This window comes from Salmo salar, chromosome ssa04 (genome assembly GCF_905237065.1).
Source record: "Salmo salar chromosome ssa04, Ssal_v3.1, whole genome shotgun sequence".
Taxonomy (NCBI): Eukaryota; Metazoa; Chordata; class Actinopteri; order Salmoniformes; family Salmonidae; genus Salmo; species Salmo salar.
The window spans coordinates 7,642,698-7,713,992 of record NC_059445.1 but is presented as its reverse complement, the minus strand read 5'-3'; the positions used below and the strand labels follow the sequence as shown (position 1 = coordinate 7,713,992).

At 42.8% G+C, this 71,295-nt stretch overlaps 4 protein-coding genes across 7 annotated transcripts; 3 read left to right on the top strand and 1 right to left on the bottom strand.

Moving 5' to 3' along the window:
* Positions 1-39,777: 39,777 nt before the first annotated feature.
* Positions 39,778-45,374, top strand: pai2b (Polyadenylate-binding protein-interacting protein 2B). Of its 2 annotated transcripts, none has more exons than XM_014194631.2 (4): positions 39,778-39,843; positions 41,213-41,385; positions 43,339-43,512; positions 44,388-45,374. In XM_014194631.2, the coding sequence occupies exons 1-4, from the start codon at positions 39,834-39,836 to the stop codon at positions 44,442-44,444; spliced, it is 414 nt and encodes a 137-aa protein (XP_014050106.1). In that variant the 5' UTR covers positions 39,778-39,833; the 3' UTR covers positions 44,445-45,374. The 2 variants fall into 2 exon arrangements, with proteins under 2 accessions (XP_014050106.1, NP_001133625.1); NM_001140153.1 differs by having other exon boundaries at positions 39,829-39,950.
* Positions 45,375-45,389: 15 nt separating this feature from the next.
* Positions 45,390-51,523, bottom strand: LOC106602212 (uncharacterized). Its single transcript, XM_014194722.2, has 8 exons — positions 51,113-51,523; positions 50,800-50,925; positions 49,432-49,518; positions 48,912-49,206; positions 48,609-48,743; positions 47,770-47,875; positions 47,013-47,199; positions 45,390-45,674 (listed from the first exon to the last, which is right to left on the bottom strand). The coding sequence occupies exons 1-8, from the start codon at positions 51,134-51,136 to the stop codon at positions 45,633-45,635; spliced, it is 1,002 nt and encodes a 333-aa protein (XP_014050197.1). The 5' UTR covers positions 51,137-51,523; the 3' UTR covers positions 45,390-45,632.
* An 88-nt stretch (positions 51,524-51,611) lies between these two features.
* LOC106602211 (docking protein 1) lies at positions 51,612-57,409 on the top strand. The gene is made up of 6 exons (XM_014194717.2): positions 51,612-51,897; positions 52,792-52,950; positions 53,342-53,500; positions 55,049-55,118; positions 55,356-55,531; positions 56,049-57,409. The coding sequence occupies exons 1-6, from the start codon at positions 51,841-51,843 to the stop codon at positions 56,976-56,978; spliced, it is 1,551 nt and encodes a 516-aa protein (XP_014050192.1). The 5' UTR covers positions 51,612-51,840; the 3' UTR covers positions 56,979-57,409.
* A 160-nt stretch (positions 57,410-57,569) lies between these two features.
* On the top strand, positions 57,570-70,896 carry LOC106602207 (semaphorin-4F). 3 transcript variants are annotated; one of them, XR_006769534.1, is made up of 16 exons: positions 57,570-58,006; positions 59,048-59,181; positions 59,609-59,668; positions 60,882-60,980; positions 62,315-62,414; positions 62,500-62,610; positions 63,618-63,757; positions 63,913-64,094; positions 64,323-64,467; positions 64,696-64,900; positions 65,031-65,140; positions 65,292-65,434; positions 66,021-66,076; positions 66,784-67,366; positions 69,203-69,286; positions 70,068-70,892. XR_006769534.1 is itself a non-coding variant. In XM_014194709.2 (15 exons), exons 1-14 carry the CDS (start codon positions 57,904-57,906, stop codon positions 67,320-67,322), a joined length of 2,127 nt encoding a protein of 708 aa, XP_014050184.1. In that variant the 5' UTR covers positions 57,570-57,903; the 3' UTR covers positions 67,323-67,366; positions 69,203-70,896. The 3 variants fall into 3 exon arrangements, 2 of the variants coding, with proteins under 2 accessions (XP_014050184.1, XP_014050185.1); XM_014194709.2 differs by having other exon boundaries at positions 69,203-70,896; XM_014194710.2 differs by lacking the exons at positions 69,203-69,286; positions 70,068-70,892 and having other exon boundaries at positions 57,570-57,727; positions 57,839-58,006; positions 66,784-68,753.
* Positions 70,897-71,295: the final 399 nt, after the last annotated feature.

Below are 71,295 nucleotides of genomic sequence, written 5' to 3'. Positions count from 1 at the left end.
CGTTTGAACATCTTGGCCATGTACTGTTATAATCTCCATCTGGCACAGCCCTCAGAGCCTGGTTCCTCTTTAGGTTTCTTCCTAGGTTCTGGCTTTTCTAGGGAGTTTTTCCTAGCCACCGTGCTTCTACATCTGCATTTCTAGAGCCGACAGCCTACCACCCTGCATAACACTACTGGCCTGCTTTTGAAGCTAAGCAGGGTTGGTCCTGGTCAGTCCCTGGATGGGAGACCAGATGCTGCTGGAAGTGGTGTTGGAGGGCCAGTAGGAGGCACTCTTTCCTCTGGTCTAAAATAAATATCTCAATTCCCCAGGGCAGTGATTGGGGACATTGCCCTGTGTAGGGTGCTGTCTTTTGGGTGGGATGTTAAATGGGTGTCCTGACTCTCTGAGGTCATTAAAGATCCCATGTCACTTATTGTAAGAGTAGGGGTGTTAACCCTGGTGTCCTGGCTAAATTCCCAATCTCACCCTCAAACCATCATGGTCACCTAATAATCCCCAGTTTCCAATTAGCTTCCAATTGGCTCATTCATCCCCGTCCTCTCCCCTGTAACTATTCCCCAGGTTGTTGCTGCAAATGAGAACGTGTTCTCAGTGAACTTACCTGGTAAAATAACGGGGGAAAAAAATGTCTTGCTGTTTGGGGTTTTAGGCTAGGTTTCTGTTTGTGACATCAGCTGATGTGAAAAGGGCTTTATAAATACATTTGATTGATTTGATTGACTATGCAATTATAGAGATATCCTGAATCCAAACAACACTAATAATGTGTATATCTGAAGATCATGATTTGATTATGTAAGGTGAAAGAGTCAGCTCTTGCAGGTGGCTGGGTTAGCCGGTGGCTGGAACAGACAGGTGCTGAGTGATGATGATTCTACTTCCGACAAGGCCAAAATGCAAATCCCTGAGCAGGTGTGTGTGTGTGTGTGTGTGTGTGTGTGTGTGTGTGTGTGTGTGTGTGTGTGTGTGTGCGTGCGTGTGTTTAGCATATGCATTTTGTTAATATGTGTCTTGTTCATGATACACTTATATAGGATTTCTGGTAAAAAAAAACTAATACTTGCTGTAAACTTATCATAGAATGGTGCTCAATTCATCACTGCCCACAGGTGTGTGTATGTAAATAACACAACACGTGACTTGTTAGGAAGAACACAGGACAGAGAGCTTTGGATACAATCACTCATACATGTAGGTGTTGTACCATCGGGTTGGTCTCAGTGTTCTCCTGGAGAGAGAACCACGAATATCGCATAACAAGGTCTGACTTACCAAAACAACTAAGGTAGGTTATTTTACATTGTAACCTTATTGAGTATGTTATCTCAGGCTAATTGTTTTACATCTCCTCTTCATGTTTTCATTCAGACTTTCTGAGTCAATGCACAATGTCTTGACTGACATAAGAGTAGACTTAAATATATCAAAGTATGTATGTTTGCATCAATATATTAAATCAGTTTTTTTGGCAACAATATATTGAAACATAAAGTAATGAATCGTGTAATCTCCCCTCTTATGTTCTAAAAGGATGAATTACTCTTCAGGAAAGCCCACATACTTTGACAGATGGGAGGTTTGCTTGGACCAGGGCTATGTTGCGCCAGTGCTTTGCCATGCTGTCCAGGCCCTGTGCTTCCTACTGAGGATGCCAGCTCTGGTCTGGTGCCTCTGGATCTCTCTGAGCGGATGTCTCTCTGGAGGTCTCAAACCCACCCAGGTCTTCCCTATTAACCTGTTTGCAGTGGAGCTGGTGTGCTGTGTCGATTTTGTCCTTGAGGTGACCACCTACTTACTCACGAAGGACGTCATGTTACGGAATAATAATAATGTCATGTATTACCTTGCGTGGACCTGCAGGCCCCTGCTCCAGAGCTGCATCTGTGTGGAGCGCTACCTGGCGGTGGCCCAACCTGTGGCTTTCCTCAAGTACAGGCTCCGGAGGTACAGGGTGGCGTGTTCAATTGTGGCCTGGCTGTTGTCTCTCGCATTTGCATGTTCTCCTATAACTTCAATGGGTCATGATGAAGCTGGAATTTATGTAATCAGTAGTGTCTATTGCCTTGGGTTGGCTGTCATTTCTCTCTGCTGCTTCTTCATCCTGCGTTTGCTGAAGCAGCCTGGCCCAGGTGAGGTAGAGGGAGGCAGAGGGGGAGAAAAGAGACAAGGGACGACAGACCCACATAAGATGAGAGCTTTTGGGATCGTCTTAACCAACCTGGTGATCATCTTGGTGAGCTCCATCCCGGTGGTTGTTGGTTGGACCGCTCTGTTATCTAGTCTTGTCTACTTCTGCAAGGTCTTCCCCTTGTTAGTCATTGTTAACATCTTCAGTGTCCTGGTCTCACCCCTGATGCACCTCTACAGAGAGGAAAGGCTGCCATGCCAAAGAGGGCCAGAGACACGTTAGACTTTGATAAGTGAAATAAATGATTATAAGTAAATGAATAAAGAATCCACTCTGAATCTTATCTAATTAGTAAGTGATGTAGCATGTATAATGAATAGTTAAAGTACTGAACGTTAGTCCCATAAAGGTCTAGTAGAGGCTGGAAAGGGAGAGAAATGTGTGTGCGTATTAATGGACCTAAGAGGACTGTAGACATTTGTTCTACCTGACCTAGCAACTTTGAGAGGCTTTGGAGGCAAATATGGGAGTAACTCTCAAGGTCTCAGTAATCTCGGGGGAAGGTACAGGCAGCGCTGGATAGTGATTAACAGTGTTGGGAAGTCAAGGGAGAGATACTGTTCACCTACTGTTTGTGTGTATGTGTGTGCGTAGATTATCTACTTTTGGTGTGGAGGTGTGTGCGTAAGCGGAGAAAGAGGATAAAATGAACTTCTTTGTTAATGTTGGGCAGAACGTTCTCTGAATAAACTGTACGAACCTTTTGCAGAAAACTGAGTCCTTGCCTAATTATTAACCCATTGTCTTACAAACCTTGGGTATTAGTCAAGGCTTATTGATTGTTAATTATTATCATGGGGATAAAATAATTCCTTTGACAGACTTACAGTTGTGGGCACTAAAAGTACAGGTTTTTGTGATAAACTATTGCTAAATTATGGTAGAGCGCTTTGTTAATTAAATACGCATTTAATAATAAAATTGTTCTACCAATACCGTGGTGCAGTCTAACATCTTAGTACCTGCAACTGTAGGTTAAACATACATAGACATGTCATGGCCGGATAATACATTTTGTAATTTTTTATTTGATAAATAGTTTTTATTATATTTTATTGGTGGCACGTAGCAATATAATTTTGTGAGACACTGCACTTTAGCATTAGTGTTGTTTGTTAACGACAGCTGCATCACTTGTTTAGCATTTCTTGGTTGTTGTTGGTTTCTTTGATTCATTTTACAATTAATCAAAGAAGCCCATTCATTTAGCATAAGCATTAATTAATGGTTGTTTTGTTCATATTGATATGTTCTACTTTGAATTTAGGTTCCTTGTTTGTCACTAAGATTACATAATTTTGTTCAAATGTGACCCGATTCAGGAAACTAGGCATATATCGCAAGTCACGACTTCACAGGAGAGCTGTTTCAACATAAAAATATTTATCAAAATGCGTTTTTGGGTAAAAATGCCTTCTCGAACAGGTGAACTTTCATGTGCCTTAAAATCAAACTTGTATGCCATCTGTAAATACAAATAAAATTGTTAAATTACAACCCTAGTTAGTTTAGCCACAGACAAAGGGAGCAACCTTTCCGCTAGCCATGATTGGCTGAGATAATGAGTGGGCTGGACATGCCGAGAGATGAGTTTGGATTGGTCTACTATATAGCACGCGTCTGTCTATTGGAGCTGGTCAGTATGTTTATGTAATCATGTCGAACGCTGCTTTTAAAAAAAATGTATCACGTAGAACTGCAGAAACGTAATGTCAAGTTAAAGTGTGCTGTTAGCTAGATAACGTTGGCTGGCTCGCTAGCTAACATTATGTGTATGCTCTCCACTTTCTGGGGGACCGAGTTTTGAAATCAGTGGAATTCGAGTATGATAGCTAAGGAAATGGTACAAACACCAGTCTGGATTGCATTGTCAAACAAACTAAAGGGTGTGCAATGTGTAGGCCACTGGGTGTACATTCTGAACCTTGTTTGAAGTCAGTAGGCCACATGACCAAGGAGCTATTGAAATTAGAAAGTTTGAAAAATTGATGTAAAAACATATGAGATGATAATGGACAAACTAAATGGTGTGCAATGTGTAGGCCACTGAATGTACATTCTGAACGTTGTTTGAAGTCAGTAGGTCACATGACCAAGGAGGAACTGAAATGTAACATTTAGAAAAATTCATGTAAAATCGTGGGAGATGAAAATGGACAAACTAAAGGAAATATAAATTGCAATATAAAAGGGTGGTCAGTGGACATTCTGAACCTTGGTTGAGGTCAGTTGGTCACATGACCAAGGAGCTGTTGAAATTCAAATGTAAAAAACGTTTGTACTTTGTTTACACTCCCTAACTAATTCATCTAGGAATACAAAATGCTGATCACATTTCCACATGTTTATTAGCTTTGGAAAGCAAATTAATGTCAAAATCGAGAAAATAAGACGTGTGCAATGTTGTGTGCAATTTTTTCCAATATCATAACAATTATTTGGAGTCTGTAGCTCAAGTGTAACGGGTGTCGTAATGATCAGACCAAAACGCAGCGGGAATATGTATACTCATCTTCTTTTTTAATGGCAGAAAGAAGGGAAACCCAAAACAAACACTTATACAAAAATAACGACGATAACAAAACAGTCCTGTCAGGTGCACAAACACTAAACAAGGAGACAACTACCCACAAATCCCATAGAAAAAAACACCCCTCTTAAATAAGACCTTCAATTAGAAGCAACGAGGAGCAGCTGCTTCCTATTGAAGGTCAACCCCATTAACTAAACATAGACATAGAAAGACTAGAACTAACATAGAAAGAAACTAACAAGAACATAGCCCAAAAACCCTGGAACACTCTAAACAAACACCCCTCTTACATAATAACATAACCCAACAAACCCCGAACCACATAAAACAAACACCCCCTGCCACGTCCTGACCAAACTATAATAACAAATAACCCCTTACTGGTCAGAACGTGGCATCAAGAGGTTTGAAAGCGTGAATATCTGTCGAATATCCACCTGAAACTGTCTTTACTTATGTAGTTATTGGCCAGAGCGTAATGTAAAAAAAAAAATCTAATATTGCTACATAATACCAAATCAAGGTGGTGAGTCACAAATGTATAGGGACTGAATGTGCATGAGACTTGGCGTATTTGTGCTTAGCTAGTTAGCATTGGATTGCAGAACTAGCTCTAAATTCTTTCATATTTGACTCGGATACACAAAAATGGTATCCACAAGTTTATCTGACTCTTCGGAATTAGAAAAAGAGGCTCCCAAACTATCCCTTTAAAGTCGGCTATTTTAACGGTAGAGGCACGTCAATGCAAATGTCAATACATTAGTCAAATTACGGCTAGTCTAGATGAGTGTCATCTTATTTTGAGCCCTCTTCACAACATACTGTAGGTTCTAAATCCTAATCCCTGGACAGAAGAATAGACACTCATTCTACCCCAGTAAGAACAAGCCACAGCAGGTACAGATACATCTCTGTGTCTTATGTTGTCTTGAAAACTCACAGTAACTTCTATCAATTTGTAAAAATAACATTGTCTATCCATGAGTATTAGGTTACTTCCTGTGATGATAAAACTTGTTTTACACTAAGTGTTCCACCTCTCCATATCCCCTAATTATCTCTCCTCTTGTTTTTCTCTCCCCCTCTTTGTCTTAGAACTAATTTCTTCCATGTCTTCAGAGACTAAAGTAACATAGGATGTGCAGCAATGAAGGAACCAAACTACTCTTTTCCTGATCCCATAAGGTTTCACTTTTCCAGTGACGCATCTGTGGGGAGCGTTACCTGGTGGTTGTCCATCCTGTAGTCTTCCTCAAGTACAGAATCCTAAGGTACAGAGTGGCATGTGTGATCATAGCATGGTTGCTGACACTCCTTGTGTCAAAGGGTGCTACTGGTGGCGGTATCAAATTCAATGTCGGTATCTTCACCGCGGTTCTGTATTCAACATGTTCTGCGGTGTCTTCTTACTGAGGGTGCTGATGCAGGTCTGGTCCAGGGGACGGAGGGAAGGAGAGAGAGGGTGAAACAGAGGAGGGAGGTAAACTGATGAAGAGAAGAGCCTCCCGTTCCATCCAGATCATCCTGCTGACCTTGATGCTGAACTACTCTCCTATCATCGGGGAAGTCCTTCAGGATCATATTTCTTTAGTTGTATTCTGACCCCTCTTACTTTTTATTTCAGCATGTTGGTTAGCTTTAATCAGCACCTTCTCTACCACCTCAGGGTTGAGAAACTGTCCTGCATCTGGGGTTAAAGAGAAGGATAACTGCACTGTAGGGGAAATGTTGTCGTGAATTCCTCTGGTAATCATCTGGTAATCACTACTGTCCAGTCGATGTGGATGAGGGGGGTTGCTTCATCTGCAGTTTCCTGAAGTCCACGATCATCTCGCTTGCTTTGTTGAGGTTCCCCGAGAGGTTTCCTGACACCACACTCTGAGGGCCCTCACCTCCTCCCTGTAGACTGTCTCGTCATTGTTGGTAATCAAGCCTACCACTGTAGTGTCATCTGCAAACTTGATGATTGAGTTGGAAGCGTGCATGGCCACACAGTCATGAGTGAACAGGGAATACAGGAGAGGGCTGAGAACGCACCCTTGTTGTGCCCAAGTGTTGAGGATCAGCGGGGTGGAGATGTAATTTCCTACCTTCACCACCTGGGGATGGCCCGTCAGAAAGTCCAGGATCCAGTTGCACGGGGCGGGGTCGAGACCCAGGGTCTCGAGCTTAATGAGGAGTTTGGAGGGTACCATGGTGTTAAATGCTGAGCTGTAGTCAATGAACAGCATTCTTACATAGGTATTCCTCTTGTCCAGATGGGATAGGACAGTATGTAGTGTGATGGCGATTGCATCGTCAGTGGACCTATTGCGGCGGTAAGCAAATTGGAGTGGGTCTAGGGTATCAGGTAGGGTGGAGGTGATATGATGTTTGACTAGTCTCTCAAAGCACTTCATGACGACATAAGTGAGTGCAATGGGGCGACAGTCATTTAGTTCAGTTACCTTAGCTTTCTTGGGAACAGGGACAATGGTGGCCATCTTGAAGCATGTGGGGACAGCAGACAGGGATAGGGATTGATTGAACATGTCCGTAAACACACCAGCCAGGTGGTCTGCGCATGCTCTGAGGACGCGGATAGGGATGCCGTCTGGGCCGGCAGCCTTGCGAGCGTTAACACGTTTAACAACGGAGAAAGAGAGCCCACAGGCTTTGGTAGCAGGCCGTGTCAGTGGCAGTGTGTTGTCTTCAAAGCGAGCAAAGAAGTTGTTTAATTTGTCTGGGAGCAAGACGTCGATGTCCGCAACATTTAAAAACATTAGCATGTAGTGTGTGTGTGTGTGTGTGTGTGTGTGTGTGTGTGTGTGTGTGTGTGTGTGCATCCATCAATTACATATACATGTCAGTACATACACACAACAAGTATGTCACATGAGGGAAAAGCGTTGTGCTGTGAGATGTTGCTTTATTTGTTGTTTTAAAACCAGGTTTGCAGTTCACTTGCGCTATATGAAATGGAAGGGTGTTCCATGCACTCATGGCTCTGTATAATACTGTACGTTTCATTAAATTTGTTCTGGACCTGGTGTCTGTGAAAATACCCCTAGTGGCATGGCTGGTTCGGTACGTGTGTATCTCAGTGTCTTGTGTAGATTGACTATGCAAATAGTTTGGAAGAAGTGATATAGTGAGTCTCTCCTCAACTCTTAGCCAAGAAAGTCTGGCATGCATAGTATTTTTATGAGCCCTCTGATTACAATGAATGGTAAATGCCCCGCTCTTGACCGCAAGGGGTGGTGCGGACGGCCTAGTCCATCACTGGGGGTGAGTTCCCAGCAATCCAGGATATTTATAAAGACTTCAGCCACCTCAGCTAAGGACTGTTCTCTCCACTACCGTCTGGCAGGCGATACCGGAGTAGCAGTTCTCAGACCAACAGGATCCAAGAGCTTCTTTCTCCAAAAAATAAAACTGCTGAAGAGCTAATCAACGGCTGTCTACATACACCCACAGTCTACCTGCACTGACTCTACCTGCGCTGACTCTACCTGCGCTGACTCTACCTGCGCTGACTCTACCTGCGCTGACTCTACCTGCACTGACTCTACCTGCACTGACTCTACCTGCACTGACTCTACCTGCACTGATTCAGTTTAAGGCCTGCAGTTTGATTAAGGTTTTACAAATCCTCCTCAATCATAGACTGTGTATGGCCATTAGATCCTGTCAAACTAATTTGCATAGGTGTAATGACCTGCTGCACCTGTTTGTGACTCACAGGTGTTCAAGCTGGGACTAATAGACCTGACTTGTGTTCAGGACACACCAAATGGAAATGTTTTGAATGGGGTGAAAAAACAAAGATGAGAATTCTCATTGGATGAGTTTAGAAAGTACCTCCTCCCTTTCCATATGTTTTGCCCCTAATATGTTTTACCTGTGTATGACCCAGCATTCAGTTCTTGACAGACTTTCCAAGAGAGAGGAGAGCTCCATCAGTCATTTTTTTATTCATTAATCTATTTCAGTCAGTCTCTCTCTCTCTCTCTCTCTGTCTCTCTCTCTCTCTCCCTCTCTCTCTCTCTCTCTCTCTCTCTGAGCTTCCTTTACACATCAGAACTGCACCAAGTAAAAATATGAATAATTCCACCTCAGCAGCAAACTCTACCCTGCCTGAAAATGCATTTGCTGCATGCTTGTCCCAAGATCAATCAATCAGCACTGCTTCCTATGCGATCAACTTCATCCTGGGTCTCCCCAAAAATATCTACAGCATGTTGATATTGACTGAAGTAGAAGGGAGGATGGCCTCTGCGTTCTTCGCTCTCAACCTGGCTGTGTCTGAGGTCCTCTTCTGCCTGTCAGCTATCTTGTATTTTATCTGGCTACACCACCCCACAATCGTTGTTTTGTACATCATGGTATTTTCTTAAGGTTTTCGAATGACAGGCCGTCCCATGTTCCAGTGCTGTATCTGTATGGAGCGCTACCTGGCAGTGGTGCAACCTGTGGTCTACCTGAAGTACAAACCCCTGAGATACAGGGTGGGGTGTTGTGGTGTTGTCTGGCTGATGGTGCTTGGGTCCTTGCTGTTCCTTACGATTGGGAGTGAAATAACTTTTATGTTTACTGGGGTGAGTTTCTGGTGTTGTTTTTGTTGAAGCTATTCTGCTGCCTTTCAGTTCTAAGGGTTCTGAAACATCCCGGGTTGGGGAAGAGGAGATGGAGTGGATAAATAATTTACATTCGTCATTTAGCAGACGCTCTTATCCAGCGCGACTTACAGTAGTGAATGCATACATTTCATACATTTTTTTTTTCTTTCCGTACTGGTCCCCCGTGGGAATTGAACCCACAACCCTGGTGTTGCAAACACCATGCTCTACCAACTGAGCCACACAATAACACAAAGATGAGTGCCCTCAGGATGATTTTGATCATAATGTTGTCTATGGTGGTGAATTATCTTTTTGTTAGCCTTAAGCATTTGTTTCACCATCAATGTGATCACTGGGTTGGTGCAGCCCCTCCTCTACCTCCACAGGGATGGGAAACTGTCCTGTATCAGAGGTCTCCAAGAGATAATAGAGGCTACATAATAGGCTTTATTGTGTCTCGTAGGTCTACCACCTGAATCCAATGGTGAGTTGTGTAATTGATGTGTATATAGATATGAATAGTGTAATTGATGTGTATATAGATATAAATAGTGTAATTGATGTGTATATAGATATGAATAGTGTAGTAATTGTTTATTGATGGGCTCATCTGCAGAAGAGATTGGAGTCTCAGCATGACTCCTTGCTTAAATAGAAGTAAATAAAATTTAAAAAATCACAAATATAAAACACCCAAGAGATGCTAATCTCTCAACGTTACAATAACAGGGGTGGTTAGCATTTTTGGGGGGGAGGGGGGTATGTCATTTGTGCATCTTTAACTTTCTCATTCATCATGCATTCCGGTTTATGCGTAATCATGGTAGCATCCACATGAATCTAGAAGTGTTTTGAAACATATTCTATTCTTATTTAAATAAAAAGACACTGTATGTCATAATTTAGAAAAAGCTAAGTGGCCCCAGCAATCCAATGCAAGTCAATGGTACCTGAATTAGCATTTTCATACCTGGAACCAAAAAGTGTTCTAACTGGAACCAAAAAGGGTTCTCCTATGGGGATAGCCGAACAACATTTTTGGAACCCTTTTTTCTAAGAGTGTAGTTTCCCCACGTTACCCTATATGTCAATCATTTCCCATGAAAGTGGAAGAATACATTTTTTTATATTCTTTATAGAGCTAGAACTATACATTACTTTCATATCTATATTTAATAGTGACATGGGGTGATAATACCCACATTGTACATGTTTTTATTTTATTTTTATGTTGCATTATCATGTTTATTTGGTGTTTTTCTTTAAATACTAAATAAAGACTTTTGCTGATCTATACATGCATCCTTGTATTACCTGTTGTAAAGCAGAGAAAACGTCCAGACCTCATTACTAGTGCTGAGCAAATAGCCTACATTATTATTATTAAACAATGTTGTTTAAATTACTTTAATTCCAATTTATTACATTTTTTCTGATCCCAACGCGCCATTTTTCTACAGAGAAATCAATTCAGGAACTATGTGGAAATCTGGGCTGAGGGCAGTTGTAGTTTTCATTCAACCTAGTTCAGCACAGAAACATGGAAATTAACTCCAACTCCAATGGATAATGGTCATTGCATCAGTTTTATCCGGCTCACAGACCGTTCCAAGAGGAAGAGGCAAAGCAAAGGGTTTCACTAGCACCAAAATAAGTCCAATGCATTTCTATGGGCTTATTTTGACCTAAGCTTGTCGACCTGCCTTCCCGCCCTCGGGATAACGACTCCCATTGTTAGGGCAGTGTCACGGTTGTCGTAAGGAGGAGCGGACCAAAGTGCAGCGTGTGTGTCGTTCCACATTTTAGTTACACTGTGAAACTATGCAATACATATATATATATATATATATATATATATATATATATATATATAACCTTGAATAACAAAAAAACAACAAACCGTGACGCAGACGTGAAACATACACTGACTCAAAGATAATCTCCCACAAACCCAGGTGGAAAAAAACCCTACTTAAGTATGATCTCCAATTAGAGACAACGAGGACCAGCTGCCTCTAATTGGAGATCATCCCAAACAATAACCCCAACATAGAAATACAAAACTAGAACCTGACAACATAGAAATAGAAAACATAGAGAGAAAGAAACTGTCACACCCTGACCTACTCTACCATAGAAAATAACATCTTTCTACGATCAGGACGTGACAGGCGGAGACATGAGCATCTCATCATTGTATACAAATCTCTAAAAGAGAAATGTACACAACGACTGGGAGAGGGGAAGTTAGTGATTTTACTTTGAAGAACTATAACTATTTCAGCAGACAGCTCTGCAGTGTACCTAGACAGGCTACAGTGAGGGGGAAAAAGTATTTGATCCCCTGCTGATTTTGTACGTTTGCCCACTGACAAAGAAATTATCAGCCTATAATTTTAATGGTAGGTTTATTTGAACAGTGAGAGACAGAATAACAACAAAAATCCAGAAAAACATATGTCAAAAATGTTATAAAATGATTCGCATTTCAATGAGGGAAATACGTATTTGACCACTCTGCAAAACGTGACTTAGTTCTTGTTGGCAAAACCCTTCTTGGCAATCACAGAGATCAGACGTTTCTTGTAGTTGGCCACCAGGTTTGCACACATCTCAGGAGTGATTTTGTTCCACTCCTCTTTGCAGATCTTCTCCAAGTCATTAAGGTTTCGAGGCTGACGTTTGGCATCTCGAACCTTCAGCTCCCTCCACAGATTTTCTATGGGATTAATGTCTGGAGACTGGCTAGGCCACTCCAGGACCTTAATGTGCTTCTTCTTGAGCCACTCCTTTGTTGCCTTGGCCATGTGTTTTGGGTCATTGTCATGCTGGAATACCTATCCACGACCCATTTTCAATGCCCTGGCTGAGGGAAGGAGGTTCTCACCCAAGATTTGACGGTACTTGGCCCCGTCCATCGTCCCTTTGATGCGGTGAAGTTGTCCTGTCCCCTTAGCAGAAAAACACCCCCAAAGCATAATGTTTCCACCTCCATGTTTGACGGTGGGGATGTTGTTCTTGGGGTCATAGGCAGCATTCCTCCTCCTCCAAACACGGCGAGTTGAGTTGATGCCAAAGAGCTCCATTTTGGTCTCATCTGACCACAACACTTACACCCAGTTGTCCTCTGAATCATTCAGATGTTCATTGGCGAACTTCAGACGGGCATGTATATGTGCTTTCTTGAGCAGGGGGACCTTGTGGGCACTGCAGGATTTCAGTCCTTCACGGCGTAGTGTGTTACCAATTGTTTTCTTGGTGACTATGGTCCCAGCTGCCTTGAGATCATTGACAAGATCCTCCCGTGTAGTTCTGGGAGGATTCCTCACCGTTCTCATGATCATTGCAACTCCACGAGGTGAGATCTTGCATGGAGCCCCAGGCCGAGGGAGATTGACAGTTCTTTTGTGTTTCTTCCATTTGCGAATAATCGCACCAACTGTTGTCACCTTCTCACTAAGCTGCTTGGCGATGGTCTTGTAGCCCATTCCAGCATTGTGTAGGTCTATAATCTTGTCCCTGACATCCTTGGAGAGCTCTTTGGTCTTGGCCATGGTGGAGAGTTTGGAATCTGATTGATTGATTGCTTCTGTGGACAGGTGTCTTTTATACAGGTAACAAACTGAGATTAGGAGCACTCACTTTAAGAGTGTGCACCTAATCTCAGCTCGTTAGCTGTATAAAAGACACCTGGGAGCCAGAAATCTTTCTGATCGAGAGGGGGTCAAATACTTATTTCCCTCATTAAGATGCAAATCAATTTATAACATTTTTGACAAGCATTTTTCTGGATTTTTTGTTGTTGTTATTCTGTCTCTCACTGTTCAAATAAACCTACCATTAAAATTATAGACTGATCATTTCTTTGTCAGTGGGCAAACGTACAAAATCAGCAGGGGATCAAATACTTTTTTCCCCCACTGTAAATGTTGTTTATTTTGTCTGTAATTATTTTTATTTTGTCTGTGAACTTGAGATGTGTGGGGTTGTGGAGGGGAGATGCTTCACATGCACAATAAAGTTTTTGTGTGTGTGTGTGTGTGTGTGTGTGTGTGTGTGTGTGTTCTATCTAGAACACTCTACATAGGGTTCTTCAAATAACCCCCTGTATATCGTTCTACCTAGAAGCCTCTATGAAGGGTTCTACCTAGAACCCTCTATGAAGGTTTATATCAAGAACCATTTTATCATCTAAAGGTTCTTCCTAGAATTGTCTATGAAGGGATCTAAGAATAACCCTTTTATCTTTGGAGGGTTCCTAGAACTGTCTTTTTACAGTTCCACCAACCTTTGTAACCTTTAAAAATGTGTGATTTATGACACTAGATTACCTATATAAGGCCTTTCTTTGAGGTCCTAGTTATACACTAACACAGTGGTGTTACGAATCTCCTGGTTAACAGGCCACATCAGGCCTGCAAGTCACATTATGCTGGCTTGCAAAGTGATGTGTAATTCCTATTGGAATCCAGCCAGAGTTCAGATATCCAACAAGTGGATTTGTTAATCACCTGCAACCGGCATTCAGAATGACTGGCAGGGTAGTGAAGATTGTATACGGACACTACCTCCATCATCTAAACTGGAACAACCATCTCAGTAACGAGTTCAATAAATCCAATTACTAACAGATTGGATAAGTTTAGACATGGAAAATGAGTTAAGTTAAGGACTTGTCACGCCCTGACCTTAGAGATCCTTTTTATGTCTCTATTTTGGTTTGGTCAGGGCGTGAGTTGGGGTGGGCATTCTATGTCCTTTTTTCTATGTTTTGTATTTCTTTGTTTTGGCCGGGTATGGTTCTCAATCAGGGACAGCTGTCTATAGATTAGCTTTAATATTGTGGAAAGATTGTCGTTTCCATCAATGTAATTGTCTGCATCACTTCCAATCCCCCATATATTTTTTTGCAAAGATATATAATAGATATACACATACATACTGCACGTATAGAGGATACGTGCAGCTTCTAGAGTCGATTATCAAGCTCCTGTTCTTCAAATACCAGGATCTGTCGACCATTACCAAGCAGCTGTATGCTCTGTAAAGAAGAGCAGGTCAGAGATTGGATTCTTGTCTCCAATTACGGGTATAATCAGAAAACAATGTCTCTGGATTTTCCCTCAGCAGTGGCCCCTAAATGGAATAAGCTGTCCAGGGTACAGGGTTGTAAAACAGGGGAAGGCGGTCCATCCACTTGTCCCACAAAGACTCCATTGCAGCTAGCTTGTCTCTCATGCCAACGAGCTGGTCTGGTGGCAGACCAGCTCGGTTATCGAAGTGGATAATCCTGGAAATAATGTGAAAGTTTTCCAGAGACACTGTTGCACGGAAAAGTTCTCTGCCAGGATCCACAGAATCTCACATGGATTCTGTGGATTCCCCAATGGATCTGGAAACACCAGCAAGGATAAGAACCCCAAAGTATGCATGTAAATGAGTTTGGTCCATCTCCTTCCACCTCTTTCCAAAAACACGTCTTCTCTCCAAATTAGTGCAGTCCAGAATTATTTTCTGGATAGTGTCTGGGATGAACACTTCAAAAGAAGACTTTATGTCCTGCACACGAATAACCGCCATCCGCGTCGGCACTGGTTGCGTCCTTATCACATTGACAGCCATGTGGAGTGGCTCATTCCTTGGGCAAGAAGACCATTCAATTGCACAATTTTTTGACATCCATATTTATCCTCCTGCAGGCTGCTGATGAGCTGGTTGCTGACGGGCTGGTCCTGGGGCTGGCTGAGCGTCAATCTCATCCTCTTCTTCCAACTCACTGTCAGACTCCGAATTGACAGAAACATGATCTTCATATTCTGAAAATTCTTCATCTTCCAAAGTGAGAGACGCTCCTTCCACACTAGCTTCTTTCTCTGCAAAAAATATTTCTAAGGCCCTCTGAGCAGAGATTATTTTTGCCATACTGATTGATTGTGGTAAGGAGCCACACATGCGTAGCTATTTATTTGTTGGGTCCCTCTTCCAATTTGCACCAGGCTCGGGTAGTGTGGGAAAATACTGCATTTTTTACAATGTATCAAAATAATGTATCGAAATAATGTATTGTAATAACATTGTGCAGGTTCCCGCAAGACATTGTGTAGTTTCACACCCTACAAAGGGTAAATAGTGTGAGAAAAGTGCGAGACAGGCAGACAGGCAGGGAGACAGACAGGTTCTTGGTGCTATGTTGAAACAGCAGGCAAAGGGAGGAGGAAGACAGAGTGAAGGCACACAGCAAACCTTTTTGTTTAATTTTTACTTGTTTTCTACTAAACACATACTTTTCCACACTGTTAATACACTCGGGTCCAGTGGACAGGAACACCACATATGTAATATAAATGTGTAGGACGGCGCACAGTGTGCACTCAATGAAAATCTGTTATTTACATGTTCCTTGCCGAAAATGAGCCAAGGCCAATGAGACTCGGGTTGAAAAAATTATTAATTGTACAATTTTTATTTTAGTAAACATTGAAAATGGGTCCCACAGACTCGAACACCACACAAGGGTTAAATTGTCTTCATACTTCAGAGAAGGAAAAGGGGATATTTTCTTCTACCAATAAACAATGTCAGTGATATCATTTCACAATAGGAGATCATGGTATTGACTTCTCACCTGCTATCTCTCTTCATCCCTGATCCATGATCCATCCATGACTTCTGAACTGTATTGAGTAGCTAACTGCTTACCTTTCTTAATTTATTTAGTTTTCTTAGATTTCCTGATGTAAACATATTCAGCACTTAGCTGCCATGCATACTGAAACTAAACTAAACTAATATTTTGTTCTCTCCAGTACTTCCACTGAAGATATTAATACGCCAGTGGAAATGCCTCCTCCTATTCCTCTGGATACTGCTGGGATTTCCATGCCAGTAACCTTCCCGTCTATGTGTCCATCAGCATGGTCTACTTTGTGCTTGGCGTACCCATCTTCGCATACGTCATTGTGGCTGATTGCTACTGGCAACTCCATTTCCCTGAGATCTTCATTTTCAACATGGCCGCCGCCAAGCTCATCTTCTGCCTGTGAGTTTTGGTCATAAGCACTGTCTACTTCTCGCCTCTGACCTTCTACACTAGGTAGAAACCATCGTCTTCCCTTATGCCGTTGTCTACTGCAGCCACACCCTGTTCTACTGCTGTATATGTTTTGAGCGCTTCCTGGCAGTAGACCACCCTGTGGTCTTCCAGAAGTACAAATCCATGAGGTACAGGGTGGGGTCGGTGATAGTGGTCTAAAGAGATGTAGCAGCGTTCACTTGTTGTTTTACGCTTACCTTCCTGAGTTTCCTGTTTCTGGATACAACATCCTCTTGGTGATAGTAGATCTGTTCTGCAGCCTTTCCATCCTCCCCATCTTGAAGCGCCCCGAGTCAGGGCAGGGAGAGATGGAGAGAAGAGGAGGCAGAAGAGGAGGAGGAGGAGAGTGGACTCAGCTCCCGTTCATCATCATGTACTTCCTGTTTGGAAACATAAAGGATTATGTGTACATAAAGGATTATGTAAACACATCGACAGTGTTTCCATATTCTTCAGTTGTGCCTATGGGTTGGTGCAGCCCCTCCCCTACCTCCACAGTGCTGGGAAACTGCCTTGTATCAGAGGTCTCTGAGGAAAAGGTGACACCAGGCCTCCCATTCATTTTAACATTGTCATTCTCTTCATAGATATAAACTTAGATCAGGAAAATGGTGTTAATATGAGACGCATACTATTTTAAATGATCTCAAATACTTTTGTCTTGCCTGGCTGGTGGAACTAGTAGAATAGTTCCTAAACTACTAACCCTGCCCATCTGGCACCCCAGGGCTCCGGGGTGACGTTTCCGTCTCGCACAACGTGAAGTTTCCCCTAGGTACAGATCTAGGATCAGCTTCCACTCCCCCAATCATAGCCTTAACCGTTATTGGGGAAAGTGCTAAATTGACCCAAGATTAGTGTTTAGGAGCAACTTTAACCTCCTGCCACCCCAGTCTAGATCAGTGATCCTGGAAGGACTAAACACTTCTGGTTTTCAGCCTCTCCTTCTAATAAGGGACTATTTCAGACCTGGGACACCAGTTGAGTGCAATTAACTTTCAGTCTTCCAGGACCAGAATTGAACAACCCTGGTCTAGAGCAAAGTTCAAAGCATTTAAAATATTTCAAATAGTATTTGAAATAGTAGTATCTGTTGAGATAGATACTGTCACGACTCCTACCGAGGGTGGCTCCTCTCCCTGTTCGGGTGGCGGTCGTCGTCACCGACCTACTAGCTGCCACCGATTCCTTTTTCTGTTGGTTATATCTTTATTAGTTGCACCTGTGTTCATTTAGGTAATTAGTGGTGTTATTTAAGCCCGCCTCCCCACCTGTTCTGTGTGCGGGCTTGTTACATTTAGTTTCACTATGTTTGTGTAGTGGATCGTGTTTTGGACTTGGACTTGTTACGCCTTGTTGTTTTGGACATATTCTCTTTTGTGGTACTTATTAAAGAAGTATTGTACCAAACATTTTTCTGCCTCCTGCGCCTGACTCCACACCCAAGCGTTACAGCGTTACAGAAGCCCGCACCACAAGCATGGAGTCAGCAGAAGCAGCCACCACCCCTCTACCATTGATGGAGGAACGGGTCCTCCATCACACCACCGTCCTCCATCGGATTGGGTCAGCCATGGACCAGATAATGGAGAGGATGGACCGATGGGAGAGGAGTGGTCTCCTCACTTCACTTCCGGCTCACCCGACGAGTCCACCTACTCCACTCCCTTCCCCGTCTCGATCTGGGGCACTGCGTCTTACACCTCCGAGGGAGTACGATGGAGCAGCGGCAGGGTGCCAGGGGGTTCTGTTACAAGTAGAGTTATACCTGGCTACCGTGAGGCCGACTCCCTCGGTGGAGGAGAGTGTGAGCCTCCTCATCTCCTGCCTGACGGGTCGAGCATTGGAGTGGGCCAACGCTGTTTGGAATGGCCCAGACTCAGTAAGGGATAACTACCCTGAGTTCACCCGCCGTTTCAGGGCCGCATTCGATCACCCCCCAGAAGGTCGAGCGGCGGGTGAGCAAGTGTTTCACCTTAGGCAGGAGATGAGGAGCGCGCAAGACTTTGCCCTGGAGTACCGGACCATGGCTGCTGAGGCCGGGTGGAACGACAGGGCCCTAATGGACCACTGCCGGTGTAGCCTCCGGGAGGATGTCCGCAGGGAGCTAGCATGTCGGGACACTACACTCTCCCTAGATGAACTGATCGACATGTCTATACGACTGGACAATCTGCTGGCTGCCCGCGGGCGTTCAGAAAGGGTCCTGCATTGATTATAGAGGTCTCAATTCCATTACAGTGGGGTTCAGTTACCCGCTACCTCTCATTGCTATGCTGGTGGAATCATTTCACGGAGCATGTTTTTTCACGAAACTGGATCTCAGGAGCGCTTATAATCTGGTGCGTATTCGGGAGGGAGACGAGTAGAAGACCACATTTAGTACCACATCGGGCCACTATGAGTGCCTCTTCATGCCGTATGGGTTGAAGAATGCTCCTGCCGTCTTTCAATCTTTTGTGGATGAGATTCACAGGGACCTGCACAGGCAGGGCGTGATTGTGTATATCAACGATATCCTGATTTACTCCTCCACACGCGCCGAGCATGTGTCTCTAGTGCGCAAGGTGCTTGGTAGACTGCTGGAGCATGATCTATACGTCAAAGGCTGAGAAGTGTGAGTTCTTCAAAAGAGCCGTCTCCTTCCTGGGTTATCGCATTTCCACCTCAGGGATGGTGATGGAGTGTGACCGCGTTAATGCCGTGCGTAATTGGCCGACTCCAACCACGGTGAAGGAAGTGCAGCGGTTTTTGGGTTTTGCCAATTACTACCGGAGGTTTATTCGGGGTTTTGGCCAGGTGGCGGCTCCCATTACCTCACTACTGAAGGGGGGGCCGGTGCGTTTACGGTGGTCGGCAGAGGAGGACAGAGCCTTCAACCAGTTGAAGGCGCTGTTCACTGATGCGCCCGTGTTGGCTCACCCAGACCCCTCTTTGCCGTTCATAGTGGACGCGTCCGAGGCTGGGGTGGGTGCCGTTCTATCACAGCGCTCGGGTACGCCACCGAAACTGCCCTTTCTTTTCTAGGAAGCTCAGTCCGGCGGAGCGGAACTATGATGTGGGGGACCGTGAGTTGTTAGCTGGGGTCAAGGCTCTGACCCTGTGGAGACATTGGCTTGAGGGGGCTAGACACCCTTTTCTCATCTGGACTGACCACCGGAACCTGGAGTATATCCGGGCAGCCCGGAGACTGAATCCACGTCAGGCACGGTGGGCCATGTTTTTCACCCGATTTCAGTTCAGGATTTCATATAGACCAGGTTCCATGAACACCAAGGCTGACGCGCTGTCCCGCCTCTATGACACTGAGGATAGGCCCATCGATCCTACTCCCATCCTTCAAGCCTCTAAGCTGGTAGCACCAGTGGTATGGAAGGTGGACGCGGACATTGAGCATGCGTTACAGGTGGAGCCTGCGCCTTCTAACTGTCCTAGAGGCAATAAGTACGTTCCGCTTGGTGTCCGTGATAAATTGATTCGATGGGCTCATACGCTACCCTCGTCGGGTCATCCTGGGGTGGCGAGGACAGTGCGAGGCCTTAGGGGGAAGTACTGGTGGCCCACCTTGGCTAAGGACGTGAGGTTTTATGTCTCTTCCTGTTCGGTTTGCGCCCAGAGCAAGGCTCCTAGGCACCTTCCTAGAGGGAAGTTGCAACCCCTCCCCGTTCCACAAATGCCGTGGTCTCACCTGTCGGTGGACTTTCTTACCGATCTTCCCCCGTCTCAGGGGAATACCACGGTTCTGGTAGTTGTGGATCGGTTTTCTAAGTCCTGCTGTCTCCTCCCGCTGCCTGGTCTCTTTACGCCCCTACAGACTGCGGAGGCTCTATTCACCCATGTCTTCCGGCATTACGGGGTGCCGGAGGACATCGTCTCTGATCGGGGTCCCCAGTTCACGTCCCGTGTATGGAGGGCATTTATGGAGCGTCTGGGGGTCTCGGTCAGCTTGACCTCCGGTTATCACCCCGAGAGCAATGGGCAGGTGGAGAGTGAACCAGGAGGTGGGTAGGTTTCTGCGGTCGTACTGCCAGGACCGGCCAGGTGAGTGGTCTAGGTACTTACCATGGGCTGAGCTGGCGCAAAACTCACTCCGCCACTCATCCACTAACATGTCGCCTTTCCAGTGTGTGTTAGGCTACCAGCCAGTCCTGGCTCCATGGCATCAGAGTCAGACCGAGGCTCCTGCAGTGGAGGATTGGGTGCAGCGCTCCAAGGAAACCTGGAGGGCTGTTGAAGAATCTCTGAAGCAAGCAGGAGGACGGCAGAAGAGGAGCGCTGACCACCACCGCAGTGAGGCCCCCGTATTCGCACCGGGGGACAGGGTCTGGCTCTCGACCTGAAACCTGCCCCTCCGCTTGCCCTGCCGGAAGCTGGATCCGCAGCATGTAGGGCCCTTCAAAGTCCTGAGGAGAATAAACGAGGTGTGTAATAGATTAAAACTCCCTCTTATTATCGTATTAACCCCTCGTTTCATGTCTCTCCTCAGGCCGGGGGTAGCTGGTCCCCTACAAGACGGTGGGGTGCCGGAGGTCCCTCCGCCCCCTCTGGACATCGAGGGGTCCCCGGCGTATACAGTACGCACCATTCTGGACTCAAGACGCTGGGTGGGGGGCCTGCAGTACCTCGTGGACTGGGAGGGGTACGGTCCGGAGGAGAGGTGCTGGGTGCCGGTGGGGGACATACTGGATCCATCATTGTTAGAGGATTTCCATCGCCTCCATCCGGATCGCCCTCCGGGTCTACCCCGAGGCCGGTGTCGGCACGCTGCGGGAGCCGCGCGTCGGGGGGTTTGTACTGTCACAACTCCTACCGAGGGTGGCTCCTCTCCCTGTTCGGGCGGCGGTCGTCGTCACCGGCCTACTAGCTGCCACCAATCCCCTTTTCCTTTTTCTGTTGGTTATGTCTTTATTAGTTGCACCTGTGTTCATTTAGGTAATTAGTGGTGTTATTTAAGCCCGCCTCCCCACCTGTTTTGTGTGCGGGCTTGTTACGTTTAGTTTCACTATTTTTGTGTAGTGGATCGTGTTTTGGACTTTGGGTTTTGTTACGCCCTGTTGTTTTGGACGTATTCTCTTTTGTGGTACTTATTAAAGAAGTATTGTACCAAACATTTTTCTGCCTTCTGCGCCTGACTCCACACCCACGACGTCCAAGCGTTACAGATACAAATAGTATGTGTTGAGATGCTGAGTCTAATCTCTAATCAGGGGCCCATCTAGATCAGATAGAAACTGAAATTGTTAATCTTTAATTTTTGATTGTAAATCACTTCCGATCTGATTTTTATCATCTTGTTTTATCCTCCTGTACTTACAAGAAAACACCCCCAATTGTTAATTTTGTTTCACAGTAGTTTGTTACCCAAAGGATTTTCCCTGATTAGTCTTTCTCAAAACACTTTTTCTAACTGTTAATTTTGGAGTGAAATGTGTTGCTTCTTTTTAAGTTTATTATTTGTAGGTTTTTAAGAGGGTCTTGGCTGACTAAGTTGTCATATCACTGCTTTAAACCAAGAGTGCATCTTATTTGCCTACAAACTGACACTCCTCTTGTTGGTGCTCTGGTTGACGTCTGAAATGGCACCCTATGCCCTATATAGTGCACTTCTTTTGACCAGGACCCATAGTGAATAGGGTGCCCTTTTGGATGCCCTGTGCTCTAAATCACCACATTCACGTGTTTCTCAGGTGTGGCAGAGCAGGACAGGGTTGGCAGAGATTTGTATTAGCTCCAACACCACAGACACAACCACACCACACACCAGGCGAGAGGGAAGCTGTGTCAAAACAGGTTAGCAAAACCTTTGTTTTTTATTCATTTATGTAGCTTATGGCCAAATATATTTGTTTAACATCTAATGTATATTTTTATTTCAATATTGGCAATTTATGCAGATTTATTGACACATTTTGATACTTCGTCAAGTTTACAAAGTGATCATCTCTATTGCATATATTATCTAGAAAGGATTGTAAGAGAGTATCTTTTTTACTTTAGCTCCATCAGGTTTTTAGCTGCCTATGGTACTCAACATTTTACATGTATTTTTCAACCAGCAGAGTGACTTAACTTAACACCCTATTGTTCCAAAAATCTGCTGAATAGCTTCTACCCCCAAGCCATAAGACTGCTGAACAGCTAATCAAATGGCTAACCAGACTCGCTACTGTTATTTTATTGTTGCTCTTTAATTATTAATTATTTTATTATTTCTATTTTCTTCATTTTGTAAAATATTTAGTAAATTCTTTTTTAGCACTTATTTTTTCTTAACTGCATTGTTGGTTATTAAGGGCTAGTAAGGCTTGCTTTATTGTAAGTAAGCATTTCAATGTAAGCTCTACACCTGTTGTATTCGGCGCTTGTGATATTTATCATTTGATTTGATTATATACTGCAGTGGTTATAGAATGATTATATGTGCGTTTATAAGATGAATAAAGACTGATATTATAGCGAAAATAAATACTTTGCATGATATTGTTTCTTGAACCTGTTGTTTCTGCTCTCTCTCTCTCTCTCTCTCTCTCTCTCTGTCTATCCCCATCCCTCTACCTCTCTGTCCCTCTCTCTCTCTCTTTGGCTCTTTCCCTTACAGATCCCAAGAATTTTCACGCATTACAGTTACATGCATCATTGAGATGAATGTATCTGAAGTCAATGATACGTCCAACCCTCCTCCGATTGCCCTCCTTAATCCGGGTGTACAGGGTGTTCATGTGGCACATTATGTCCCCATGCTTACTGCTTCCTTTTCAATCAACATCATCCTGGGTCTCCCAACCAATGTCTACATACTGTGGCTGATACTGACTGGAGCTGGAGGGACGATGGCCTCAGAGTTCTTCTCTCTCAACCTGACCGTGTCTGAGATCCTCTTCTGTCTCTTTAATACCATCAGCATGGCTGGTCTCTACATCCAGTCTGGTTTTGTCCGCAAAGCTTCTCATTTTTCTTTTGGGTTACTTTTCTCTGGTCGTCCTCTGTTCCAGTGCTGTATCTGTGTAGAGCGCTACCTGGCGGTGGTTCACCCTGTGGTCTACCTGAAGTACAAACCCCTGAGATACAGGGTGGGGTGTTGTAGCGTTGTCTGGCTGATGGTTCTTGGGTCCTGCTGTCTATGTTTATTTGAGTTGTTTTCACCACCTTTTGTTTACTCTCTCTTTGTCCAGACAATGATCTATTTTTCTCTGATGTCATTCTGCTGCCTCTCAGTTCTCTGGGCTCTGAAACGTCCAGGGCCAGGGGATGGGGACAGGGAGGGGACAAACAGCATTAAGATGAAGGCCTTTAAAATCATTTTGATTATCCTGGTGTATGCTGTGGTGTCTCAACTCCCAGTGGCATTGATGGCACAGACTCAAAGTTACATTCCATATATGGAGTTTTTTTCAGGAACGGCCATTTGTTTCTGCCTCCATGTCATCTCTGGGTTTGTGCAGCCCCTCCTCTACCTCCACAGGGTTGGAAAGCTACCCTGTATCAGAGGACTCTAAGATAAAAAGTTAAATCTCTTCAACCCATTAGTGCCTTAACAAATGTAGGATATGTCATTATATTTATGTTTTGTGTTTTTCCATAATCATTTGTGAATTGAAATGTATTATTTTTTACTAAATGGATTTTATTGTTTTCCATTCCTGATGTTTGAATGTATTTCCAATGTAATCAGTGGCCTAAAAAGCAGGGGTTGGAACCAGTTCATAGAACAGAACAGAAAAATAAGACCAAACCATGAACGAAACTGATCTATACTGTTCTAAAACAGAAACGTTATTTTTAAAAGCATGAGAACTGGCTTTTACATTCCGGGAGTCTTTTTTTATGTCTGCAAAAATGCTTTCAAAGCGCTTTTACAAATCCCTCACTTTGTCACTCAGAAACATATTACAGTGTATACCTAACTTCCATCTGAAAATACTTGCCAGTATTTGCCAGTAGGCAAGCTGCCCTTCCCCTTCTGAAGCATAGTTTAGTAGCTTCTTGAATTTACAAATGTGATTTGGAAATTAGGGAGAGAGATTTTAAATTAGAGAAGAAATGGATTAACATTTTCAATGCTAGTTAAGAATACTGTAGTTATCACGTTTCACTTTGGGTTCATTAACTCCAAAAAGGTATGTATGGTTTTATAATCAATTCGGTTGCTGCTTTGCACTCACTGGTTTGTTAGCTAGCTGGTCCAACGTTAAGCTAACTCTCGGAATTTCAAAGACATTCACAGTTCCTTCATAGAAGCTGCTCTTCCGAAGGTATAATTCTGTGGGCCTATTTCAGATAATGCATGTCTTAACAAAAAGATGCACAACGCTTCAAGCCAAGCTTCCTCCTGCTCCACCCTTTCTCGCTCTCTCCACACCTGCAGAATTTCAGACGCATCTCGCGCCTTACACACACCTTTGTCCAATGCATGTTAAAAGTTTTCCCGTTCCGCTCCGTAACAAGCTGCTCTATCCACACTGACTGGTTAAGTAATTTAATGTCGATCTAAATGTAAAAAATAAATACAAATCAGAGGTTTTAAAAAATAAATAACGAAATAACTAATAAATAACAACCGGTTCAGAACTTTATTTTGATGGTCGGAACAGTGGAACAGGAACAAAAAAATGTATGTTCTATTCAGAACGAAACAATTGGAAAATGATTTTGGTTCCAACCCCTGCTAGAAAATGATGGTTGGATTCCACCCGCTGTAGATTTTGTTTTGATAATATTGGGCCATCAGTTTATGTACTCACACAGTGTAAACCAGCCCAAGTCCATAATTAGATATATAGGCCGAGTTTCAAACCAATCTAGCAGGTAGAGAATGCTGCTTTTAAAGGCAACGGAAGAGCGTTCACGGAGATGGTATTCAAGGTAAACACTGCACATGTCGGCTCAATTGGAATTTACATTTAAATGTCAATAGCGCTACAGCATAGTTTCATGTTCAGCTGGCTAATGCAGAAACAGACAGGCACCAAACATTTACATGTGTTTTCTCTTGAAATGATGGATAATGATTGTGCTTGAAAGTTAAAATGTAGATATTGTTGGGTTGATGGGATTAAATACATTATTAATAAGGATCTCCCTGTCACTCTGTCTTCTTTAAAAAAGTAAAAATAAAGGATATGTATGTATATTTATAATAAATCATTACAATAATTACAATAACAAATAAAATAATAACATTTCAACATACTTATTCTTAAAGTCAATGATCAGGTAACACTATTATGGTATCAGAAAATTGCATTACATAACATTGACTAGTTCTGTATTGACTGCCATATTGTTTAACTAGGGACCTGAGTTTTTCATGAACTTTTAACCTGCCCTAGTTTGGGGAAACTCAGGCCCCTATCCATCAATAACACATTCTACACAACACAACATATTCTCTTCAACCATACTAAACACCACTTAGTATTGTCATAACCAGTGGAAAACACTTGCATGTCAGGTGTGGTCCATTATGTGAGGTGATGGGCAGCATCAGTTTACAGACAGGAGCAACACATGTTTCTTGGTAGTGGTGTAAACCTGATCCTAAACTTGATCTTAAGACTGATACACCTAAAGTAGACATCTCCTCTGCCAGCTCTATGGCCATAACTGGTGGCAAGGACAGACTGTGGGAACTACGTCCTCTGTTTGACAGGACCCACTGTCTCAATCAGTATTAAAAGATGACAAGGGACAGGGGTCGGTACTAAATAGGAGGACTCACTATCTCAGTCAGGAGTGTTTCTTATAGGACAAGTCCAGGTTGTCCCTCCCTTATTCAGTCCATTCACTTCCAATTGGTGCCTAATGAACATGACCCTGATCTGCCATTTATTCTGAGGTAATTTGCCTATGCCTTGCCACAGGAGCAAAAAGATAACCGCCAAGCCAGCTCTTAGGTAGAATAGTGCTTGAGATACGTTAGCCAGCCCACTGCATATGCATAGTAGTGGTTGATAAGTGGTCAATGATTGGTAACCTGGTTTACATAGATTAATAGTTGTGGTCAATGTAGATGAGTGGTTGTGGTGAGGTTAGATAACCAATTCTATCCAGAAAAGTTGTAGATATGGTAACCACTAGATGGCTAGATAGATATGGTAACCGCTGGATGGCTAGATGTTAAACTGTGGTAGATATGGTAACCACTAGATGGCTAGATGTTAAACTGTGGTAGATATGGTAACCGCTGGATGGCTAGATGTTAAACTGTGGTAGATATGGTAACCGCTGGATGGCTAGATGTTAAACTGTGGTAGATATGGTAACCACTAGATGGCTAGATGTTAAACTGTGGTAGATATGGTAACCGCTGGATGGCTAGATGTTAAACTGTGGTAGATATGGTAACCACTAGATGGCTAGATGTTAAACTGTGGTAGATATGGTAACCACTAGATGGCTAGATGTTAAACTGTGGTAGATATGGTAACCGCTAGATGGCTAGATGTTAAACTGTGGTAGATATGGTAACCGCTGGATGGCTAGATGTTAAACTGTGGTAGATATGGTAACCGCTGGATGGCTAGATGTTAAACTGTGGTAGAGGAGAACTCAGACAAATGAAATGGTGGTACGTAGAACCATAGGGGAACCCATTTTGGTGCTGGGTAGAACCCTTTGCAGAGGGTTCTATCTAGAACCCTCTATGTAGGGATCTTCAAATAACCCCCCTTCAAAAAACTGTTTTTGATTTGTCATTAATTTATGTAGATTGATGAGAAGAATAAAAAATCATGATTTTTAGAATAAGGCTGTAACAAAACGTAACAAAATGTGGAAAACTGAAGGGGTCTGAATACTTTCAGAATGCACTGTACAAGAAAGAGCAAGAAAGTATTTCTATCATAGTGTAAGAAAAATGTTTCAACCCCTAAAGTCGATTTCCGCGGCCCCACGAAAATCTAATAAGCATAATACTTTTTAAAAATCCCTTTCAAATTCTTAAGCTAGAGTTATCTGGGATTTTTTGGACTATCTGTTGAATTGTTTTAAGAAGGCCATAGCAAGGATCATTTAGATATTTGATTTGGAATTTTAAGAAGTATCCAAAAAATCTAAATAATTATTTCATGAAACATTGAATTTGGCCTTACTGCATTAACTGGTAACAGAGGGACCTTCAGAGGAGTCTAATGAGGCTTGTGGGTGTCCTAGAGCAAAACAACTGACATGTACATGTTCCTGAGAGACTTACCTTTCCACATATTAGTGTGTAGCCCAAACTGTTCGGATGCTTCAGACAGAAATTGGCAGATCGGATGTACCGACTTCAGACGAGTCCTTCTTGTGTGGGGGTCGTAAAGCAAAACAGAGAACACCATTGTGTTCACAAGAGTCTCATCTTTTCATAGAGGGGTCAATAGTTTTTAGGACTAAACCGTTCTGACGCTACAGACGCTATTTTCTCATGGTCTGACAAACACAGCCTAGCTCTGCCACCTTTCACCTTAGACGCAGAAGTACGACATCGATGGATTGAGAGCCATACAATGCAACAACAACAAAAATGGATTTCTCTATTTTAAACTGACGGATTGTGATGGGGATTGTTTTATTATGCTAATTACATTTCCACGGGCCGCGGGAATTGACTCTTAACAGAAAAAATCTTGCATAATAATTTTTTACTTTCAAAGCAACTGGGAAAAATCCATGGCAGGCATTAATGTCACCTTAGCTTGCTACATAACTTCTGAGTGATAGGAAGCACGAGCACCAATCAGCCTACACCACGGCGCACACACCCGTCATCACTACGACAACTACAGTAGACATGTCAACACGTGACTGCTGTCTGACCGCACACAAATCCGATTTGGTCACTAGTAACTTGCTGTTTCGACAGTCAGTATTCCAAAACTGATTTGAAAAACGAAACTGATTTGAGAATTAAGGCCTGAAGTGTGAACAAGGATTCACAAAACCTCCTCAATCAATCATAGACTGTGTATGGCCATTAGGTCCTGACAAACACAATCATTTGAATAGGTGTAATGACCTGCTGCACCTGTTTGTGACTCACAGGTGTTCAAGCTGGGACTATTAGACCTGACTTGTGTTCAGGACACACCACATGGAAAAGGGGTTAAAAAACTAAGATGATCAATGTTATTTGATACTGGTAGGAAGTACCTTCTCCATTTCCATCAGTTTTGCCCCTGTTATGTTGTGTCTGTTGTGTATGACTCAGCATTCAGTTCTTGATGGACACAGTTTCCAGGAGAGAGAAGAGCTCCATCAGTCGAGGTTTGAAATTGTTATTTTTCCTCTTTAACATCAGTATTGTTGCTGTAGAAGAAGTATCCAGTTCACTTCTGAGGTTTTCCGGTTTAGTTTTCAGTACAAGTTCTGGAATTAAACAATGTTTCATGGCAGAAAAAAATTAGGTATGGCATAATTTATCCACTTTTGTTATGAATATCTTACAGAAATGTGTATTTTCAGTATTGAGGAAACACCTTAAAAGGCATTTTAAATGAGCTGTATATTGTATGATCTAGTGTTGATATTTAATGCATCTCTCTCTCTCTCTCTCTAATATTCTCTCTCTCTCTAATATTCTCTCTCTTCCTTCCACAGTGATCCTTGGGACATCAAAGCTGGTACTTCCAAACTGAGCTTGAGGTTAGGGCTTTGTGATGGCCACTCCAATACCTTGACTTTGTTGTCCTTAAGGCATTTTGCCACAACTTTGGAAGTATGCTTCGGGTCATTGTCCATTTGGAAGACCCATTTGCGACCAAGCTTTAACTTCCTGGCTGATGTTTTGAGATGTTGCTTCAATATATCCCCATAATTTTCCTTCCTCATGATGCCATCTATTTTGTGAAGTGCACCAGTCCCTCCTGTAGCAAAGCACCCCCACAACATGATGCTGCCACCTCCGTGCTTCACGGTTGGGATGGTGTTCTTCGGCTTGCAAACCTCCCCCTTTTTCCTCCAAACATCATGATGGTCATTATGGCCAAACAGTTCTATTTTGGTTTCATCAGACCAGAGGACATTTCTCCAAAAGGTGCAATATTTGTCCCCATGTGCGTAGTCTGGCTTTTTTATGATGGTGGTCCTTTGCTGTTGTTCTGGGATTGATTTGTACTTTTCGCACCAAAGTACGTTCATCTCTAGGAGACAGAACGCGTCTCCTTTCTTTTTTTCTGATATCTTGGCTGATTTCTTTTGATTTTCCCATGATGTCAAGCAAAGAGGCACTGAGTTTGAAGGTAGGCCTTGAAATACAGCCGCAGGTACACCTCCAATTGACTCAAATGATGTCAATTAGCCTAAAAGAAGCTTCTAAAGCCATTACATAATTTTCTGGAATTTTCCAAGCTATTTAAAGGCACAGTCAACTTAGTGTACGTAAACTTCTGACCCACTGGAATTGTGATGCAGTGAATTATAAGTGAAATAATCTGTCTGTAAAAAAAAAATGACTTGTGTCATGCACAAAGTAGATGTCCTAAACGACTTGCCAAAACTATAGTTTGTTAACAAGAAATTTGTGGAATGGTTGAAAAACGAGTTTTAATGACTCCAACCTAAGTGTTTGTAAACTTCCGACTTCAACTGTACGTGTTTATAGGGAGGTACAATCAACTTTATCATAAAGGATGCAGTGGTGAGTGTCTGTCAGATGTTATACAATGAAGTGCACTATCATAAATTGTGTCCAAGGGCTTCATACAACTTTTAGCTGCATTCATGTTTGTAATATCACCATCATCTATAACAGGAATGAATGTAGACTGAATGATCTGTTTTCTACTATTTAGTGAAAGGCAAGCCCTATTCCTACAGAAGAAGCCTAACTTAATTCTTCATTTCTTGACTAACTCGTCAACATGCTTTTTAAAAGATAGCTTTTCATCAATCCAGCTTCATAACACTTTTAGCTGCATTCATGTTTGTAATATCACCATCATCTATAGCAGGAATGAATGTAGACTGAATGATCTGTTTTCTACTATTTAATGAAAGGCAAGCCCTATTCCTACAGAAGAAGCCCAACTTAATTCTTCATTTCTTGACTAACTCGTCAACATGCTTTTTAAAAGATAGCTTTTCATCAATCCAGATGACCAGGTATTTATAGGCGGGGACACGATCAATAAGGGCACCATCTGACGTACTTATGCACAAATCATCAGTTACATTATTACGTGATTAGGAAAATAACATGTACTTGGATTCAGATCAACTAAGGCTTTCTGCAAGGTAGTAAAAGCAGACTGAAGAGTCAGAGCCTGAGCTGCCGTAGGGGCAGTAGCATATACAACAGTGTCAACAGTGTTAATCTTGGGTCTGCAGTTTATGTACACACATAGAGTGTAAACCAGCCAAATAGCTTCTCAAAATGTTCATATTTTGCAAGAAAATTGTGATATAGGCCGGGACTCAAACCAATCACGCTTGTAGACAATGCAGCTTTTAAAGGTAATGGTACGTTCACGGAGATGGTATTCAAGGTAAATGCTGCACATGTCGGCTCAATTGGAAATTACCTTTAAATGTCAAGCGAGGTAAAGGATTTCATGTATTGAATCCCGGCCATAATGTACTTGTTGTGAATAGACCTAGTGCCATTCTGTTTAAACTTTAGCGTGACATTTTATTGGTTGAGAGACCGACAATTTAGCGGGTTAATGCCGATATAGACTGGCGACAAACGTTGGCATGTGTTTCTCTTGAAATTATGAATGATTATTTTGCTTGAAAGTTACTATGAAGATATTGTTGGGTTGATGAGATTAAATACATACTTAATAATGATATTCCTGTCTCTCTGTCTTCTTTAAAGAGGATAATTAAAGCATATATCTGTATATTTGTAATAAATAATAACAATAATTATAATAACAAATACAATTATATATATATTATATTTTTCCATGAAATCAATGGTCAGTTCCATCAATAATGGTGTCATGAAATTTACATTGAATACTTCTGCACTGGCCACCATGTTGTGTAACTAGGGCCTGGAGTTTATCCTGACTTTTTGACCTGACCTGGTTTGGACAAACTCAGGGCCTATCTATCCATAACACATTCTACACAGCACTGCATATTCTCTTCAACCATACTAAACATCACTTAGTGTTTTCATAACCAGTAAATATTTGCATGTCAGGTGTGGTCTATTAATTGAGGTGATGGGCAGCATCAGCTTACAGACCGGAGCAACACAGGTGTCTTAGTGGGGGTGGCTGATGGTGTGGTTGTAGGTGAGGGAGGGAGGGAGGGAGGGAGGGAGGGAGGGAGGGAGGGAGGGAGGGAGGGAGGGAGGGAAGAGGGAGGGAGGGAGGGAGCAAAAGAGAGAGCGACACGTGTCCTCTCTGTTTGGAGGGTGGTTAAAAAGGTTAAGGTTCAAGAACTCATTCTGAATGGTTAAGGTGAGAGTTAAAGTTTGAGATAGGGTTCAAATAAAAAAGTGTCCCCGACTGATCACGAGTCATGGGATTACGCTCATAACACCCAAACAAAGCGTACTTGATGGTATTGCGCTCCCTGTTGCCCCTAGTGGCCGTTTTAAAAGGCATTTCCCGACATCCTCAGGACATGGATAGGCATCTAATCTCCCTGTGGACACTGGACTGTATCAGGTGTATCAGGTGTCACTGAGGAGGAGGTGACTGAGTCGTTCCAAGAATAGATTGCCTTTTGGGTAATGTAATTTTGTAAAAATGTATTTCTTTCACCTCATTAGAACATTCCAAAATATGGAAAACACTTTTTTTCGAATCTCCAGAGAAAAATTACTTAACGGAGACACTTAAAGTAACAGAGTTGACCGTTGAATGCAAGCTTAACAAAAATAATCGTACTTGTTATTTGCCTACAATCTGACACACCTCTTGTCAGTACTCTGGTCGACTTCTAAAATGGAAACCTATATCCTATATTTATTTATTTTATTTTAGTTCAACTTTATTTAACTAAGGCTCTGGTCAAAAGTAGTGCACTTTATAAGGAATAGGGTACATGGTTTGTGGTCTACATCAGCAGGTTGAGATGACACGGCAAGCAGGTGTGGCAGGGCAGAGATTTGGATATTTAGTGTGAGGTCATCAGTTCCAGCACCTGTGACAGACACAACCCACCACACCTCAGAGGACAGAGACAACTGAATCAATAGGCTACAGGTGAGTTAAATAGTTTCATTTGTATTTTTAAATTATAATTTTTCATTTTGAATTTCATTCATCTCAACTGATATAGATTGATGTAGCTTGTGAGCAAAAATATTGTAATATTAGCAATTTATACAAATATATCGACATATTCTGATATTTTGTCATGTTTACAAAATGATCATCTCTATTGATTATATGATCTACAAATGACTGTGAGAGAGTATCTTTATTAATTTAGCTTCATCAGGTTTTTTGTGTGATTCATTGTGATTTTGGCACAGCTGCACACCTAGTTGACGGTACTCAGTGTTTTTAGTACATTTTTCAACCAATGTAAAAATAATCTGTCATTACCATAATAATACTGTATCAACACCCTATTGCCGTGGGTGCAGAATGATTATATGTGCATATATAAGATGAGTTCAGTCTGCAATTATAGCGAGATAAATACTTTACATGATCCTGTTGCTTGTATAACTTTCCTCCTCTCTGTTTCTGTATCTCTCTCTCTCTCTCCTTTCTATCCCTCCCTCTCTCTTCCTCTCTCTTTCCCTCCTTCCCCCCACCCTCTCGTTCTTTTGCTCTATTTTTTGGTGTGCTTTCTTGTGGTTCTAACTAGGCTGCACACCTAGTTGACAGTATGCAGCGTTTCACATGTTTTTCAAACAGGGTAAAAAAAAAGGTGTATTTACCAGAGTAATACCTAACACCCAATTAGACTGGTAACAGAATGATTATATGTGCAAATATAATATCAATAAAGACTGATATTATAGCGAGAGAAATACTTTGCATGAACCTGTTGTTTATATAACAATCCTCTCTCTCTATCTCCCCCTTTCTCTCTCTCTCTCTTTCATTCTTTCTTTCTTTCTTTCTATCTTTCTATCTCTCTCTTTAGCTCTTCCCTTTACAGATCTCAAGAACTTTCTCACATTACAGTTACATACATCGTTGAGATGAACTTAACTAAAGTCAATGATACGTCCACATCTCCTCCTGTCTCCCTCATTGATCCTGGTGTAAAGCCTTTCCTTGCGGCATACTTATTCCCCTTTCTTGCTGCTTCCTTTTCAATCAACATCGTCCTGGGTCTCCCCACCAATATCTACATCCTGTGGCTGATACTGACTGGAGCGGGAGGAACGATGGCCTCAGAGTTCTTCGCTCTCAACCTGACCATGTCTGAGATCATCTTCTGCCTCTTTAATTCTGTCAGCATGGCTGAACTCTACATCCAGTCTTATTTTATCACAAAAGTTGCTATTTTGTCCTATGGGTTTGTTTTCACTGGTCGTCCCCTGTTCCAGTGCTGTATCTGTGTGGAGCGCTACCTGGCGGTGGTCCACCCTGTGGTCTTCCTGAAGTACAAACCCCTGAGATACAGGGTGGGGTGTTGTAGTGTTGTCTGGCTGATGGTTCTTGGGTCCTGCTGTCTATTTTTGTTTTCTAACTATACACCAATGTTCTTCTACTTTATATTTGCCCAGTCAATTATCTATTTTTCTCTGATGTCATTCTGCTGCCTCTCAGTTCTCTGGGCTCTGAAACGTCAAGGGCCGGGGGATGGAGCCAGGGAGGGGACAAACAGCATTAAGATGAAGGCCTTTAAGATAATTTTGATTATCCTGGTGTATGCTGTGGTGTCTCAACTCCCAATGGCATTGATGGCACAGACTAAAAGTTACATTCCCTACATTAACTTTTTTACAGGAATGTCTATTTGTTTGTGCATTGTTATAATCTCTGGGTTCGTGCAGCCCTTCATCTACCTCCACAGGGTTGGGAAACTACCCTGTATCAGAAGTCTCTAAGACATGATGTTAAATCATTAGTGCTTTAGAAAATGTATAAATGTCATTATATTTATGTCCTATGTTTTTTCATATTAATTTGTGATTGTTTTCAAATTCATGATGTTTGAATCTATTTCCAACGTAATCAGTAGACTAGAAAGTGATGGTTTGATTCCCCGCCCTGTTGATTTTGTTTGGTAATATTGGGTCTGTAGTTTATATACCCACAAAGAGTGTAAACCAGTACAAGCACTTCTCAAATCTTCAATTTTTAGCAAGAAAATGTGGATATATAGGCCGGGATTCAATCCGATCGCACTTATAGACAATGCAGCTTTTAAAGTCAATGGTACCGAGTTCGCGAAGATGACATTGAAGGTAATCGCTGCACATCGGCTCAATTTGAAATTACCAATGTCAAGCGTTATATAGCGTGGTTTTGCATTGAATCCCGGCTATAATGTACTTGTTTGTAAAAAGACCTAGTGTCTTTGTTTCAACTTTAGCTTGATATTTATTGGAAGAGAGACAGACCATTCAGCTGACTAAGGCAGAAACAGACTGACACCCAACATGTACATGTGTTTTCTCTTGAAATGATGGATGATGATTGTGCTTGAAAGTTACAATGTAGCTTTTGTTGGGGATGATCTGATTCAATGAATACTTATTAAGGATCTCCCTGTCTGCCTGTCTTCTTTAAAGATGATACACAAAGGATATGTCTGTATATTTATGTAAAAAAGAACTAATTATAATATCAAACAAGGTAACAGAAAGCATGTTGTCCCCCACGAATGAAGCAGCAACCCCACAACAATTCAAGCTCAAACAAGACAAGAGATATCCTTCTTCAATTATAGCCCCTTGGGCTTATAAGTGTCAGTAAATGACGGATCTCTATGGCTAGATGCATCTTTTAGTCAATTTTCATAAATATCCCGCCAGTGCTGACTGAGATATCGCATGTGACTAACGGTCGCCTCCCTGATTTAATTGTGGGGGACAATACAATAATCATATTTCAATATATTCATCCTTGAAATCAGTGGGCAGTTCCAGCTATAATGCACTAATCACCATATTTTGTAACTAGGTCCTGGAGTTTTTCCTGACCTTTTGACCTGACCTGGTCTGGAGAAACTCAGGGCCCTATCCATCCATAAGGCATTCTACACAGCACGGCATATTCTCTTCAACCATACTAAACATCACTTAGTGTTGTCATAACCAGTGGAAAACATTTGCATATCAGGTGTGGTCCATTAAGTGGGGTGATGGGCAGCATCAGTTTACAGATGGGAGCAACATAAATGACTTGGTGGGGGTGGCTGAGGGTGTGGTTGTAGGGGATGGAGGGAGAGAGAGAAGGAGAGAGAGAGGGAGGGAGGTAGGAAGGGTCGGACATGTGTCCTCTCTGTTGGGCCAAAAACATGACCTTATTGGATGCAAGGTTTTCCCCTTTACCTCCATGTTTTTATTATCCACAGAGTCAGTCATTCCAATCCAGTACTCATCATCATAGCAGCAAACTAGAACACAATATATCTGCCAGGAACCAGCAGCTTCCATCACTTTGTTACACTCTTCAAAAGCCTCATAGGTGCAAAGAGAGTTTGCAGTGACACAGATTATGCCATTAAGTTTGACGTGGTCCTTGGGAAACCCATAGATGAACATACATCTGATTTTCTAGTTTGCTGCTATGATGATGAGTGCTGGATTGGAATTGCTGATGCTGTGGATTATATTAAACATGGATGTAAAGTTGAAATTCATTCTTCCCAAGTTATCCAGCAAGATCCTATTCTTGGTCAAACAGAGGGGACACATGTTGTGTACCAAAAACAAGCATCATCTGCACCATCAAGGAACCAACCACTGCAACTGGTCACCAATATGATTCGGGACGTAGCAACACAGAAGATGCAATGAAGAAAGAAAATGAAAAAATGAAATGAGGAATGAGTAGTCCTCAAAGCAGTTTTTAGTTTTCTTGGGCAAGTACATTGTTCTAATTTAACTATCCACTCTGCATTTATAAATGATATAATTTGAAGTTCAGCCTTGAATTAACATTGGGGGGGGTTCTTCACACTTTTTTCAACTAATAGTAGGAACAGCACCAGAACATGGTAATATTAGGTTGTGTGATGGTACAGGAACCTAGGAACTTCAATGACTGATTTCTCTGAACAGGCAGAAATAAGCATCACCAAATTCACAAAGAATATATAACATAGCATGAAGAAACAATACCCCTAGCCGCAGCTTTGTACTACTTGTCAGACATAGAGAATTAAGCATGTATACTGACCGTAGGGGTGGCCTTGGCGTGGGGTTTCTGGGGTTCCGTGGGGGGCTTTTTTTTTTATATACCCACAAAGAGTGTAAACCAGCCCAAGCACTTCTCAAATCTTCAATTTTTAGTAAGAAAATGTGGATATATATAGGCCGGGATTCAATCCGATCGCACTTATAGACAATGCAGCTTTTAAAGTCAATGGTACCGCGTTCGCGAAGATGACATTGAAGGTAATCGCTGCACAGCTTTGTACTACTTGTCAGACATAGAGAACTAAGCATGTATACTGACCGTAGGGGTGGCCTTGGTGTGGGGTTTGGGGGGTTCTGTGGGGGGCTTTTAACCGTTTATTTGGATTCCTCACATTTTAATCAATGTTAAGGAAGATGTTGGGTACTATGTTTATTGAATATTATATCAATCCAATGAATTGAAACGGCCAATTTGGGTGCAATTAATTCACTTAATTTGTCTTTCAACAAAACAATGTTGCAGGAATGCTTATCTTATCAGTTTATAACTACAGAAACTATTTCAGAACGACGAGATAATGGGTGTCAAAATCCTCTTTCTTGTCTTTTTGAGATGGATAACCCTCTATAGGGCGGAAGGTAGCCCAGCGGTTAAGAGCTTTAGGCCATTAACTGAAAGGCTGCCTGTTTGAATCCCCAAGCTGAATAAGTAAAATATCTGTTGATGTGCCCTTGAGCAAGGCACTTAATCCTAGTTGCTATGAGTGTCTACTAAAGTGTCTACTATTAGTCTAATTTCATCGACAAACAGGCAGCGCAGTTTGTAAATGTCAGATGACAAAGAAAAACATTTGCCGCCAACCATTGCAATGAATTCAAATTAATTAACGCATGTATGCGCTAATAGCATCTGTTTTTGCAGTGTCATGGCATTTCCATAGCCTTGTCAACAGACGAGGTGAGGTGACATTTGAAGAGCCAGGGACAGAGAGGGGAGGCAGTAGTCAAATGGAGGTAGTTGCATATGCTCAGCGGCAGGTAGCCATCGGTTAGAAGCCGTACAGCAAACAGAGGGTCATTGGTTCAAATCCCAATCTATTTCCTGCCGTTATGCCCGGGAAAAAGGCAATTAATGCCTACATTGCTTCAGTGTGTGTCACAGCCAGGTGTGTGTGTTTGTCAGGGGGATGGGTTAAAAGCAAAATACATTTCTGTGACTTGAAAAGAAAACACACATGATGTGAATCTTTGTCAATATAACGTTTTCCTAGATTTCTGAAAATTATACATACAGTATATGAAGTAACCACATAATCTCCAACCTTTTTAACCTGTCTCTCCTTTCTGGGGATGTTCCCACTGCTTGGAAGGCAGCCACAGTTTGTCCTTTATTTAAAGGGGGAGATCAAGCTGATCCTAACTGTTATAGGCCTATTTCTATTTTGCCCTGTTTATCAAAAGTATTGGAAAAACTTGTCAATAATCAACTGACTGGCTTTCTTGATGTCTATAGTATTCTCTCGGGTATGCAATCTGGTTTCCGCTCAGGTTATGGATGTGTCACTGCAACCTTAAAGGTCCTCAATGATGTCACCATTGCCCTTGGTTCTAAGCAATATTGTGCTGCTATTTTTATTGACTTGGCCAAAGCTTTTGATACGGTAGACCATTCCATTCTTGTGGGCCGGCTAAGGAGTATTGGTGTGTCTGAGGGGTCTTTGGCCTGGTTTTCTAACTACCTCTCTCAGAGTGCAGTGTATAAAGACAGACAATCTGCTGTCTCAGCCACTGCCTGTCACCAAGGGAGTACCCCAAGGCTTAATCCTTGACCCCACACATTTCTCAATTTACATCAACAACATAGCTCAGGCAGTAGGAAGCTCTCTCATCCATTTATATGCAGATTATACAGCCTTATACTCAGCTGGCCCCTGCCCGGATTTTGTGTTAAATAATCTACAACAAAGCTTTCTTAGTGTCCAACAAGCTTTCTCTACCCTTAACCTTGTTCTGAACACCTCCCCCAAAAAACTAATGTGGTTTCGTAAGAAGAATGCCCCTCTTCCCACAGGTGTTACTACTACCTCTGAGGGTTTAGAGCTTGAGGTAGTCACCTCATACAAGTACTTGGGAGTATGGCTAGACGGTGCACTGTCCTTCTCTCAGCACATATCAAAGCTACAGGCTAAAGTTAAATCTAGACTTGGTTTCCTCTATCGTAATCACTCCTCTTTCACTCCAGCTGCCAAACTAACCCTGATTCAGATGACCATCCTACCCATGCTAGATTACGGAGACATAATTTATAGATTGGCAGGTAAAGGTGCTCTCGAGCGGCTAGATGTTCTTTACCATTCGGCCATCAGATTTGCCACCAATGCTCCTTATAGGACACATCACTGCACTCTATACTCCTCTGAAAAGTGGTCATCTCTGTATACCCGTCACAAGACCCACTGGTTGATGCTTATTTATAAGCCCTCACTCCCCCCTATCTGAGATATCTACTGCACCCCTCATCCTCCACATACAACACCTGTTCTGCCAGTCACATTCTGTTAAAGGTCCCCAAAGCACACACATCCCTGGGTCGCCCCTCTTTTCAGTTTGCTGCAGCTAGCGACTGAAACGAGCTGCAACAAACAGTCAAACTGGACAGTTTTATCTCAATCTCTTCATTCAAAGACTCAATCATGGAAACTCTTACTGACAGTTGTGGCTGCTTTCTGTGATGTATTGTTGTCTCTACCTTCTTGACCTTTGTGCTGTTGACTGTGCCCAATAATGTTTGTACCATGTTGTGTTGCTACTATGTTGTTATGTTGTGTTGCTGCCATGCTGTGTATCTTGTGTTGCTGCCTTGCTATGTTGTTGTCTTAGGTCTCTCTTTATGTAGTGTTGTGTTGTCTCTCTTGTTGTGTTGTGTGTTTTGACCTTTATTAATATTCTATGTATGTATTATTATTTTATTATTTTAAAATCCCAGGCCCCATCCCCACAGGGGCCTTTTGCCAGGCCGTCATTGTAAATAAGAATTTATTCTTAACTGTCTTGCCTAGTTAAATAAAAATAAAAATAAAAATAATAATCGCATGCCCATGACATCAACCTCTCAGTTGATGCGCTGAGGTAGGTATATGACGACTGATATAGCGGGCTAGGGGAACTCAACGACGAAACGGAAGTCCCCCGTGAGCGTCTTGATGGAATGTAGTGAGTTGGCTAGCTTGATAGCAAATTAGCTGTAAAGTCGACGAATTGCCCTGTCAAACATTGAAGATATATCGAGTGGTCTTTAAATAATTATTCAACGATGCCAGGTAGCTACGTTTTTGTTGCGCTACTGGCTGCTGTGCATTCCAGATACGATTTGACCTGAATCGTGTGTGCATGTCATGCAGTTAGCCTTCGAGCTAAGTTTGGTTTAGCTTGTTACTACCACTACCAGCCAACAGTTTTATAGCTAGCTATAAAGACAATCCAAGGTAGTAAGAAGGCTTTGCTGGTTACAGATGACGTAACATTCACTCTGTACATCAAAAACAGCTAGCTAGTCAAGTTGGTCCATGTGTGATCCAATATGCGTGTTTTTATATATTTCAAGTTAGTTAGCAAATTTCGCTAGCCAAGTAGCTTTCTAGCTCGCTAGTGGTATGCCAAAGCCTTGTTCGGAGGGTGTTATCTAGCGAATGTTAACTTAAATAACTAGCTAGGTAACTTGTTTAATCAGTGATTTGATGGCTACAGTAAATTTAGTCGAAACTACAACTCATTTTATCACAAATTATTTTCACACTGCTTAAGTTGGCTATCTAGTTAGTTAGCTAGTCCGTGCTTGTTTTCTGAGTTCGCTAGCTATCACACTTGCTAGCTACGTAGTTAGCTAACGTTGTCTACCAACTAGCAAACTACCTAACGTTGTTTACCAACTAGTAAGCTAGCTACTGTAACTAGCTCACTAGCAAACCGACAATACTCAAAATAGGATTTGTGCTGCGATGAACGGTAACGTTAGCTGTAAGTAACGTTACTCCAGTTAGCTAATTGTCTGGCTGGCTTGTTGCAGCTGTGACACGCAGGTAGGCCTCGCTCCGTGTGGGGTTTGTTATCACATTTTTCTCATGACATGTGCATCCTTCAATGCTGACGATACAGGTAACGCGTTAACTAGGTATAGTTGAGTTCTGCCGTTATAACGGTATCAACTGGCTTGTTAGTAGTTGTAGCCACGTCAGCTGTAAGCGCAGCCACTGACTCGCTACTCTTGGTCTATAACTAGTATGATACTAGCAAATATTAGAACTAGCCTAACACTTTCATCTGTGATACTACTAGCTAAGTAGTAAAATAATGACATCTGCACTTTATTTGCGTTTTGGCAATATATACTTTTTCATGTGTTGGTAGATAACGGTTTAACTTTCTACTCTTATGTTTTAGGTACGTTTTTTGACATTAATGTTTATTAAACACGTAATTTATTCAGTTTACCCAAACTGAGCTTTACTGTAAATTTGAAAACCATTTGCTTAGTTTAAAGTGGGTTGCCATTTATGTGTATGTGAAAACGTTAACCCTGCAGAGCCTGCGGAGATGAACAGTCCTGAGATGGCGAAAACACCAGGCGGCAGCAGTGCCCCCGGGAAAGAGAATGTGGCCAATGGGCACAAGGAGGGAGAGGTGGGCAACAACAACAACAACAACCCCTTTGCTGACTACATGTGGATGGAGAATGAGGAGGATTACAACAGACAGGTCAGTGATTTAGGACCACTCTTTATGTACATGCACACATACGTATGCACACAGGTGCACACACACACGGACACAGTGATAGACAGAGGGACACCCACACAGATGTACAGACCACACACACACACACTAAAAGGTGAGGAATGTTGCCCTGGATAGATATTGCCTGGACTTGTACACAGATCTAGGATCAAGTTACTCTACTCTCAGGATCAAGGGACATGTACATTCTTCCTTGCAGATTTTCTCAAGCTCTGTTAAGTTAGATGGGGAGCGGCAGCCAACGAGTTACATTTGTCCCATCAGATCACAGAATCGTTTGTCTTATGCGCTGTCTTTCACATGCCTTTCTGCAAACTCCAGCCATGCTGTCATGTGCCACTCTAGAAAATAAGGGAAAGCCGCACACTCTAAGAGCTCAGATGCAAAAATGTAATAACCTAATAACCAACGTTTCGACAGCAAAGCCGTCTTCATCAGGGTATCATCACAAACACTGCGAGATGAGTCATTTATATTGTGTCAAGAGACACACAGGTGTTTGTAATCATGGCCAAGTGATGGTTAACTCAAATATTTAAAAATAGTTTTCTACTCCGCTAGCCAGCACCTCGCCTTTTATAGGTGTGCGTTTCTTTTTTCTAGATTGTCATGTGCCACTCTCCCGTAAAGCCCAGATTGGTGAAGTGCTGTAGAGACTGTTGTCCTTCTGGCAGGTTCTCCCTTGCTCAGTTTGGTCGGACGGCCAGCTCTAGGCAGAGTCTGGGTAGTTCCATATTCCCTTCCCCAGATATATGCCTCATCACAATTCTATCTTGGAGATCTACGGACAGTCCCTTGGACTTCATGCTATAGTTCATACTCTCTCATGCACTGTCATGACATAGACTGATCAGGTGAATCCAGGTGAAAGCTATGATCCCTTATTGATTTAACTTTTTAAATCCACTTCAATAAGTGTAGATGAAAGGTTTTTTGAAGTCTTGAGACTGAGACATAGATTGTGTATGTGTGCCATTCAGAGTAGTGTTATATACCAGTACCACGATACCAAACTGTCATGATACTTATGACACCAACATTTTTAGAATACCGCATTACTGTTTCGTATGATACTACCACATCTAAAGAACCCACTGGCGCCTGTTTATAAAATGCGTATGAAGTCAGTTTTGTTTCTAAATTCAGTAAAAAAAATATATATAATAGTTTATTGTATTTGCCGGTCCTTATATGCGACGGGTCCAATAATGTTCATAATGTGTCATCTCTGATCAGCCAGCCGCATGGCCCACATCCCCTTCCAGCCGTCACTCACCTGCTTCTCTTCGTCCGCTCTTCCTGCACATCTATTCTATTTTTTTCCATCCATTTTTTTATATAATTTAGCCGGCGATCAGGGATGCATACCCTTATCATTCTTCCTTACATTTGATACATTGGAGCAGCCCGCAGAGTGAGCAAAGTTGATACATTGTGTCTTTTCATCCTTGGTATAACCAACAGCATTGGCCAATCTGCGTAGGCTTTGCAAGTTGTCACTCAGCAGTGCCAGAGAGGGAAAACGGATTCGTGACAGTCATGCTTTCAGCTTCAAAGGAAAGAAAACGGCTTGTCTCTAGCTCAAACGGTAAAAAATTCAATAGAACCCATATTACGTTGGAGCATTGTGGTCCACATGGTCCAGCATCCCTGTGGAATGCTTTGGCCACCTTGTAGAGTCCATGCTCGGATGAATTGAGGCTATTCTGAGGGCAAAATGGGGGGGTGCACCTCGATATTAGAAAGGTGTTCGTAATGTTTTGTACACTCCCCTCGAACCTGGGCTGCCCTCCAGTGCTCTTTGAGAAGGAGGCAAGGATAGAGGACATGAGGAAAGACATGTTAAGAAATAATCATCATCTACTGCTGATTGTAATCCAGCCCTATTCTTTCCCTATTGTGTGGTCATCCCAGGTGGAGGAGGAGCTTCTGGAACAGGAGTTCTTAGAACGCTGTTTCCAGGAAATGCTGGAAGAGGAGGATCAGGATTGGTTCATCCCCGCCAGAGACCTCGCCCCGGGGGTGGGGCAGATTCAGCAACAGCTCAACGGGCTATCTGTCTCCAACGGCAACGCAGATGAACTCGCGGTAAGTCCTGTCAGAATGTTTGTCCGTCAGAATGTGTCACAGTCTGTTTACTCTCTACACGAGCAGCATGTCTGATGAGCGTCATCGACCAAAACGTCACTATATTTATAGGGCCAGTTTCCCAGACACAAATTAAGTCGAATCCTGGACTAAAAAGCATGTTCAATGGAGATTCTTTATTCAGTCCAGGAAGAGGATTCATATTTTGTCCTGGAAACCGGCCCTTAGAGTTCACCTTAGAGTTACAAGGCTGAGAAGTTCAGTATTTGCTTTGGAGTGTCATCCACATTCAGTACCTAGATACCTTAGGTAGCCCATCTTCTCCAGTTGTTTGATCAGACACCATACCTCTTCTACTCTTAGGGACGGTCTCTCTTCTCCAGTTGTTTGATCAGACACCATACCTCTTCTACTCTTAGGGACGGTCTCTCTTCTCCAGTTGTTTGATCAGACACCATACCTCTTCTACTCTTAGGGACGGTCTCTCTTCTCCAGTTGTTTGATCAGACACCATACCTCTTCTACTCTTAGGGACGGTCTCTCTTCTCCAGTTGTTTGAACACAGACACGATACCACTCCTTCTCTTGGGCCCGGTTTCCTGGAAAAAGATTAAGCCTAGTCCTAGACTAAAGACCATGCTGAAAGGATATTCTCCATTGAAATAGGTTTTTAGTCTAGGGTTAGGCTTAATCTGTCAGGGAACCGACCATCAGCTGGAGACACTATCCTGTGGTGCATGTTACAATCCGAACCATCTGTTCGGTGTCTGCTCTTGTCAGTTTTTAATGTTGAGGCCCTGTTATTTTTACCTGTTCTCTCAGGTCTGGGTCCTTTTTATTTGCTCCTATACTAAATCTCTCCTCTCTTTTTACAGCGCAAGAGCAGCTTGAACCCAGAGGCGAAGGAGTTTGTTCCGGGAATGAAATACTAGGGTCCTCCCGCCAGTAGGGGGAACCCTCATAAAGACTCTTTGTGACTGCTGGCTTCCCAGCAGACACCCTTGCACTCGCCTGCTTTTGGGCTGTGTGGGGTACATGGGGTGGGGTTGGAGGGTGGGCTGGGGTATACTCTTCAATAAGCTTTTGGTCGCATTCCCCTGCTCAGATGTTGCATGCATCAACCTATGGTTACGTGCCAAGTCATCTACTGTGCCGTCGGGCACCAGATTGCTATGACATGTGGTTAGCTGATAAATAAAATGTCTATCCAGGAGTTGTAAGATCTGGAATGCGTCAGCACCGTCTTAGTAGGGGAACGCAGCCTTTTATTTCCGTTTTGTTCCTATGTGGTTAACTAGGCAAGGGGCAGTGATGGGAGAAGGGTGGGCAGGGGCCATATCAGTATAAAATAATCCTATTGGACAGAATGGGAGGGGCCATCAGTATAAGATTTTCTTATTGGACAGACGGCAGAACTGGAGGTCAGATCTGCATAGAAAGTTTGTTTATTTTTGTTCTTTCTCCTCGATCTCAAGTGCAGCCGTGTAAGTCTGTCGTCGTGGTGATCGTGGCTGGAGATTTGTCTCTCCCCTGATCATTGTTGCGGTTTCTTTTTTTCTGTTTTCTGGATGTTTTTCTTTTCCTCAGAGGCTGGTTTTAGGGTAGGTAGTGTGTAGGGGCGAAGTAGGCTTGGCGAAAGATGGACAGACTGCAGTGTACAGAAGGATTGGATGCAATCTGGCTGTGGGGGTGGAGCTGACTGAAGGCAACTTGAAACCTGCGAGGGACTTCCGTGGCAACAATTTCATTTTTTCGTTTGGTTGATATGTAAAAACTTGAGTTGAGATCCTGTCACAGTGTGCGACTTGCATTAACAAATGAGGACAAAGTATGATGGAATAAAGATCAGGTACCCTCTGGGACTTTGGTGTCTTGTTCATTGTTTTATATACAGGTTTGATTCTGTTATTACATGTCCAGTAACCTGTCATTACCTTAGCTAAAAGTCCACTAAAAAGACCACGCTGTGGGTTTTGATAAAAAATGTTGACACAAACAAGTACCTCTGAATTGTCAAAATACCTTTTTTTCTATATTAACCTTTGTCAGGTTGAACATCGAATAGAGACCATGCAGGTCTAATCCTGCAAGATGGTTCAGGTCAGTTGTCTCTGTTCTGTCTACGCAGGGCTGGTCTTGGGTCTGGACAGGCCAGGGTAGTTCTGCAGCAAAATCAGAGGAATAACATAATGAATTGTATTGTCTTTCCTCCTTTTGCTCAACTGCCTTTAAATTATTGAAGTTATCAGTTAATTGTTTGGCTGGATTTATACTGCAAGTGTAACCTGATCCCAGACCTGTTTGTCCTCTTGTCAACACCATCGCTGTCATTGTGAACCCAAACATGGTATGACAGTGAGGTTGCATGATGGTACAAGAAGACTCTCACTACACCAAACCCCTATTCACATCGACGGGAACGCAGTGGAGAAGCTGAAAAGCTTAAAGTTCACTGACAATCTGAAATGGTCCAACCACACAGTGTGGTGAAGGCGCAACAGTGCCTCTTCAAACTCAGGAAGCTGAAGAAATTCGACTTGGCCCCTAAGACTATCACAAACTTTTGCAGATGCACAATTGAGAGCATCCTGTTGGGCTGTATCACCGTCTGGTACATCAACTGCATCGCCCACAACCGCAGGGCTGTCCAGAGGGGGGGTGGTCTGCCCAGCGCATCACTGGGGGTACACTGCCTGCCCTCCAGGACACCTACAGCACCCAATGTCACAGGAAGGCCCCAAAAAATCAAGGACATCAACCACCTGAGCCACAGCTGGGTGAACCGGTAGATAACCTAGCTATCAGTACAGGTGCATCAAAGCTGGGACCGAGAGACTGAAAAACAACTTCTATGTCAAGGCCGTCAGACTGTTATATAGCAATCACTAACCGGCTACACCCCGGTTACTCAACCCTGCACCTTAAGAGGCTGCTGCCCTATATACATAGACATGGAATCACTGGTCACTTTAACAATGTTTACATACGGTTTTACTCATTTCATATGCATATAATGTATTTTAGTCAATGCCACTTCAACATTGCTCACCCTAATATTTATTAATTTCATTATTTTACTTTAAGATGTGTGTATTGTTGTGAATTGCTAGATACTACTGCGCTGTTGGAGCTAGGAACGCAAGCATTTCACTACACCGCGATAACGCCTGCTAAATATGTGTATGTGACCAATACGATTTGAAATGTAAACGTTAATGGGGTAGGGACGTCCCTTGGATTCCGGATAGCAAGGGCCTATGTGAATGTACAACCTATAGCATATAAATCTCAATCTCTGTGTAGAGCCCTCTGTGCACCATGAGGTGAAAGTCACAGCCTCTACAGTGTCTAGTGTAGTGGTGTGTAAGTGCAGCCATATGTTTACTCTAATAGGGAGCCTTAACTGGGTCTTCGTCCCAAAATAATTTTCACAGTGCACCATAGGCCCTGGTCAAAAGTAGTGCACTACGAAGAGAAAATGGTTCCGTTTGGGATATTACCTTCTTGGTGAAGTGCCTCTGATACTCTGAGCGGATGTGCCCTTGGGTTTGGTCTGCGGTGTGGGCACCAGGCTGGTACTCGGTGGTGCAGGGCTCCTTCTCCAGGCCACTAGGGGGCTTCCTCTGCCCAGGGACGTAGCGATCAGGGCCCTGGTACCGGTCCTGGTACTCTGACACCCAGGCCCTCCTGGATGGATGGAGAGGATAGGATGGTGAAGCATATTAAAGTCTGTCATAATTCGGTCCTTCCCCTCGGCCCTAACCTAGCTATGTTTTTTATTTTTTTATTTAGGGGTAGATAACCTAGTTATGTTTGCAGATCTGAAGGTCTGTAGGACAGGTATAAGCAGTAGTGGTGGAGCTGCTAAAATTCCACATTACTCCCCAACTGGGTTTATTGTGACATCACTTTTACCTCTGGCTATTACAGACGCCAGACTACATGATGGACAAAGCCTCTGCTGCACCACTTGACTGTTAATGGGTTGCTGGGTGAAGGGGATTGCTATGAATCACTGTATGTGTGAATCACTATGTAATCTGCTCTGTAGTAGTCTGCAGTTATCTGTTGCAGTGAACAGATTGCAGGAGCTTGAGACAGATGCAAAGAAAACTGGCATGGGGTAGAACGAGCTGGAGGAGACTGTCCAGAACAGAGTGCGAAGTGCCATGCCTGTGCACCATGGCATTAGGTAAGTAAGTATGAACAGATCCCTCCTTTCAATCCGTGTCGGTATGTCGATGTGATCCACTGTACCAGTTCAGTGTGGCTTCAGGCTGGATGCGCGGGCCTCTCAGTGTGGAGGGGTTGTCCCAGTGTGTGTAACTCTGGCTGTAGGTGGTCACACCGTCGAATGGCAGTCCTACACACACACACACACGTGGATGAGAGTTATCATGAATAATCCCATATACAGCTTCATACTGCACCTACGTCACAAGTTTAACATGTTATTGCCATTGAGGTTTGGCCAGCAGGCTCTCGAGAAAGTAGGTGGCTCGGCCCGTATTAAAGCGTCTCAGAGTAGGGAGTGCTGATCTAGGATCAGAGTGGATGGTGGTGGCACTGCCCGTATTAAAGTGTCTCAGAGTAGGGAGTGCTGATCTAAGATCATGGTGGATGGTGTTGAGTACTATGTTTCTCTCTACTGGGTGGCTATTGGATCTACCAGGGTGCATGAAGGCTGTACATCCCAAATGGCACCCTATTTGCAATATAGTGCACTACTTTTGACCAAAACCCTATTCCGTATATAGTGCTTATAGGGTTCTGGTAAAAAAAAAAGTAGTGCACTCTATCTATCTATCTATCTATCTATCTATCTATCTATCTATCTATCTATCTATCTATCTATCTATCTATCTATCTATCTATCTATCTATCTATCATAAACACACACACATATACATACATACATACATACATACATACATACATACATACATACATACATACATACATACACACACACACTCATGTTCTATTTGGGACATAAGGCTGGTGGTAGAAAGCCTACCTAGGTGCATGAGGTTAGACTGGGTGGCTATGGGTATAGAACAGTGTTTAATATATTGTTATGTCTCTATAGGACCTACCTAGGTGCATGAGGTTAGACTGGTTGGCTATGCGCTGGTTGATCTGGCCTTCCTGCCTAGATGAGTGGGTCATGTCCCGACGGAACTGCTCCTCCCTTAACCGCTCCACCTGCAGCGGGAGCTCCCCATCACTTCCTGTGACAACAGGAACAGGTAGTACACACACATATGTTATTGGTGCTGGTCTATCATCTTGCACTAAAGGAAACAAAAGCGGATAAAATGTGGAGTTATAAGGCCATTCAAAGCCTCAAATAAAAACATGTTGTCAATACAAAATTAACAGGGTATTCCCTCTCTCACCTTCTCCACTGCCGATGTGAGGCAGCTCCACCATGTCCTTGGGTGTCGTTGTGACCCCTGTTGGGTCCCCTGTTGCCTGCGTCCATGCCTCTTTCCGGGCAGGGCGGGACGGGATGGAGTTACGGACTGAGGTCGAGGGGAGAGAGGGAGAGACCGACCTTCGTTCCCCAGAGTCGGAGCTCGAACGCTGTGGTGGTATCTGGCTCTGCCCCTTCTCTGGAGGAGCTGTCCTTTCCACTTGGATCATACTGAAATTCTCACTCTCCAATGTAGCTGCCCTCACTGTTCTCCCCTTCTGGAGAGAGACACAGAGAGAGCGACACAGAGACACAGAGACACAGAGAGAGAGAGAGAGAGAGAGAGAGAGAGAGAGACACAGAGAGAGAGAGAGAGAGAGAGAGAGAGAGAGAGAGAGATATTTGAGACTGACTAAGATAATATCAATGCATCTACCATTAAGGTATGCCAGTCAAAGGACAGGTAAGACAAATAAGTTAGTTCTTGTGGCTGAGGGACTCACCTGAGTGAAGGCAAAGGCGGGGTTCTGTGGGCCGTTGGTAATGGTCTGGAAACACTGTCTGTAGTACTGAGCCCACATATCCGCCAACTGAGAGACAGACAGGCAGAAAGACAGACAGACACACAGATAGGCAGACAGATAGACAGACAGGCGGGCCAAATCAGGGCAGTGTGAATGTGTACAGTGTGTTAAGGGATCAACAAAGGTTCTTCTACGATCCTCAAAGTCCTTCAAAGAACCGTAGGGTTCTTGTCACTGAAAATTGCCCCAAAAGGTTCTTAGAAGAACCCCATAGCAGGTGGGGTTCATCGAGGAACCACCTTAGTTCTTGGGGGTTCTTGCAGGAACCTAATTGCCCCTCTGAACATTTGGATTTGAATTTGAAAGGACAGCAGGTGCAGGCACTTAACTGAAAAATGTAAAGATCTCCTCAATTTAAGATAAGGATTGTCCCTTGTATGATCTAAATGTATATTGTTTTATGATAATACCATCTATCTTTTCATATTTGTGCAAATCTTTCTAAAACAGAAAATTGACAATTTAATGGATATAAAACCAACAAAGAGATAAGAATATGTAGGCTATAAGAATATGTTGAAGGCTAGCTGTATTGGGTGCAGATGACTGAACTGATCACCTTTGTGTCTGTCTTCAGGTATACAGAGGAGGAGGCATACAAAGGTATGTCAGTTGGTATTGGTATGTTATGCAGATCACATGTACCATCCTCCTCCCTTACCTCTTCAATGAATATCCCATAGGCCTTTACATTATGGACAAGGTATGTGTATGAAAACCATTATCAAAACAGTTTTTTTTCATTCACATTCACCACAAAAACCTAGGTATGAATACTGTCGTGTGCATGTTTTGTTAATCATCTGTATAATTACTATTTTTTTGGATTCACAGACTTCACCCTCCCTACACCTCTGATGAATATAACAGGAAACCTGTTCGATCACCATGCACTGCAAAATAATTCTGGCTGTGGATAGGGAGAACTTTAACACAGTAATTTAACATCAACAGGCCAGAAGATATACCCATGTGACTTGGAGTTCTGCTGGGAGTTCACCTCATATTGAGATGAGTGAATTCTGCTTTGCCACTAAAATCATAATAAACACTGACAATTAAAATATTGTGTTATTGTTATGGTGATTGTTAATAATACATTAAAAAAAATAGGGGGGGGGGGGTAGTTCTTCAAAGAACTTGGGTTCCCCCACAGTTTCAATTTGAAGAATCCCTAAAGGATACTCCAGGAACCTTTTCCTTTTAGAGTGTATGGCGTTAGTATACAAGTTGAAAAGTGTTGGTGTGTGTGTGAGAGAGAGGAGAGAGAGAGCGAGTTAGTTGTACCTTCTGGTGTGTGGTGCAAGATGGCTCTGCATGGAGCCTGAACAGCCTCAGGTGCCGATCACTGGGGGGCTTGTAGTCAGCCCCATAGGTGCTTTGCTGCCCCACTCTGGCCTGAGGGCCCCGAGACTGGAGGAGAGAAGAGTGGAGAGATGGATGAACCCTCACCTTTAACCAACCAAGAGCATCAGTGAAAAGTCTTAATTCTCTGGAAGCATTATGAGACAATCTCATTGATTACCTATTCTTACTAGTTGAATAGCCTAGTGTTTATGTTATGAAAATTCTCAAATATGGCCACCCGTGCTAGACATACCTGAATTTGCCTTAAAGAGTGCATTAAATTGCTCTTGTTCCCTGATATTTAAGATGGTCCTTCGTCAAGGATAAATCGGAGTCAACGCTAGCGAAACTAAAACAGGCTACATGAGACAGTGGTTAAATGTGTGTTGGAAAACCCATAATAGTCTATGTTCCATAGAACGTTGGAGTCAAAATAATATACTTTTTATCGATTCCTTAGTTACGCAGCGATATCATAAATAGGGTGATGTCACAGCATTCCAAAATAATCTGAGTCTTCGTAGCCGTTCTAAAAACAATGGTCATAAATGAAAGAAAAATTAACAATACAAATATCGTAATAAAATCAACCATGAATGGGAGGTTTCACTTCCTTCATTCTTCACAATACATGTCTTATTCACTGTATGGTTCTCTGTGTAGGCTATTATTCGTTGTATGATATCACAAGGGTTGGTCTTTGTACATTCAGGTAGTAAGAGGGACGTGCATTAACGCCCTGGACCAGACGTAGTAGCCTGGGGGCGTGAGAAAGGTGTGGACGCAGTCATAATTTCACAGTAGTATTTGCCGCTAACGTAACGAAAGAAAGAAAAGCACACCTACATTTGTCAGGGGGAGAGTTTTGCCGTACAAAAATCACAAGTGTAGGATTATGATACCGTAAACTAACATATATCAAAGTCAAATCCAAGTTAGTGGTTAAAGTTCACTTGTATTCCGAGAGTCTCTTTGAACATAATGGACACTCATGTGAAAGCAGGACAAGTTTACCTTCAACACCGACATGTAGAAAAGGTAAGCACGTAACTTTATTTAGCTCACTTAATTGTACACATCCTGGTACCTTATCTATCTTGTTTTTGTGGAATGACAATAATAGTCAATAGGAACATATTGTATTTATTTCGAATTTGAAAGCAGCTTTATAACAGTCTTGTAATGTAAGTTTTTATTTTGGTTATTTCGAGTGTTTTGATATTGGCTATTGCTGTTATCATGTAAACTGCCACCCCCTTGTTTATTGCATGTACTGTGTATGACAGCAATCTAATCCGTATACCATTCCATTTTACATTTGAATGTATATGATTGCAGTATACGAGGACATTTACTGTAGCCTACATGTTGAAGTCTTACTTGCAGAGACAGGCTAAATTGGTAATGGTGCGTGTGTAAAGGTATGAGGGTAGAACGGATCCTCACTTGCGTGCCCAGACACAGTACTGCTCCCAGTTTCCTCATGGCACGTTCCAACATAATGTGTCCCAAATGGCACCCTATTCCCTTTTCAGTGCACTACTTTTGACCAGGACTCACAGGATCTCTGGTCAAAACTAGTGCACTATGTAGGGAACAGGGTGCCATTTGGGATGTAAACCGAAACACTGCCAGGCACACGTAAAACAGAGGGAGGGGCCAAGGCAGTACTGTACCTGAGCACACATACCTCATCTACCACTGCACCTTTATTTAATAATAGGCCGATGTGCTGGGGGGGGGGTGATGATATTCTGAGTCTGTCATATGACTAATGTTTTGTCAGGGAAATGGGAAAACTAGATACTCACTTTTTTTTAATTCTCTTTCTCACCCACAAATTTTCCTCCCCTTCTCTTGGCCTTTCTCTTTTTCTCCCCATTATTTCTGTCTTCCCTCTCTGCCCTCATCCCCTTTCTTCCCTCCCTCCAGAAGTGGAAGCAGCATTGGCTGGCTCTCTACCCCTCCAGCCGCTGTGGTGTAGCCAGGCTAGAGCGCCTGGAGGTGGGGGGAGGAGAGCGGGCCGGTCCCTCTGGGGTCTGGAAGCACCAGGACAAAGTTAAGGAGAAGAGGGTGATCCGCCTGTCAGAGGTAAACCTTACTGCTGTACTTGTCTTTCTTACTAACACTGACTTTGCTTATAGCTGCTTTATTGAGGATTTGTTTTTTTACTGGCACTGACGGTGATACAGTATGTGGTTGTCTTACCTAACTTAGTGCATTCAACTATGATTGGCTCTGGATATGGATAAGCCTAAGGCCCTCCGATAGACTCGCGTCCTGTCTAAAGGACGTACTTGTACATCAAACTGGCTCATGCTACAGAAACAGGAGATAGGCCCCTGCTCCTATGAGCTGTTTGAGCTTGCACAAGCCTTACCCCCAATCTATCTCCTTAATGCTGAGTGCCAAGCAGAGACGCACCAAGTCACATTGTTTACAGTCTCTGGATAAGAGTGTCTGCTAATGGAGTAAAATGTAGGTGATCAGGGTCCTGAGGCTGCCCCCACACGCTGAGGCCTGCCCCAAAGACAACATGGCCGCCTTCTGTGTGGAGACAGACGGCAGGAGGTACGTCTTCGCGGCGGACAAGGACGACTGCTTGGAGTGGGTGGAGAGGATGTGTGACATCGCCTTCCAGGTGAGAAGAGCAGCTTCAGTTACAGATAGAAGTAGAATCAGACTTTATTAGCGTTCAACATAGGGCTGAGCGATATGGACCAAAAGTCATATCCCGATATATTTAGGCTGAATATCGATATAAGATATATATCCCGATATTTTTTCCGCAAAGTGAGAGCAAATGTTCAGTCAAAGTCAAAGCCAGATATGACATGTCTCAAGTAGTTTTATTGAAACCGGCTATTTCAGTGAACAGTTGAAAATTCAAATGAATAAATAATAAACAGGGCGCTTCACCTGGTTCAGATTAAATGCTCAGCTGTTCAAATAACAATAACATGTAAACATAAACACTGTATATCAACAGGAGTACCTTTTTTGAAATCAAAGCTCCATAAGGTGCCTGACTTCAGTGTACATGTGTGGCAGTGCTTCTCGTGCAAAGTAGTTGCGACTGGGAAGCTCATATCTCGGGTCCATAGTTTTCAGTAGCTTTTTGAATCCGACTTGTTCCACAGTTGCAACAGGGACCATATCCTTAGCAATGTGATAGGACACCACTTGCCAATTTTATTTTCATAAGGCACACTGCGGGAAAATGAAGTTTGCAGTGAGCTTTGTTTCGGGGCTGGAGCTTTTTCGGGTTGTCGACGGCTTGCGGCTGGGGCTTCTGCAGCGCGCAGTTTCACACACTCTTCGTATTGCAGTTTGTGCCACTGTTTTAGGTGGTGAAAAAGATTTGTAGTGCTTCCACCCCTGGCTGTAACTTTTTTATGGCACTGCCTACATATTACGTGATTTTGTTGCTCATCTGATACTTTGAATCCGAACCATCTCCAAATTACTGAGCCAATGCTTTTTCTTTTACTAACCAATTCCTCATCAAAACGCTCCGCAGACGCTGTTGCTTCCTCCATGTTTGTTGAAGTGTCTGTTCCTGCCCCTCCCCCTCTGTGCATGAAAGAGGAGGCGCGGGGAGCAGCGTAGAGAGCTCCGGGTCTGCAGCTTGCTTGGAGCAAGGATCAAAGCGCAAATTTGAACTATATCGATATATGCGAAATGGTCTAATTTCATATCACATTTAAAATATATCGATATATTTTTTATATCGATATATCGCCCAGCCCTAGTTCAACAACGCTGATAGGAAATTGTCTCGGTATTGGTACAAGGCTAACAGCAAACGCCATTGTTCACTGGTCTCTCTATCATTAAACTCTTTTCCTCACCAAACAGTTATTATATAGAGGATGTGCACACTCTTAGAAAATAGGTTGTAAAAGGGTTCTTCTGCTGACCCCTTCTAGAGAACCACACGACTTTACCAAGTTTGTATTTTTTTATCTGTTTTAAAACAGAAACGGGAAAAAAAGTTCCAAAATAAAAATAATCTTCCCTGTATAAACCTCTGTAGAAAGGGTTCTACATGGAAGCCAAAAGGGGTTCTCCTATGGGGACAGCCGAAGAACCCTTTTAAGGTTCTAGATAGCACCTTTTTTTCTAAGAGTGTAGGTATCTGTGAGGACAGTTCTCACGGTCTAATCTAAATACATGTCTTCTCTCCCAGGGAGGCTCCACTGGTCAGCAGCCCCAGATTCAGATGGAGGACAACCAGATCTACGTCTCCAGGGAGGAAGGTGAGAAGCACATCAGATATCCTAGTGGCCACACAAACTATAATGAACAACCATTCTTCTGTCTGTTTATGTCTAATGGGCGTATGATTACTGCTGTCTTGGAACAGGTTCTTCTTTTCAAAGATATTACTACGAATAAAGGAAAGATATACACAAAATAGAAAACTAAAAATAGAAATGAACACCATCCATAGTGCTTCGGTCATGACCCCCACTCTCCCTCCTCTCTCCCCTCAGTGAGTGAGTTCAGGGTGGGTGTGAAGCAGACACATGTAGCAATGCGCTGCGGCCTCCAGGGGGAGTACTATTGGCTGCAAGTGGCCCAGGAGGGGCTGGTCCTTAAGGAGGCGGAGACCAGGAAGAGTTTGCAGGACTGGCCCTATCGGCTGATAAGACGCTATGGCAGAGACAAGGTCAGTAGAACCATGGAATTTAGAATCTCATTGAGCCATAGAATTAGATTCCTAATCTGTTATTAGTTTTAATCTAATGCTACTCTCTAGTGTCTAATTTCAAGGCCATCACAGTACGGTACTATGCTGCGCTACAAAGGCAAAACGCAGTAACTACGTAATTTCTTTTACTGCAAATTCTGACTTCAAAATATTTTTCTGTCTAGACAGACAGCAATTTCTGGTACTTCATGATATGTTCTGATCAACTGGCTTGTTTTGTGTCTGGAAACAAAATCCCACATTAATCAGATAATATACCTGGTCATTACAACAGATCAAATTTACTGTGTTTTGCCTTTTTAGGGCAGTGTGGGTCCAAAACAGGATGTCTAAGGATCATTGTAGGGTCATCAGTGTCCATTCAAGAAGGTTGCAGGTTATAATACGTATGGTGCCCACATTAAATGATGCAATTTTCCAGTGAACACCTGTGGGAATTTTCACAAATCATTGTGTCCTCTTGGTTCTCCCACAGTTGACATTCTCCATCGAGGCGGGCCGGCGCTGTGACTCTGGACCCGGAACCTTCACCTTTGAGACGTGCCAAGCTGACGACATCTTCAGCCTCATCGAGACCGCCATACGGGAACAGAAGGCCGTCGCCGGGGACGAATTTGAGGGCGACACTGTGGTTGCTAACTGTAGCCGTAATATGCCTCGTGCTCGTTCACCACTGCCCAAACTACCAGATAGCGCAGCCATTTTGGAGGGGAGCTACAGTTTTAAGCCAGTATTTTCAAATGCTATTGGCTCAGAGCAGTGTGTGTACTCACAGCCGCCTAATTTTATTGGCTCTGAGGAGTGTCTGTACTCTGAGCCAGCAGACAGCATTAAACCCAAAGCCCCTGGCCTCAACTCCTATCTGACGCCCCCAACAGCCTCCACCCTCACCCCCTCTATCCCTCTATACCCCCGCAATCACCATGGCAACCGAACGGAACCAGTGTACGCCGACCCAGCAGACATTCTCTCACTCATACCCCCAAGATCTACACCACCACCGCCCACTTCCTCTTCCTGCTCTTGTCACCACGGCAACAAGCCAGAGCCGGTCTACTCCGAGGTGTACGACCGTGCGAGTCGTCTACCTGACAAGACTCAACAACAGAACCAGGACCAGCGGGGGCAGGAACCTGGCAAAGAGGAGCCCATCTATAGTGAGCCTTGTGTGGGGACCTCAGCCAAGGGCCCCAACACTGACCCGTTCGCCCACCTTTACAGCCGGGTCTGCAAGCCAGGCTCTTCATCACCATCCTCATCTTCATCATCATCCCCCTCTTCCTCAATGGCCTCCTCTTCCTCCTCATCATCATCGTTGACCATTACCAGGACCTTGGCCACCAGGAGGCCCACTGCTGGACGCCAGTCACCAGAGGTCATCTATGAAAACATGGGGTTCATTTAGGATACTCTGCTGCGTCTGAAATGGCACCCTATTGCCCTTTAAGGTGCACTACTACTGATCAGCGCCCATAGGGATATATTGAGACCAATCCACACATTCACTCATTTCACAATGTTATTGTATACTTACTTTATTTATTGAACTTGTTTTCACATACAGAATCATAGTTTTTTCTTCTGATGTAATAACTTTTCTATAACCTGTTATGAATATCAACATTGCACACCAGTGTAATGAACATGAGAGAGGGAGAAAAGAGCGACAGAGATCTTCCAGAAGTCTGCCAGTGGTCGATGTAAATATTACAAACAGTGTTAGCCTCCTCCTCTCCCCAACAGAAACAAATGACTTCCGCTCAGTCTCACATCCTTTTCCTAATTGACTTTGTTTTACTGATGTGATTCAATAAAACAATAATGGGTGTGTATCCAGTAACTCTCCTTCCACTATTTGTTTTGTGCATTGATTGTTTAAAAAAATATATCTTTATTGTGCCCCTCAATAAATTAGACTACTGTTCAGTTCAATGCTGTTTACATGGGAATATGTGAACGTTAATAGGCCTACTACTGTATATTTCAGGTTCCTCTGTGGTTGTGGACGTGTATTGACGTTTGATATAGTGAGATTTGAACGCTTCCTGGATTAACACTGTAATAGTTCTATTACATACTGTACTGTACCTGACCTTTAGGCGAAGTAGCCTATTATACCGTGTTAGAAATAGAACCAAATCGGACACCGAATAGGTAGGTGAGAATAAAAAAACACGCCGTATTTTGATACACTTGAACCGTACTTTTTAGTTTTCTTGGTTTCTGTAAGCGTTTCGTTCCCCCCTGTGCATCCTGTATTGACAGAACGCCCCGAGCGCACTTTTAATGATGAGTAACTGACGCTCGGTCATCAACGGACATTCTTCCTGATGTCACTTCTCAACATGTCGACCACCTGTTATATGGCCGTGATCTTGTGGCTCACAACTGGTTCAACTCGTTGTCAAACAGCAATTCCCAATGTTCACGGAGGTGAGTACGGTACAGTTGGACAAACGGTCTCTCTCTACATACAAAATGTATCGCAATTTTAAAATGTATCGCAATTCCTAATGGATACGGTAACGTGAGGTAGGCTACAATCTAATTAGTCATAGCAATGCAAATGATGTTGCCTAGCAAACAAGTACATTTGTAAGAAGTCTATTATCTGCACCCAGTGTGGTTTTGGTAGGCTAATTTATTCATCTGGGAATGGAGGTGGTTAATTACTTAATCCAACATTTAACCAGATGGAAAGGACGGAGGCATGGTGGAGAAATGCCCATTAAACAACACTTTTAAAATGACTGAAGACAGGTGTGTCATTTCACTGCTGTTTTCACAAAGTACCCGGAATATAGCAGAGTGAGTATAGACTGGGGTTACAGTGTTATCCTAATTTTGCCTGCTTTCATGGATAGATAGGCCTAGGCTATAGGCTATAGGTCTTAGATTGTAATACAGAGAATGTGGAGGTTTGAGATGCCCCACTCTTTGTGGTGTGTGTGTGTGTGTTAACACACAAATGCAACAAGGAGCAGTTTACCGGACACATATTAAGCCTATGTCACGGACTAAATAGCAAACGCAAAGGAGAGTTTAGCCCCAAAATTGTCTACCTAAATCAACTTTGAGTGACTGGTGAGTAGGGGTTTATTTATTACGCTGATTCTGTTGCAAAACATTTCTTAAACGGAATGAAATGGGGAGTGACCTAACTGAATTTGTCCAATAGAAACCATTTTTTCGTTGTGTGGACAAATTATTGCACCCCAGCTGTGGGTAGCAGCCTACCGACCACAAGAATGTTTCTCAGTAGAGGAAGTGACACAATTACTGATGCTTAGAAATGGTTCCGTAAAAGTCCCTGTAAGTCAGTCTCATCCTTCACACATTCACTCAAAGGTCAAAGGCAAATAAATGGGGCAGAGGAGGGGAGTCTATATATTACGGAGCCCTGGTCCAAAGTAGTGCACTGTAGGAAATAGCCATTTGGGGCACATCCCTAATGTTATGTCCTGTTCTCCTCAGGGGTAGGTGCAGTTCTGGGGGTGTCCAACGCCAGCGTCCTCCTGCAAGACCCCAGCTCTGAGACACTCTACCTGGGAGCCAGAGGCTCCATCCTGGCCCTGCACACCTCCAACCTCACCTGGAAACACCCATCAGTGAGACAGAAATGGAGGGAGAGACAGAGATAAGGGGGGGAGAGAGAGAGGGAGATAAGAGGGGGGGACAGAGAGATGGGAGGGGGGAGACTTCTTCACTTGACTGTCTGTGTGTGCACGCTTATCTGTGCATATTTCCACTCTTGATCTTAGCCAACTGGCAGTGAAACGAGTGTGTATTTGTTTCGGTGTTTTCATGATGGGAGTATTCATGAACACAAAACCATAGAAAAACCTACGTCTTACCTGGGACAAACACACTATGCCAGACATAGGTTAAACCTAGTCCTGGACAACTTTCTCAATAGAGATTCTCCACTGACACTGCTTTTTAGTCCAGTACTGGGCTTAACCTGATGTTTAACTGTGTGATGTAACTGTATGCGTCTGTGTGTTCTCTCTTTGACTTCCGTCTCTGTCTCTGCAGATTAAGTGGGAGGCAACAGAAAAGGAGAGGAAGTCCTGTATGGGTAAAGGCAAGAGAGAGGTGAGCAACGTGGGGTGCTCTTGATCTGTGTTTGAAGTGGCAAGAAAACTGTGTGTAGTAAGAGGTGTCTCTGTGGCAGTGGAGGCTGGTGGGAGGAGCTATAGGAGGACAGGCTCATTGTAATGGCTGGAATGGAGTAGATGGAACGGAGTCAAACATGTGATTTCCATATGTTTGATTTGTTTGATACCACCCATTAATTCCATTCCAGCCATTACAATGAGCCTGTCCTCCTATAGCTCCTCCCACCGTCCTCCGCTGCTCTGTAGTGTATGTATATGGTTAAAGGTGTCCCGGGGCGGCAGCGTAGCCTAGTGGTTAGAGTGTTGGACTAGAAACCGAATGGTTGCAAGATCAAATCCCCAAGCTGACAGGGTACAAATCTGTTGTTCTGCCCCTGAACAAGGCAATTAACCCACTAGGCTGTCATTGAAAATAAGAATTTCTTCTAAACTGACTTGCCTAGTTAAAAAAGATATATATATATATAACACTTTGCCTTTAGACATATGATGTTACCATAACGACTGCTTTACTGACTCTTCAGCTTCCTGTCAACAACACATCACATCCTGTATGTTTGGCTTTCAGATGACTTTTCACTTTGTATCTGGTCGTCATTCAAAGACTGATAAACAGGCATGACGCTACCTTAAATAGTCAGGGAGTTAGAGTTATTGTTATCGCTACCGTTTATTCAATGGGAGTAATATGAAAACCAACCTTGGCCTGTTTACATTGAGTTCCTGGCACCTGAGTTGAGAAACCCTGCATTATACTACTGATTCTAACCATATTTTATTGATCTGTGTAGAGCTAGGTTCTCCTGATCTAGGATCATGTTATCTACCCCAAATCCTAACCGTAGCCATTATGGTGAGGAATGTAAACTGACCTGAGATCTGGGTCTAGAGGCAACTTTATCCTGCTCTGTTATGGCCCTGTGCTACGAAGGAGTTGCCAAGCGAGCTTCAGCCTAGCTTAAACTAAAAGGCAATCAGGGACTTGAAAATCCCCCAAATATTCCTTATCCCAGGGCACTTGAACTGTTTCCGCATAGATCGTAAAGATGTATTTACGAGATACAAACAGGCTTACGTTTTCCCCCTCTGCTAATCTCAAATACTCCCTATTCAGTGCACCACTTTTGACCAGGGCCTATAGGGGAGAATAGAATACTGTTTGAGACATGGCTCTTTGTCTCCCTCTACAGGATGACTGTTATAACTACATCTGTCTGCTGGAGGTTCTGAAGGATGGAAGGATCTACGTCTGTGGCTCCTACGCCTACGATCCCCAGTGTGGTTTCATAGTCAGTCACGTTCTCTCTCCTTTGTCTCTTCTCATACTCTACACCTATATTATCATTATTATTATTATACTCTACACCTATATTATCATTATTATTATTATACTCTACACCTATATTATCATTATTATTATTATTATTATTATTATACTCTACACCTGTAATATTATTATTATTATACTCTACACCTACAATATTATTATTATAATTATTATTATTATACTCTACACCTATATTATTATTATTATACTCTACACCTATATTATTATTATTATTATACTCTACACCTATATTATCATTATTATTATTATTATTATACTCTACACCTGTAATATTATTATTATTATACTCTACACCTACAATATTATTATTATAATTATAATTATTATACTCTACACCTATATTATTATTATTATACTCTACACCTATATTATTATTATTATTATACTCTACACCTATATTATTATTATTATTATTATTATTATTATACTCTACACCTATATTATTATTATTATACTCTACACCTATATTATTATTATTATTATACTCTACACCTATATTATTATTATTATACTCTACACCTATATTATTATTATTATTATACTCTACACCTATATTATTATTATTATACTCTACACCTATATTATTATTATTATTAAACTCTACATCTATATCATTCATTATTAGCATTATACTCTACACCTATATTGTTATTAATATACTCTACACCTATATTATTATTATTATTATAATACTCTACACCTATATTATTATTATTATACTCTACACCTATAGTATTTTTTATTAGTATTATTATACTCTACACCTATATTATTGTTATTATACTTTACACCTATAATATTATTATTATTATTATGATACACCTGCTAGATGCTCTTTTACTGTTGTGGTCAAATACATGTTTTTCATTCAATTCATGTATTTAGTTGATAGGCTTAAACACATGATATTCACGTCACAGGCGGTGGGACCTTAATTGGGGAGAACAGGCTCGTGGTAATGGCTGGAGCGGAATCAGTGGAACCATATCAAATACATGGTTTCCATGTGTTTGATGCCATTCCATTTGCGCCGTTCCAGCCATTATTATGAGCCATCCTACTGGGGCGGCAGGTAGCCTAGTGGTTTGAGCGTTGGGCCAGTAATCAAAAGGTTGCTGGATCGAATCCCTGAGCTGACAAGATAAAAATCTGTTGCTCTGCCCCTGAACAAGGCAGTTCCCCAGTAGGCTGTCATTGTAAATAAGAATTTGTTCTGAACTGACTTGCCTGGTTAAATAAATAAAAAAGATATATATAGACTGTGTGTGTGTTCAGGACCCAGTGACGTTTACCCTGGTGAAGGAAGAAGGTGACAAAGTTGGGAAGGGGAAGTGTCCTTATGATCCCAGACAACCTCACACTGCTGTTACTGCAGGTTAGACACACACACACGCTCACACTCACACACACACACACACACACTCACACTCTATCACATCCTGTCTATATGTGTACTGTAGATGGAGTGCTGTACACCGCCTCCCCTTCTAACTTCTGGGGCACAGAGTTTGACATCACCAGGGCAGCAGGTCAACAAGTGCGCATGGATCAGTCCATCAACTGGCTCAGTGGTGAGACCCCTCTGTCAATCACACACACTCCCAATGCATGTTGGGAAAGATTATAAAATACTTCTACTGTCCAAACTTCTGTAACACCAAACAACAGAATGTGTCCAATGAAGAGTTTAACTCAGGATGTGGTTTAGCAGTGTAGTGTTACCTACCTAATGAGTTTGTTCTTTGATGATGGTCTATATCTATAACCATCCACATGTTTTATGCCAGTAACGTCATACCGTATAAAATAAAAATCATGACAGCTCTGATGGAAACAGGATGTTTTGGTACAATTTTATAAATGCCAACAGATAACTTGTCCGTTCGACATGGTGGGATCTTTTTGTGGCGGTAGAATGAATTATGTGAGAAGTGGCGATGGAAACGCCTTTATGTGTTAGTATTAATGTGGAAGTAAACTTGGAGTCATGCGATGGCATGTTGTGTGGTCCTCCCACTATGACTCGGGAAATCCTGCAGTTTATTAGGCTACAGACGAAATAACTGAAAGTGCAAGGTGATTTTGACGCTCTTTTCCAATGAATATCGAGGGTCTTATTCTGGTGACATGATGATCGATGCTTTACTGCAGTTTGACAAATACAAATATTCTTGCTCTTATCCATAGTAATCTCATCATGTAGACTAGGCTTCCCATACTGTATCTGTGAGCTGTTGGCTAGAGCGCTCGTGCCAAGACCAGAATATGCACATTTGCTATTTAACCTAACAGTTTTTGGGACATAACTATCGGTACAGTTGAAAATGGAAACACATTGAACTTTACATTTTTATTAGGTACATGAAAACTTAAGCGAAAAATGTTTTGTGTGTCTACGTCATCACACATTGATTTTTATCCGCAAAAAGACAGTTCAGTGGAAACACCACTGATGAGAAAATGTGCAAGTTTGTCTGGGGCTACAACGAAAATGTGAACTGTCGGGGGTGTTGAGGACTGGAGTTGGGAAGCACTACATGCAATATATCATCCATATGTAATTTTCTGATGAGTCCAGATCCAGAGTTTGTGAGTTCGGCCCTGGTCAGGGAGAGTCCTGGAGACGATGATAAAATCTACTTCTTCTTCACGGAGAACGCTATAGAGTATGACCTTTATACCAAGGTCAGGGTCACACGGGTGGCCAGAGTCTGCAAGGTGAGATACATCTCTCTCTCTCTCTGTCTGTCTCTCTTTCTCTCTCTCTCCCTCTATTTTGCTCATGTGTGCTTTGTCTCGTGCTCTCTCTCTATACTTCTCATCCCCCTCTCCCCCATCCCTATCTCCCCCATCCCTATCTCCTTATCTGCCAGGGAGACGTGGGGGGCTCTAAGACCCTGCAGAAGCGCTGGACCAGTTTCCTGAAGGCTCAGCTGGTGTGTCGGGACCGGGACAGTGGCCAGTACTACACCGTCCTGACCCACGCCTACCCCCTGGAACACCGCCTGGGAGACCCCAGCAGCACACACTTCTACACCCTCTTCACCTCCCAGTGGTAAGGGGGTGGAGGGGGGGAGAGGGGAAGAGAGAGGGACGGGGGGATAGAGATGGGGAGAGACGGAGGTAGAGGAGGAGTAGAGATGGGGAACGGGGTGGAGAGAGAATGAGAGAGGACAGATTGCGAGGGAAAGAGAAAGGAGAATCACTAAATATGATTATCATGTTACAATGACTCATACAGACGGCATTACTGTAATGAACATGGTAATGTGTGTGTGTTTAGGAAAGGAGAGCGCGTGTCAGCAGTGTGTGTGTACAGCCTGGCTGACATCACCAAGGTGTTTGCGACGGGAGGCTTCAGAGATATGAAGAGGAACTGTGTGAACAGTGGGAGCTCTGAGTCTGTACCCGACCCCCGTCCTGGACAGGTATTCACCAGACTCACCTGGGTTGTATTTATTAGGGCATGCAATGGAAAGCATTTTAAAAACGTTTTGCAGCGGATAGCGAAAGTTAGTGCTTCTTTCGAAAATGAGTGTTTCTTTGTTATTGGACGAATCCAGGTAGTCATTTTCCATTTAAGGGTTAGTATCATATAGTGTCCTAGTATGTCCATCATCGTCATAACAGGCTGAATTGGTCTCTGTCCCCCTCAGTGTATCAATGATGACCTGAGAGCCCAGGGTTATAACTCCTCCTTCGACATGCCCGACCGCGTGCTGCAGTTTGCCAAGGAACATCCTCTGTTGACGAGCACTGTGGACGCAGCGCCCCTTCTGGTGAGGAGGGGAACCACATACACCAGGATCACAGCCACCAACATCTCCAACAGTGATGCTGCCCTACTACATCTGGGAACAGGTGAGAGAGAGAAACATCAAGTAATCAATAGACCAGGCAGTTAATTGACTATGCTGAACATATCAGAAAATATTCTCATTTTGTGGTTGATTATGTTCTGTGGTGTGAATTGATGTGTGTTTTCACACAGATCAGGGGGAGTTACACAGTGTGTCTATCGTTGGTCGTATTGCTACTCTGCTGCAGGAGATCCCTCTGACAACCTCAGTAGAGCCCGTCAACAACATCCTCATACACCAGGTATCAGACACGCACACACACACACACACACACACACACACACACACACACACACACACACACACACACACACACACACACACACACACACACACACACACACACACACACACACACACAGAGACATCTTTAACCCTTTGCTCCCTCCCAGGGCCATGTGGTGGTAGGCTCCCCCTCCTCTCTGTCCCGTGTGCCAGTAGAGGGGTGCAGGGTGTACTCCAGCTGTCAGGTGTGTGCCCGGGCAGCAGGACTAGGTTGTGTGTGGGACGTCAACAAGAGAGCCTGTGTTGCGGAGTGAGTCTACATAGCATTCTCTTTGTGGGGGTTTGAGTCTCTCTCTCTCTCTGTCTCTGTCTCTGTCTCTCTCTCTATGTCTCTCTCTCTCTCTCTCTCTCTCTCTATGTCTCTCTCTCTATGTTTCTCTCTCTCTATGTCTCTCTCGCTCTATGTCTCTCTCTATGTCTCTCTCTTGCTCTGTCTCTCTCTGTCTCTGTCAATTCAATTTCAATTTAAGGGGATTTATTGGCATGGGAAACATGTTTACATTGCTAAAGGAAGTCAAATAGATAAAATAAACAAAAGTGACATAAACAATAAAAAGTTTACATTTAACAGTACACTCCAAAAGAATAAAGACATTTTAAGTGTCATATTATGTCTAAATATACAGTGTTGTAATGATGTGCAAAAAGGAAAATAAATCAACATAAATACAGGTTGCATCTCTCTCTCTCTCTCTCTCTCTCTCTCTCTCTCTCTCTCTCTCTCTCTCTCCCTCCTGCTGTTCAAAACATTGCTTTATCTTCCTTCCTTTCAAACTAGTTGTTTCACTGTCACCATCACATCTCACCATCTCTCTTTCTTCTTTCTCTGTTCTCAGCTCTCCAGTGCAGAGGGAGTCAGAGGACCCTTTGAAGGTGTGTGGCACTGGAGAGGGTGAGTATGAACACTATTAAACAGGTTGATTTTAATTGTAGTGCTAGAGGCGTACTACAGACCCTTGTTTGAGTCCAGGCTGTATCACAACCGGCCGTGATTGGGAGTCCCATAGGGCGGCGCACATTTGGCCCAGGATCGTCTGGTTTAGGGTTTGGCCGGGGTAGGCCGTTATTGTCCCATAAGAATTTGTTCAACTGACTTGTCTAGTTAAATAAAGATTTAAAAAAATATATATAATAATTATACTATATAATTATATCAATTATATTCCACTATTACCCATGCATAAGGTTCTTATATCACATCTAGTCCACTATTAAACATGTTTAAGGCCCTTATATAACATCTATTCCACCATTAAACATGCATAAGGTTATTATATCACACCTATTCCACTCTTAAAAACGTATAAAGCCCTTATCACATTTTCCACTATTAAACATGCATACAGCCCTCGTACCACATCTATTCCACTATTAAACACATCCACCAAATCTACTACATTTCCAAACAGAATTAGGACGATCTCTCGCTCTCGCTCTTCCTCTCATCTTGTAACTCCCTCCCTCCTCTTGCCCATCTCCCATACTTCCTATCTCTCCCTTTCTCTCTCTTTTACTCTCCATCCTTCCTTCTCACTCCTCCTCTTTCTATCTCTGCTTCTGCCTCTCTCTGTCCTCCCTCCCACCCCCTTCCCATCGCAGGTCGTTGTTCCCCTGTGGTGAAGGAGCTGCGTGTGAAGAAGGGCCTGGTGGTCCTCCTCCCCTGTGACCACCCCCATCTCTCCCCTCTCCCCTGCGTCTGGGAGCACCCCCAGGGCCGCCACACCCAGCAGCACCACTCCCACCTGGAGGTCACCGTCTCCGGATCCAGCCTGGGCTTCTACTCCTGCCGCTGCTCAGCCCAGGGTGATTATTCCTGGGGTAGCGAACCCTGCCTCACAGCCTCCTACCAGCTCATCATGGAGGACCTCAGTGTCAAAGGCAGGGTGGACCCGGGGCTGTGGAGGTCACCGGTATGGGTGTACATCTCCTGTGTCCTGCTGGGGGTGCTGGTTGGAGCTTTAGGAGCCACTGTGTTCCTGAAGAGGCTGTGCTGGAGAGCAGCCCAGCAAACCCAATTAGTGGACAGAAATGGGAGGGGAGCCAATCAAGGACAGCAGGGTCGTGGCCCCACCTGCTATGAGAATAAGCTGGTTATGAGTGACACGCCGGTCGGCCAATCGGGAGAGAGCGTTTTGTGAAGAGATGTCCAGCATTGACTTAATTGAAGGGAGTGTTTTGCCAGGTACCGCTTACAGACTACTCTCTCTGACGCTTTCTTTCTTTCTTTCTTTCTTTCTTTCTTTCTTTCTTTCTTTCTTTCTTTCTTTCTTTCTTTCTTTCTTTCTTTCTTTCTTTCTTTCTTTCTTTCTTTCTTTCGTCTCTCTGTCTCTCTCTCTCTGTCTCTCTGTCTCTGTGTCGCTCTCTCTGTCTCTCTCTGTGTCTCTATGTCTCTCTATGTCTCTCTCTGTCTCTCGCTCTGTGTCTTTCTGCTTCTCTGTAACCAGGTTTCCATCCAATCTTTTTATGCGAGTAAAACATGTCACGACAGGCCTGATGGAAACAGCACATTTTTGGGTAAACTTTCCAAATGTCGACAAAACAAAATACACTAGACAAGGTGGGATCGTTTTGCGTTGGTAAAATTAATTATGTGAGAAATGGCAGTGGAAACACCTCCTTTATAGGCAAATATTGATTTGATAACCATCAGATCGATGCGATTACATGTTGTGTGGTCCTCACACTACGACTCGGGAAAGCATGCAGTTTATTAGGCTACAGATGAAATAAGTTATGATGAACTTCACACGGAGGTGAAAGTGCACAGTGATGAGCTTGATGCTCCTTTCCAATAAATATTGGGGGTCTTATTCTGGTGACATGATGATCGATGCTTGGCTGCCGCTTGACAAATAAAAATAATCTTGCTCTTATCCATAATATTGTCATGTAGCCAAGCTCTGCCAGCTGCTGAATAGAGCGTACATGCAAAGACCACATTTGCTATTTATCGCAACACAGTTGAAAATGCGATGGAAACCCGTCCCCACCCACTGTTTCCGCAAAGTCAGTTTGGCGGAAACACAGCGCTGGTGGGAAAATGTGCATATTTTCCTTATTAATATTTTAGAATATTCACATGAAAATCTGTCGCCAATTGGATTGAAACCAAGATAGTGACATCACAGGGTAGGATTAAAATAAAAAATTATAGTGATTTCCAAACCTGCAACCAGTTTCTAGCCAGCGGTAGGGTATATACTTGCTCCCCACGTCACTGCAAATCTCAGTGTTTGATGAAAATCACTGTTTTTAAAATGTTTTTACTTTTAATGTCATTGGCTAGAATGTTATATATTTTTCGACAAAACGTAGAAATGCGCCGTTTTCACGTTTAGACACTGGCATTGTGCTGGAGATAATGAACATGAGGATGACAAGTGGTAGGATTTCCCTTTAAGTTGTCTTTTGTGCATGTACATTTGACTTTCTTTTTTTTTACATGATTTTGCATCTTTTGGGGGGGAAATGTATTTTTGTAATATTTGAGAATGTTTTGTTGTTGTTGTTATCCATTGTCTGCTATTTCTGAACAAAGCGTATTTCAGTAAATATTCCTACAGTACCAATTGGTAGTTTTCCTGTATAATTTATTGAACCATTTAACTTTGTTCATTCAGTATGTCATATAATATGAAATCTTAACTATAATCAGTGGGCCATGTAATATTATAATTCAGAAGAGGGAGGTGAACACATGTTCTACTTAACTATGTAATATTAGATTTTGAAGATGTAGGTCATTCAAAAGGTTAGTACAACAGAAGTTCAAAAAATGCATGAGACTTTTACTAAATCAGGGATGGACCACAAAAAAATCAGGAGACGTGCCGTTACCCCCCTCCCCACACCTATTGCAAGCAAAATATTTAGTGGCCCCACTCTTGACAGCAGATATGTTTTTTATGTTTTAGAGTTAATTTGTGCAATTCTACACATGTTGCTTTGGGATGTAGAGAACATTTTGCAGTTTTCTAACTAACTAATGCAATTCTTCTCATTTTGCCATGGGGCGAAGAGGAAAATGAGCTGTTTTACAGCTCATTTCCTGTAATTTTGCCTGACTACATTGCAGACGCCTGCCAGATCTCACAATGATTGGGTAGGTGTTGAACGTATCAGCTAAGCAGATTATATGTTATAGCAATCGGATGTCCGACTGTGTAGTCGATGACGTGGCACCGACCATTGGTTGATAAAATGCAACATCTGCAAGGAAGTGGGCCTGGAACTCGAGCAAGACATTCAACATGTCACTAATGTCACGTGTTACAGGCTTTGTTATTTTTTGTCATTATCGACAATATGGCAATTCAAGTCACTTTTGGTTGTTTTTGTGCTCTCTAGTTCGTAGACAATCTCACATTCACTCTTATGATCTTTGTCCTTATCTTCCAATACTTTATTCTTGGTCACCTCAGCCATTTTGAAAACCTCATATGGTGAAATCAACACCTCTTCTTCATTGTTCAATTGAGATAAACCTGCCAGGGACGCACCAAAACAGGTAGTGATCTTAAAACATGTCTTCCAATCTGCAAACATTTTAGCCACATGCTCGTAGGTAGATGATGAAGCAAACTGGCCAAATCGCATTGTCATCTTTTTTTCCTTCGTAAGCTAACCAGGAAGGTTTCTACACACTGTTTTCCTGGGTCTTTAATAAGAATACGTAAGGCATCTGACAACAGGAAATGCAAGGAGTGATGCTTATAAACTGTCTTGTAGCTCTTCCCTAGGGTAGTGGCCTCATTGAATGTTCTCGAAAATCATCTCTGTTGGATTCACATACATTTCAATGTTATGTTTATGGTTGTCATAAAAATCCATAGCTTCCCACCAAGCGCATTGACATTTTCTGTACTTTTTTTCTCCTTTGGTAGGAAGTTGTTTGTCACCTCACAGAGCATATTCTCCCTGCAGCCCTCATAGGAGTCATCGATAGAGTCATGGGCCATGTCAAGGGGTGTTGGGTTGGGATTGCGACGATTCAGTCAGGGATGAATCTTCAGAATAGGGAAGAGATAATGATAACACTTTAATTACAGTGGTGAAATGTATTATTCATAAAGCATTCATAAAGCCTTTATATGCATGACATTGTCATAAATCCCTATTATCATACACTCTTTATAAGCCTACATAGTTTTATGTAGTCTTATGCAGTAATGACATAAACATTATAACACCCACTCCACATGAACTGTTATAAGCAAGCTACATTGTCTCTGCCAAATGTCTCTGTTACACATATATTTATGTTATGAAGCCTTTATGTGTACACAAATTTATACATGTATTGGGTACAATCAGTGAAGACACATTAGCGTTTACAAGCACTAGTAACTGATTCATAAATTATTTTCCACCACGATTGGTAAAGTGGCACGCTCTTTGGATGTTAAAACACATTCATAGGAATTTAAACTTATTCATGAATACTTTACTGTGACTTACTGAAAAATGATTACATTTTATTGTGACATTTTGGCCTTACTCAGTCCTCCTTTAAAGACTACTGTCACGTCCTGGCCAGTATAAGGGTTAATTGGTATTGTAGTTTGGTCAGGACGTGGCAGAGGGTATTTGTTTTATGTGGTTCAGAGTGGTGTTTTTGGTAAAAGGGTGTTTGATTTAGTATTTCCGGGTTTTTGGTTTATGATCTATGTTTAGGTAATTCTATGTCTAGTCTAGGTAGTCTGTGTTTCTATGGTTGATTAATTGGGGTTGGGACTCTCAATTGAAGGCAGGTGTTTTCTCTTTGCCTTTGATTGAGAGTCCCATATATTAGGGTGTGTTTGTGTTTGGGATTTGTGGGAGATTGTTTTTGCATTGCGTGTTTTTGTGAGCCTGCAAAACTGTCATTTGTCGTGCTTATTGTTTTCTTGTTTTTTCTCGTGTTCAACGTTCTTTAATAAATTAAGAAAATGAACACCAACTCTACTGCGTATTGGTCCACACTTTCAGATGACGATTTCGCTATATCATCGGATGATGAAGAAGTTCGTGACAACTACAGTCTGTAGGTGCTACAAAGTAATAATTGGTGTAATTTTAAGCTTTAATAGCGTGCTGTGTAAAATGAGTAGAGTTTCGCTAACAGTTTTCTTA

Excerpts from the sequence above, each read along its gene's own strand:
- pai2b (XM_014194631.2), top strand. Across the intron at positions 41,386-43,338 it reads AGGAGGATTACAACAGACAG|GTGGAGGAGGAGCTTCTGGA; the intron begins GTCAGTGATTTA and ends TGGTCATCCCAG. Across the intron at positions 43,513-44,387 it reads GCAACGCAGATGAACTCGCG|CGCAAGAGCAGCTTGAACCC; the intron begins GTAAGTCCTGTC and ends CTCTTTTTACAG.
- LOC106602207 (XM_014194709.2), top strand. The coding sequence starts at position 57,904 with ATGTCACTTCTCAACATGTCGACCACCTGTTATATGGCCGTGATCTTG. Across the intron at positions 60,981-62,314 it reads ATCCCCAGTGTGGTTTCATA|GACCCAGTGACGTTTACCCT; the intron begins GTCAGTCACGTT and ends GTGTGTGTTCAG. Across the intron at positions 62,415-62,499 it reads TCACACTGCTGTTACTGCAG|ATGGAGTGCTGTACACCGCC; the intron begins GTTAGACACACA and ends TGTGTACTGTAG.
- LOC106602211 (XM_014194717.2), top strand. The coding sequence starts at position 51,841 with ATGGACACTCATGTGAAAGCAGGACAAGTTTACCTTCAACACCGACAT. Across the intron at positions 52,951-53,341 it reads GGGTGATCCGCCTGTCAGAG|GTGATCAGGGTCCTGAGGCT; the intron begins GTAAACCTTACT and ends AGTAAAATGTAG. Across the intron at positions 55,532-56,048 it reads GACGCTATGGCAGAGACAAG|TTGACATTCTCCATCGAGGC; the intron begins GTCAGTAGAACC and ends GTTCTCCCACAG.
- LOC106602212 (XM_014194722.2), bottom strand. The coding sequence starts at position 51,136 with ATGCACTCTTTAAGGCAAATTCAG. Across the intron at positions 47,876-48,608 it reads GTCTAACCTCATGCACCTAG|GACTGCCATTCGACGGTGTG; the intron begins GTAGGTCCTATA and ends GTGTGTGTGTAG. Across the intron at positions 47,200-47,769 it reads CCTGAAGCCACACTGAACTG|GAGGGCCTGGGTGTCAGAGT; the intron begins GTACAGTGGATC and ends CCATCCATCCAG.